This window comes from Lithobates pipiens, unplaced genomic scaffold, assembly GCF_037356315.1.
Source record: "Lithobates pipiens isolate NorthernLeopardFrog02 unplaced genomic scaffold, aLitPip1_a1.2 Scaffold_3, whole genome shotgun sequence".
NCBI lineage: Eukaryota > Metazoa > Chordata > Amphibia > Anura > Ranidae > Lithobates > Lithobates pipiens.
In genome coordinates this window covers 267,366,278-267,438,366 of record NW_027507790.1, presented here as the reverse complement: position 1 = coordinate 267,438,366, position 72,089 = coordinate 267,366,278, and the positions used below count along the sequence as shown (strand labels likewise).

Here is a 72,089-nt window from a genome sequence, read left to right as displayed (position 1 = left end):
CCATGCAATTACAATTCTTGATATAATCGTTCACAGCAGGGCGCTCTAGCACCCACCAAGAGTCATTTTGAGGGCTTACAGTGTTGTGGCAACACCAACACCTTGTTCCACCTTTTCTGCCGAGCATATAGGGCAGGCCCCTACTTTCAAACATCCAACTTACAAACCTCTGCTACTTGCAAAGGGAAGGAGATAACAGGAAGTGAGATGAAAAATGACAGACGGCAAAACAAATTATACAGGGGTGATAACCCTTCCCTATGTTTTCCAAAAAAGCTTAAAAATAGATTTTTTGACTGGAGCTACAAATGTACCAGTTCAAAATTACAAACAGGTTCTACTTAACAAAACAAACCTACACAGTCCCTGTCTTGTTTGCACTGCCCGTATACTCCTGTTCTGAGTATGTAGGGCCCCACGTCTTTCCTTTTTTTTTAATATGGGTACGGGGTTCCCCTTAATATCCGTACAAGACCCAAAAGGGGCTGGTAATGGGCAGGGGGGCTACCTATGCCATTTTTCTCAATGATTTTCATCCATATTGCCGGAACCAGATATTACATTAAAACCGCAAGCAGTTTTAAATTACTTTTTTTCTGTTAAATGTCATTTTGTGCAGGGACTGTTCTAAACACGGGAAACACGTGGCACTTAACAGGCATACTATAGACACCCCCCAGGCACAATATTGAAAGGAATATTTGCCTTTTTATTTCCCACTTTAATCATCATTAAAATCAGTGCTCCTGAAAAAAAAATTCAATTTTTAAAAACATTTTAGGCATCGACCCATGTCCCCTGGGGCAGGAGCCAGGTCCCCAAACCCTTTTTAGGACAATATCTTGCATATTGGCCATTAAAATTAGCACTTTTTACTTCAAAATGTTCGAGTCCCATAGACATCAACGGGGTTCTAAAGTTCGCACAAATTTTCAGTCCGTTCCAAAGTTCTGGTGCGAACCGAACCGGGGGGTGTTCGGCTCATCCCTACTGCTGACACTACCAATTGAGGAAGGGAGCTTGACGTCCTTAAAAGAGAAGTATGGTTTTCCACCTGGGTGGATGCAGCATCGGCACAATGCTGCATCTGTCCCCCGATGCCTCTACCCTGAGAGCCGAGCAATCAAAGACTACCGAGCACTTGGTTCTGACAACTCCCTGAGCAGAGAGCTGGTGACTGTCACAGCTCTCTGCTCTGTCTCTTCCTCACACACTGGAGTGCTGAGCTGTGGAGGGGGGACAGGGGCAGCCGGCTCAGGCTCTCAGCAGCTTGCTGAGAGGTTGAGCCAGGTGTCGGTCACGTGGTCGTAAGGACACAGAGCCTGGATCGACTTCTGTGACATCCGCAGAGAGCGGACTTCAGCCCGCTCTTAGCTGAAAACAGGTCACAGGAGAGAAAAAAACGAATTCCACTCCTGTGACCCCTAGGAGAAGTACAGCCAAACAAGCTTTGGCTGTACTTTTCCTTTAACGCTCAAACTGTAAAGAAACCCCTACATCGCTTAAGATTAAACTGCTTCTCACCCAACTTCATTGAGTGGCCACATATCTTCTTAACCTCCCTGGCGGTTTTCCCAAGTGTGGGTCATGGTGAAATTTCAGTACCATTAGCGGTAACCCCAAGCCACATTCGGGATTGCATTGTAGGATACTTAGACCTCTTTCACATGACCGATCCGTTCAGGTGCACCTGTCAGTTTTTTTTTTTTTTTTTAGATGGACCTGAAGGGATGCTCCATAGACCTCTATGGAGCATCGGATGTCAGCGGTGACATGTCCACTGGCATCCGACCTGCTCCGATCCGAAAAAGTGTGACGGAGGAAAAAAACGACTTTTCCACCAGTTGCAGATCGGATCGTGTGATGACGGACTCTGCAGTCCGTCATCATCCTATCTCCCATAGGGGAGAGTGGCGCTCTGACAGGTCCATCCCTGCAGTGTGCAGAGACGGACCTGTCATCTTCCCGCTCAGCGGGGATCGACGGAGCGTTCCCCGCTGAGCAAGTGGATATCCACAAGGAGGATCCTCACGGAACCGCCCCGTGTGAAAGAGCCCTTACCTTGTCTTCTGGATCCTGCGATACCCCCCCCCCCCCCGCTATGGCTGCGGGCTGTGATCTCTGCCGGATGCCTGTGTGACAGGCTCTGTTCCCTTCGAGTGTTGAGACGCATGGAGGCGGAGCCTGGCGGCAAATTCAAAATATAGAAAATTCATAACATATACAGTACACTGTAATCTTACAGATTACATAACTGTATGAAATCATTTCACATCTTTTGTCCCTAGTGCTTTGTACAGTGCCCTGATGCAGTTTTATATTATATATACTGTTCTGTCTGCCTGACTTGAGATTGTCCATAGCAACTAAAAAGTATACCTTTACGTCAAAAATGGATTTAGACCAGCTAGAAAACAGCAATAATAAATTAGAACACTTGCAGAATTGAGCGATAGTGAACTGTGGGGAAATTCATTTTGTTATTTTTTATAATTATTTTTAAATTATATATTTATATATCATTTTTATTATTAGAATTTATAGTTTGTTAATTTTGTGTCTCAAACTTTCATACCCGGGATATCTACTAGACTCTTGTTTGGACAGATTTAAGTGCGTTATTGCCAAGGATTACAGGCCTACAATATAAAACGCCAAATTTGTATGCAAAACAATTGTACTGCTTTGAGATGCAAAAATCTGACATAATCATACCACCAGGGTGGCTAAGTGCCAAGAGACCAGGGTGGATATAAATAAAGGATTTAAAAATTGGATTATCAGAATCTTTTTTTGACAACACACGGTTCCTTTCCTGCGTTCATCACCCAATCAGCCAGCAATTTTCATGAACAATGGCCCGTCACACAGGAAAAGCAATTCCTTGAAGCTAAAAACATTGAATTAATGAAATGGCCAGCCCAGAGTCCTAATCTAAACCCAATAGAAACGCTGGAAAATCCTTGGCGACAAAGTTATGGCCAAGAAACCCACTACTGTCAGCAAACTGTGGAAGAGACGGGAAGAAGTGGGGAACAAAATCACACCAGAGCGGTGTGAGAGACTAGTGATGTCCTGTGGCCGCAGATGTGCTGAAGTCATTCAAAGCAAGGCCCCCCACTTCCTACTAATTGTTGATTGTAACCTGCAGACCCAGTTCACAAAGGGGCAACCTGACAAGTCACGCTCCATTCTGTACGACTCAAGTTGCTCAGACTTAGAAAAAAGTTCCTGTACTACTTTGGGGCGACTTTAGAGCAGCTTGACATTGTCTTCTATACAGAAGTCGTTTTGCAAGTCGCGCTTTATGGGGCGGCTTGAGAGTTGGGTGACTTTGAAGCCGACCCCTTTGTGAATCAGCACTTTGTTATCTTTCTCCGTGCTACAGTCATTGCTGTTCGCTAAATTTTGATCATGGCTTTTATACCAAATAAAGTTGTTTTTTTTTGTTGAGAAGTTCCTTGGTCATTTTGAAAAACACTGTTCTATCAGGATGGTATTGCCCCAACCAAAATTCCATTAAATGTTCAGCAAAAAGATATTTCAGGGAAAAAAAAAAACCAAACAAAAAAAAAAACCCTCAAGTGTTCATGAATTATTCGCCAATTTTGATCTCCAGTGTATTTCTGTATTGCTGCAATCGTATCTCCTCCTAAAATAAAAGTGGGGGGGGGGGGGATATATACATACATACCTACCTATGTGGAGAAGGCATCGATCCAATGCTGCAGCTGTCCCATGCTGCCTCTACACTGAAACGATAAAAAAAAAAAAAAAAAAAAGGTCACAGTGTGCTCAGCTCCACTGAGCGGTGACCAACCAATCACAGCTCTGTGCAGTGCCCCTCCAGTGTTCACCGGCAGTGTGGAGGGGGCAGCCAGGATATCAGCACCACGCTTTGCTGCAGAGCCAGCTGCCAGTCAGGCTTTATTGTCAGGAACCCCGAGAAGCCTGGACCGTCAGCAGACTTTATCCTGTCGTCAGCTGAATCTGATTAACAAGAGTACAGAACTAATTGCACCTCTGTGACCGACAGAAGCATGGCCAAAAGAGCCTTGACCATATTTCTCCTTTAAGCATCTCTTCATTAGAGAGACTACCCTAAAGAATGCATAGCAAGCAGTCTTTGAAATAAAATTGATAAGGCTGAGACTTGGCCCTTAATAGTACTTAGGGCCAATATATAGCTCTAGAAGCCGGCTTCCTAGCATTAATCAAAGTAGAGATTAGAGGTCGACCGATATATCGGCCGATATTTGCCGTTTTTTAAATAATCGGCATCGGCCGATTCTGCTGATAAAAAGCCGATTCTACAGCGGGACTTTGAAATGACTTCTGTAAGAAGTCAGTGTGAGTTGCCTGAGTCATCATAGCAACACTTTCCTCCTCTCTGGGCAGACTGCCAAGAAAATAACTAAATGATACAATGTTTACACTTGAATGAATGAAGTCATCTCTGTGTGTAGAAGTTCTCCATTTAACCATTTAAAGACTAAATCTTTTCTGACACTTGTTGCTTACAAGTAAAAATCCTGTATTTTCTGCCAGAAAATCACTTAGACCCCCCAAAAATTATATATATTTTTTTAGCAGAGATCCTAGGGAATAAAATGGCGGTTGTTGCAATATTTTATGTCACACGGCATTTGCACAGAGGTCTTTCAAATGCATTTTTTAGGGAAAAAAATACACCATTTAAAAAATAAAAATTAAATAAAAACAGTAAAGTTAGCCCATTTTTTTTTTTTTTGTCCAAAAGTTTTGACTACCCGTTTTTATTTAATATATCGTTTTTTTTTTTTTTTTTTTAATCTAGATCATACATACAAGTAAACTGATTGGAGGTTTGTTTTGTTATAATAAATGTTTAAGTGTAAGAAATTTTCTGTATCACTTATGAAGGCTGCTTTCACACTGGAGCAGGCAGGCGTTGATGGTAAAACGCAAGTTTTAGCGGCTCTTTACCATCATTTTAGCGGTGCTATTTGGCTGCTAGTGGGGCACATATAACCCAGCTAGCGGCCAAGGAAGAGGTTAAATGCCCCCATGAAGCACCGCTGCCAAATCGCATGGCATGCGCTTCGGCAGTGGTGCCCATTCATATCAATGGGCAGGAGTGGTGGAGGAGCGGTATACACCACTCCAAACGTGCTGCTTGCAGGACTTTTTTTTAAGATCCTGCCAGCGCATCGCCTCAGTGTGAAAGCACTCTGTCTTTCACACAGACTGCAGGGGAGCCATTTTGCAGGCACTTTACAGGCGCTATTTTTAGCCCAAAAGCTCCTTAAAAAACGCCCCAGTGGGAAAGGTGTGTTAGATCAAGGGGGATTAAAAATAAATAAATAAAATCGGCCTAACATATCGGCCCAAAAAAATCGGCATCATATATCGGCTATCGGCCGCCATGATTTCTAAATATCGGCATCGGCATCGGCCAGAGAAAAACCCATATCGGTCGACCTCTAGTAGAGATAATTGACCTGGAAAGCCCACGTTTTTTTCAGAATGGGGGTCTCAATAGCCAAGCCGTTACTTAGCCGTTAATAGCCAAAACGTAGCGTTTGCAAAATAGGATGGAATATCGGCCCCTGAGATAGCAGGTCTGGCCTTAGTGGGAAGAGCCCTGGATCCTCCACTGCCATCCTTACGATCTCTGCATACCATGACCTTCTTGGCCATGCTGGTGCTACCAGTATTACCGATTTGCTTTCCAGCTTGATCCTGCAAAGAACTTGAGGTAGCAACTGAATCAGGAAAAGTGCATAGATCAGTAAAAACTGATTCCACTGGGTCACCAACGCATCTGTTCCATATGTGAGTGGGTCCCCTGTCCTGGATGCAAAGTTGACTAGCTTAGTGTTGAATCTGGTTGCTAGAAGGTCTATGTCCGGAGTCCCCCATCTTTGGCAAACAGCCTGAAACACCTTGGGGTGAAGAGACCATTCTCCTGGGAATAACTGTCAGCGACTTAGATAGTCCACCTGCCAATTCTCTACTCCCGGAATGAAAACTGCCGATAGGCATGGGACATTCTCTTCTGTCCAAGTTAGAATCTGGTTCACCTCTCTGAGCTGAGACTCTTGGTGACCCCTTGTGATTGATATATGCCACAGCCGTGGCATTGTCGGACTGGATTCTGGCAGGTCAATTCTTTAACCTGAAGGTCCAGGTTTCTAAAGCCAGATACACTGCCGGAATCTCTAGGACAGTGATGGCGAACCTTGGCACCCCAGATGTTTTGGAACTACATTTCCCCATGATGCTCTGGCACTCTGCAGTGTACTGGAGCATTATGGGAAATGTAGTTCCAAAACATCTGGGGTGCCAAGGTTCGCCATCACTGCTCTAGGATGTCGATGGGCAAGGCTCCTACTCCCCAGCCTGAAAGGCTGGCATCTGTCGTTACTACCTTCCAGATAATTGATCTGAAGGACTTTCCCTTCAGCAGGTTCCAAGATAGTAACCACCAACTGAGGCTTTGGGACACTCATGGGGACAGCCACATTGGCAAGTCCAAAGCTTGAATCGTTTTGTTCCAAGCAGACAGAATACTGCTTTCAGTTTCGAATGGAATTGAGCATAGGGAACTGCTTCGAATGAAGCTACCATCTTCCCTAACAACCTCATGCAAAGGCGAATTGAAGGATTTCTCTTCGACCTGATCATCCTCACCAGCTCCTGTGTGGAGCCGATCCTTGCGGGAGGCAACAACACCCCTTTTCTGGGCTGTGTCTATGATCAGGCCCAGATACACCAGCCTCCTTAGTGGCTTTAAGGAGGATTTCTTTAGGTTGAGAATCCAACCCAAACCTACCAGGTAACTGCTTGTGATGGCTACACCCTGCTTCAAGCAAGCCACTGACTTGACAATAAATCATCTAAGTAAGCCAAGACAGTTATGCCCTGTGCTCTTAACCTGACTAGAGGTGGGGCTAATACCTTAGTGAATACCCAAGGTGCTGTAGCAAGCCCGAAGGTCAAGGCTATGAACTAAAAATGCTTCTGTTCTACTTTGAACCGCAGAAACCTCTGGTGAGCAGGAAATATATGGACAAGCAGCTATGCATCTCTGATGTCGATGGACGCCAGAAGTTTTTCTCCTTGCAGGATGGAAACGACTGACTTGATTGACCCCATGCAAATGGAGTGGATTTTCAGGAACCAATTTAGATTACGTAGATCTAGACTTGGTCCGATATCCCCATTTAGCTTTGGCACCATAATTAGGTTTGAGTAAAACCTCAAACCTTGCTCTTGTTTGGGAATCTGTCTGATCACCCCTTGAGCCAATAATCAGTCTAATGCTTGCAACAGGGATTGCCTTTTCCCTGGATCCTTGGGAACGTTTGATCTCAGAAAACGAGATGGTGGAAACTCTCAAAGCTCTAGCTTGTTTCCTAGAGACACTGTGGAGAGAGTCCATTTGTCCTGAATCTCCCTTTGCCAGACTTCTGAGTACATCAGAAGTCTTCCCCCCCACCTCGGTGAGGGGAGATGCCTCTTCATAAGGAGGTATTGTATTCTGCTTTGCAGACTTGTAGCCCCAGGTCTTCCTTTATGCCTGGTCTAATGGCAGGGGCCGAACAGTTTAAATGAAAGACTCTTATATTTTCTTTTGACTGGCAAAAGAGTACTATTTCCGCTGGAAATTGTTTGAATGTATTTATCCTAACTATCGTCAAATAATGGTTCTCCCTTAAAGGGGAAACTAGTTAGAAGGTTCTTACAAGGCGTCTCAGCTGACCAACCCTTTAACCAAAGGGTCCTTCGCTTATGTACAAGTACAAACGCAAGGCGTGATGCCTGGTGAATAGAATCCTTCATAGTGTCTACAGCAAAGCATAATGCTTTAGGTAGCTCAGTCAGTTCCTGTGCTTGTTGTGCAGGGAGCTCATGTGAGAGCATTTGTGAACTGGTCCTTTAAGGACTGACAGATGCCTATAGCTGCAATTGCAGGCTGAGCAACAATACCTGCTAACAGACCTTCCAACTTCTTATCTGTTGGATCTTTAAGCATGAGTGCATTGTCCACTGGGTAAAAAAAAAAAAAAAAAACAGAAATCGCAGCGTCAACTGCTGGAACCTTCCATCTTTTAATGAATCTTTCTTCCATAGGATAGAGCTTTGCGAGTCTCTTTGGAAGGGAAAAAAATGCTTATCCGAATGATCCCATTCGGTATAAAGCTTTTTTTTAGTAATGCGTGGACGGGAAACGCATGCAAAGGCTATAAAGGCTTCAAAGAACCCAAGGAAGAGACCGGCCCTTCAGCTAACTCTGTTAGGGGTAGCATGCAAGTAGAGTGAACCATCTTTGCAAGCCTCTGTACTTCAGATTGTGAAGTAGGGATCCTTGGGAACTTCAAGTATTGTTTCCTCCGCAGAGAAATAATCGCATGCCTTTTCCTCCCGATCATCTGAGGGCAATACCCCATAATTCTCTTGGACCCTCCACTGACTGTAAAGAGTCTAAGGTGGGGAGGGGGATCTAGGATGCTTCCTATACACTGGATGGAGGATGCGATTAAAGCTGCTAATCTTCCTTCTAAGCCTTGCAGAGGAAAATGCATCTTAAAGCGGGGTTCCACACTAAAGTGGAACTTCCAGTGATCGGAACCCTCCCCCCCTCCGGTGTCACAATTGGCACCTTTCAGGGGGGAGGGGGGGGGTGCAGATACCTGTCAAAGACAGGTATTTACACCCACTTCCAGGCATAGACGGGAGTCTATGCCTTTTCCTGTCCCTGCGTGCTGTCTGCTGGGACACACACGGGTCCCAGAGACAGCTCGGACAATTCCTATTCCGCTGCGCGACTTGCGCATGCGCAGTAGGGAACCGGGAAGTGAAGCCGCAGCGCTTCACTTCCCGATTCCCTCACCTAGAATGGTTGCGGCAGCAGCCAAGAGATCGATCGGCCTCGCTGGACCCCGGGACAGGTGAGTGTCCATTTATTAAAATGCAGCAGCTGCAGTATTTGTAGCTGCTGGCTTTTAATATATTTTTTTTCCACAGTGCAATCCCGCTTTCAGTCCCCTCTACAGGGGCTGAAGTGTGTGAAGCAGTTGCACCACTGCTAGCTTCCAATGACTCACCCTGGCTTGCCATGTCTGATCTCCCCAAAGAGGAAGACAATATGGAGGCATAACTGGCATTCCCAGCGCCGGGGGGGGGGGGGGGGGGGGGGTGACACCTTAGGTACCTTTACGGTAGGTCTGGAAGACAGTACAAAGCACAAGCAGAGGTACACACAAAATAGTTCTTTTGCTACTAATGCCTGTTTACACCCTTACGTGCCCAGCGCTCTGATGTCTCTTAGCGTGACAGACTGCCTCTCTTAAGTTAAAAAGTCTTTCTGAAATGAGAGCGTCTGATATAAAGCCTCAGTAGACATTTATAAGGCATATAAGGTATATTGAAGGAAAAAGCAAAGCTTCTTCCCTTGCCTTGTCCTCGCTGCAGGATACTGCTGATTTAACAGACAGATCCAACTTTCACCCATCACGGCGGGCTGCGTTTAAACGCGCTGAAAAAGACTGGGGTTCCGCTCCTTTGGGCCTTGTATAGCACCCCTCAGGACAACTTTAGGAAATGTAGCAAGACCAAAGAGTCCTGGTTCCTAGGATCCAGCTCTCAAAGGGAAGCATTACCGGCAAAACCTTGTTCTTGCATCGAGGTCCAGGTACCATCCTATAGCCTCAGTGGCGAGGATGGATCGGATTGTGGAGGTTTCTTTAAATCCAGCATGGATCCCTCCTGGAGCTCCGCAGAGCACATCTTCACTCGTGACCAACACCTTAGACGCTGGCGAAAAAACTGAGTGCTCCTGGCAGGAGGAGGGGTTATATAGGGGAGTCAACTTCCTGTATTGGTTATACCAGTGTAAACACCTGAAGGTAGGCCTATAACCCACCAAGTAATTACTTGAGACTCTGTGTCCTATGATGTACAATAAAGAAAGAGTGTTTAACAGATCGTATTTTCCATTCCAGTCACAAAATTAAACTGATCTTTTAATATTTGTAAGAAAACAATACAGTATATGCTGCATCATTACTAGCTCCTTCCATAAGATTATGAAGTTGTTTATGATCACTCACATGTAGGTCACAAATGGCTGTGTGTATGGCTATGATTAAATTATAGAAACATACTAGGGGTGATTAATACAGACTGTAATAGGGCTCTATAACACTAAGTGGAACAATGCATTAAATCGGGGATCTCCAATCCGTTCAGCTGTTGCAGGACTACATGTCCCATGAGGCATTGTAAAACTTACATTCACAGATGACTAGGCATGATGGGAATTGCAGTTCCAGAACAACTGGAGGGCCATAGTTTGGAGACCCCGCTTTAAAGCTTTTCCAAACTCTGGCCCTCCAGTTGTTTAGGAACTACAATTCCCATCATGCCTAGTCATGAGTTTTACAATGCTGGAGGGCTGTAGTTTGGAGATCCCCGCTTTAAAGGATAGGTGCTCAACCTGTAGCAGAACTACATGTCCCCCTCATGTCTCTGCCTTCATGCTTGTACCCGTCAGCCTTGCAATGGCTCATGGGGTTTGTAGTCCCGCAACAGTTGGAGGGCCACAGGTTGAGCGCCCATGCTTTAAAAGCAGGGATATGCAATTAGAGGATCTCCAGCTGTTGCAGAACTACAAGTCCCATGAGGCATAGCAAGACTGACAGCCACAAACATGACACCCAGAGGCATGATGGGACTTGTAGTTTTGCAACAGCTGGAGGTCCACTAATTGCATATCTATGCTTTAAAGGTTCATTCAGAGGACCACATCCACCCACAAAAGTGCAGCAAGTCAGAGCTGTGGCTATACTGAGGCTGCAATGCATTGCTTTTTGGTTTGCGAAAGGTTAAAATGGCAAGGCACATGCAGTACTGCCGCTCAATGTAACCCACTCACGTGAAAGGGGCCGCACCACAACTGCCCTCCAACCACATGCAATACACGTAGTCACGGTTCGTTAGGTTGAGGGTTAACGCAAGCAGCAAGCAAGGCAGCAATCTCCGCCTGTCAAATTGCCTCTGAAAAAGCAGATTTTTGTACTCACCATAAAATCTATTTCTCAGAGTTCCTCAACGGACACTTTTCTCCCTTAATCCTGACTATAGGATTATAGCAGGATTATATAGTAGGACTAGGCAGAACAAAGCTTGGCTACACCCATGGGCCACCCTCAGCTGGTATATAGCCCCCCCTCTCCCTGCGGTAGGCATTCAGTTTAGTAGCAAGTAGTATTAGAAGTATAGAAGTACCACAGTATTAGAAGTAACTTCTTCGGACGCAACACCCACCCCCTAAGAAGTTGGATACTTCTAATATGGCTTGCTACTAAATTGAATGCCTGCAGGGGTGGGGGGGGGGGGGTGTTATATAGCAGCTGAGGTTGGCCAATAGGTGTAGCCAAGCTTTCCGTTCTGCCTAATCCTACTCCTGTAGAGGGTGATATAACCCTATAGTCAGGATTAATGGAGCACTGTGTACGTCAAACTCAGAAAAAAAAAAAGGATTTTATGGCGAGTACAGATCAGTGAAAGAAGACTACTAAGGCAGACACCTGGCCCTTGATGGTACTAAAGGCCAACTTCTGCTTAAAGTCCCGTTAAAGAAAGGCCAAGGTTTGAGCCACAGAAAAGGAGTGAGGATGAGCGCCAATTGATTCACACCAAGAAATGTACGTTTTTCTACATAAGATGGTATATCTTGCTAGAAGTCGGCTTCCTCATCGTCAACAGAGTAAGGATCACTGATCCAGACAAACCTCTATTCCTCCAGTACTTGGTTTTCAAACAGCCAAACCATCAAAACCTGCAACTGTAAAAGCAGGATAGAAGCTCAGCCCTTGGGACAACTGGCCCTCTCAGAGGTAGATCCCAAGGGACATTGACGGCCACCAGGATGACCAGAAGACCTTCACAGGAAGCATGGAAGAAGCTTGCAAAGAGGAAGGTATTGGCCACACAGTGGCACTAGGTCAACCGTGGCATCCATCAGAGGAGCCAGTGATGTCACCAGGAACCTCTGTATTTTCCTGTTGAAATTAACCTGCTGAAGGATCCCCGTACAGGCCTGTGCAAACAACTGCCTTGAAGATAGATACCACCAGGGGCAGAAGCAAGGCGGGAGAGAAGTCTGCGTGAAAGCAACCAGCGAATTAGAGCCTGTTACTCCTGAACTTTTACCAGAAGACAGTGTGAAGGAGTTAATTAACATTGCCACTTCAATTTCTGTATGTGGATGATGACACTGTAATTTATTTTAATCAAACACAAAACATCCAAGTAACTTTTTCCTAATCGATATTCAGCTCTCTCCGAGCCTGGCTGCAGTGAAACATAAGCAGGAGGAGCGTCTAGTCTTCTGCTGCTGGTCACGTTAAAAATTAAAAAATAAAACACAGCTTTTGGAGTACAGAATATATATATATAAACATCAATAAAAAAAGTTTTAAATTGCCATACAAAATATATTCGAAATCAAATCTTTATTTTTTGGCAACAACATGGTGTGGGCAGATTTCACGTCCCTCCAGCCTGTGTCTTGGAAAAAGAGGGAGGCGAAACCACTATTAATCTACATGTAATATCCCGCCCCCATTGTGTTTAGGCGGTTGGTCGGCCTGAAGGAGGGAGGGAGTGGTCATTCACCACTGTATACACCCATATGTCTGTCTATAGCAGTGGTGGCAAATCTTTTCACCTCAGATGTTTTGGAACTACATTTCCCACGATGCTCAGCTACACTACAGAGTGCATGATCATGGGAAATTTAGTTCCAAAACATCTGGGGTGCCGATGCTCACCATAACTGTTCTATAGTCACATGAGTATTTCCTCATCACATCTGAGCAGCCCATGTGACTATAGAGCAGTGATAGTGAATATTGGCACCCCAGATGTTTTGGAACTACATTTCCCATGATGCTCATGCACTGTGTAGTGGAGCATTGTGGGGAAATGTAGTTTCAAATTATCTGGGGTGCCAATGTTCACCATCACTGCTCTATAGTCACATGGGCTGCTCAGATGTGATGAGAAAATACTCAGCATAGAAACTCACTGAAAACTGAGAATGTGCAGAGTTAACACCCGCACCTGTAAAAACCCTAGCTGCATTGGGGACATGGACAGAAGGTGGAGATAGAGAACACCAGGCTCAACCAGGTTTTTTGCAGAACACAGATAACAAATCTCATAATGGCAGAGTACGAACAGCATGTAATACACTTTTTATGGATAGTGTTTGTTTTTTTATGATGTGGGTCTGATGATACTTTAATATTTTGATCCTGCCACAAAAACAGTTTTCCCTGTGACCACCTTACACTTCTGCAATTTGTAACATATTTGCTGAAGCGCAACAACGCACTGCAGACATTAAGATTTTCTAGGGTGGCCTAGTCACAACTCTGCATTTTCCCACAGTACATTTTTGGAAAAGGTGGAGGAAGGTGTGATTTTGGCCCCAGAGACTTCAATGGGAGCACATGAAGAATGTACATATATGTGTTTTGGGTGCATTTTTGGTAGGCTTTTGTCTCAAAACCCATGCATGAAGCTGCATCAAATATATGCCGCAAAAATGCGCCTAAAAACCACATGAAGCAGCACAGGCAGGAACAGTGTCTTACACTGGGCGGCGTGCACTCACCAGCCACTTTATTAAGTACACTTGCACAATTGCTTGGTAACACAAATTGCTAATCAGCCAATCAACTTAATGCATTTAGGGATCTAAATGTGGTGAAGACAACTTGCTGAGAGTCAAACTGAGCATCAGAATGGTGAAGAAAGGGAATTTAAGTGACTCTTAACGTGGCATGGTTGTTGGTGCCAGACGGGCTGATCTGAGCATTTCAAAAACTGCTGATCTACTGGGATTTTCACACACCACCATCTCTCTGGTGCAGAGAATGGGGGTGGGGGGGGGGGGAATATCCAGTGGGCAGCAGTTGTGTGGAGGAAAATACCTCCACACAATACAGAGGTCAATGGGCAGACTGGTTTAAGATAAAAAGGGCAACAGTAACACTCTTTACAACCAAGGTATGCACAATACCATCTCTGAACACACAACACATCAAACCTTGAAGTAGATGGACTACAGCAGCAGAAAACCACACTGGATGCCTCTCCTGTCAGCCAAGAACAGGAAACTGAGGATACAATTCACAGGTTCACCAAAACTGGACAATAGAAGATTGAAAAAAAACAGTGACATTGCCTGGTCTGATGAGTCTCGATTGCAACATTCAGGATGGTAGGGTCCGAATTTGGTGTAAACATGAAAGCATGGATCCATCCTGCCTTGTATCACCGGTTCAGGCTGGTGGTGGTGTAATGGTGTGGGGGGGGGGGGGATATTTTCTTGGCACACTTTGGGCCCCTTAGTACCAATTGAGCATCAATTAAACACCACGGCCTACTTGAGTGTTGTTGCTGACCATGTCCATCCCTTAATGACTACAGTGTACCCATCTTCTGATGGCTCCTTCCAGCAGGATAATGCCCCATGTCACAAAGTTCACATCATCTCACCACTGGTTTCTAAGTACATGACAATGAGGTCACTGTACTTCAATGGCCCCCACAGGCACCAGATCTCATCCAATAGATTTTCACCTTTGGGATGTGGTGGAACAAGACATTTGCACCATGGATGTGCAGCTGACAAATCTGCAGCAACTGCGTGATGCTATGTCAAAATGGACCAAAATCTGAGGAATGTTTCCAACATTTTACAAGAGGGTCACAAAATATATGGCGTTCCTCACATCATGATCATGGTCGCATTTACTGACAAACTCATGTCATGGTAGAACCCCTTTTGGCACTTTTAATGAAACACTGGACAACGATTAGGGCTTGCTGGTAAAGGGGCAGGATTTAAAATTGAACTGAAATAAAATATGTGATGTTACAGGGAAACATTGAGATTTTGTACCTTTGGTCTGTTATGCCTCCTTAAAAATAGCAGTGCACTTCCTGCTGTCTGTGTCTCTAGGCACTCCTGTATCTACAGAATCATAGCTGTATATCTGTAGAGTGAGATCTAAGGTACTGTTGCCTCTGCTAGTCTTAGATTTGGAGAGAGACTAACTAATCACTTGTGCTGCTTACTGTTCTCATTGCTGGAGAGAAAGCTGTACCAAAAGCACCTGCAGTGCAAAAATCTCCCTGCTTCATTCTAAATCTGTGCTTCCTCCACCTCTCCTGGTGCTTCCCACCAGTTAGCACTCTGCCTTGCAGCACTGGATGGTTATCCTAATGGTTAGCACTTGGCCTTGCAGCACTGAAGTCTTCAACTCAAGTCCTGGTAAGGACAGTATCTACAGGTTTGCATGTTCTCACTGTGCTTGGATGAAATTTTTCCATGTACTTAAGTTTCCCTCCCCCACTCCAAAGATATGCTGGTAGGTTAACCAACTCCCGTCTAAAATTGTCCTAGCATGACAGTCTGAGTGCACCAAAAATGGCTGCCTCACCATCTACCCCAATAGCAGGAGAAGCACTTTGAGCCCACAGGGGGGAAGTCACTATAGAAATTTAAAATCTAATAAATTGGTCAGGAGGCACACAAGAAAAAAAAAATTCTTGCTGCTCTACCAAGATGGCCTCCTATATAGACAGTGTACTATTGAACAAGGCATGGTAAGTCCATAATGAAAAAGATCAGCTCACAGGCAATGACTAGTTAGCGTTGTCTCCCCGCCTTTGTTTTGAGCGCAACTTCCGGAATTTAGTTTCTCTGTTAAAGTGGTTGTAAACCCTTACAAACCACTTTGACCTACAGGTAAGCTTAGATTAAGGCTTACCTGTAGGTCCAAGAAATATCTCCTAAACCTACACATTTTAGGAGATATTAGCTGAAAGACAGGCACTGCCGTCTACGGCGCATCCGCCCTAGACAGCTGCGCAGGCGCACTGAGTGCGCCGCAGTTAATAGCGTTATGCTGCGAGTGGCGGCTCCCGTGCGCATGCATGGGAGTGACATCATCGCAGCTCCAACGAATGACAGCGCCGGAGCAGCGAGATTGACAAAGAAGATGGAGGCTCTGTACACAAGGGGATAGCGGTGACTGCGCTGGCTCCTGTGTCAGGTAAGTGACACATAATGGACTACTATGCGATGCATAGTAGTCCATTATGCTTTACCTTTGCAGGGAATCAAAGAGGAAGTAAACCCATCAGGGTTTACTTCCTCTTTAAGGCTGGGTTCACACTGGCACGGCTAGGAGAACCGGATGTGATTCGCACCGCACTGCAGTGCAAATCACATCCGATCTCTGTGCGATGCGAGTTCAGGCATACAGATAGTATGGCTGAATTCGCATCGCACCCGCCACAAACGCGCACAGGACCCTTTTTTTGGTCCGCAGCAGAATCGGATCGCATGGGTGTTCACACCATGCGATCCGATTCCTGTCCGAGTTTGCAGATCGCACTGTGATATGCGAACTGATCTGGGGGTGTAATTAAGGTTTCACCGACACTCCCAGCAGTCCGCATAGGGCAGTGTGAACTGCCGGCGGGAGGCATGCGATGCGGGAACCCGCCGCGGATTTGCGGCGTTCCCGCATCGCTTCAGTGTGAACCCAGCCTAAGCCTGGTACACAGATTATCGGACGAATGACCGTCCAGTGTTTTTTTTTTTTGCATGCTAGTCTCCGTAATTGAAAATGAGGGGGGTTACGAAATTTCCAAAAATTCTCATATGACAGGATAAAAATTCAGAAGGGGTGTATTGTATTTAGTAATGCACCGAAATTTCAGCTGCCAAAAATAGGGTTTTCAGCGTTGTGCACGATTTTCTGATCAGGTGTACTAGGCTTAAGTGAAGTTAATGAAAGTCAGCATCGACCAAGGCACATGTGTCAAACACAAGGCCCGCAGGCCGAAAGCAGCCCACCAGGCTATTTCATGTGACCCTTCACACCCTTGCTGCAGCACCCCCCACCTAGTCTCCGCCCCCTCCTTGTCTCAGCAGCAGAGAGGATGGCAGAACTCCTCTGCTAGATCTTGCACTCTTCCATGCAGCTCCTTCACCAGCTCCTCCTCCAGACCCTACACTTTCTGCTCCCCAGCAGCAGCACAAGGTAAACATGTTGCACTAATGTAAGAAATGGTCTCTTGACTTCTGATGGTGGGGGTGCTCTGGACAACTAGTCTTAAACAGATACATCTGGCCCTTAGAGGGCAACCATAATGCTGATGCGGCCTGTGATGAAATGGAGTTCAACAACCCTGAATCAAGGTCTTAAGCAGATGTGGCTCCACCATGGCCAGAATCTGACTACAGTGGGGCAAAAAAGTATTTAGTCAGCCACCAATTGTGCAAGTTCTCCCACTTAAAAAGATAAGAGGCCTGAAATTGTCATCATAGGTATACCTCAACTATGAGAGACAAAATGTAGAAACAAATCCAGACAATCACATTGTCTGATTTTTGAAAGAATTTGCAAATTATGGTGGAAAATAAGTATTTGGTCACCTACAAACAAGCAAGATTTCTGGCTCTCAGACCTGTATCTTCTTTAACCACTTGCCGACCGCCGCACGACGATGTACGTCGACAGCATGGCACGGGCAGGCATATGGGCGTACCTGTACGTCCCTGCCTTCCCGCGGGTGGGGGGCCCGATCGGGACCCCCCGGTGCCTGCGGCGGTCGTTATACGTTTGGGAGCGATCAGGGATGAGAGGGCGGCCATTCATTCATGGCTACCCCCTCGCGATCGCTCCCGACGAATGGAAATGCTCCGTGACATCACTTCCTCTCCTGTAGTGTAAACACAGGCAGAGGAAGTGATGTAATCTCTCCTCCGTGTCGGTATTTTTCGTTCCGGCACCGAGGAGAGAGGATCGGTGAGTTGCACCAACACGACACTACACAGTAGAACATGCCAGGCACACTCACACCCCCAATTACCCCTGCCCCCCCAGTCACAGTGACACCAATTGCATTTATTTATTTTTTTGCATTGGTGTCATTTGTGACTGTAATAACTGTTAGGGCAGTTAGGGTTAGCCCCTTTAGTTCTAATGTACCCCCCTAACCCCCCCAATAAAGGTTTAACCCCGTGATCACCCCCCGTCGCCAGTGTCACTAAGGCTGGGTTCACATTGCAGCGGTTTATGAGAACGGATGTGATTCGCACCGCACTGCAGTGCAAATCACATCCGATCTCTGTGCGATTAGAGTTCAGCCATACAGATAGTATGGCTGAATTTGCGTCGCACCCGCCGCAAACTCGCATGGGACCCTTTTTTGGTCCGCAGCAGAATCGGATCGCATGGGTGTTCACACCATGCGATCCGAGTTTGCAGATCGCACTGCGATATGCGAACTGATCTGGGGGTGTCATTAACATTTCACTGACACTCCCAGCAGTTCGCATAGGGCAGTGTGAACTGCCGCCGGGAGGCATGCGATGCGGGAACCCGCCGCGGATTCGTGGCGTTCCCGCATCGCTCCAGTGTGAACCCAGCCTAATAAGCGATCGTTTTTCTGATCGCTGTATTAGTGTCACAGGTGACGCTAGTTAGGCAGGTAGGTATTTAGGTTCGCCGCAGCTTTTTATAGCGCCAGGGACCCCCATATACTACCGCATAAAGCCCCCTGATTGCCCCCTAGTTAACCCTTTCATCAATGATCACCATATAACTGTTACAGGTGACGCTGGTTGGTTAGTTATTTTTTTTATAGTTTCAGGGCACCCACCATTTATTACCTAGTCTCACTAGTGTACCCCTAAATTTAGGGGTGTCTACTTTCCAAAATGGGGTCATTTGGGGGGGGGTTTGTGCCATCTTGGCATTTATGGCCTTCAAAACTGTAACGCCCTTAGAAAGCCTGAAGGCGGTGCTTGGTTTTCGGGGGCCCCGTACGCGGCTAGGCTCCCAAAAAGTCCCACATATGTGGTATCCCCGTACTCAGGAGAAGCAGCAGAATTTATTTTGGGGTGTCATTTCACATATGCCCATAGCATGTGTGAGCAATATATCATTTAGTGACAACTTTGTGTAAAAAAAAAAAAAAAAATTTTTTTTTTGTCATTCAATCGCTTGAGGCAAAAAAATAAAATATTCAATGGGCTCAACATGCCACTTATCAATTTCCTTAGGGGGTCTACTTTCCAAAATGGGGTCATTTGGGGGGGTTTTGTACTGCCCTGCCATTTTAGCACCTCAAGAAATTAGATAGGCAGTCGTAAACTAAAAGCTGCGTAAATTCCAGAAAACGTACCTTAGTTTGTAGATGACAACTTTTGCGCAAACCAATAAATATACAGTTATTGACTTTTTTTTTTACCAAAGACATGTGGTTGAATACATTTTGGCCTAAATGTATGACTAAAATTGAGTTTATTGGATTTTTCTAATAACAAAAAGTAGAAAATATTTTTTTTTAAATTTGCGGTCTTTTTACGTTTATATCGCAAAAAAAAAAAAAAAAAAAAAAAAATCGCAGAGTCAGTCAAATACCTTTAAAAGAAAGCTCTATTTGTGGGAAAAAAAGGACGCAAATTTTGTTTGGGTACAACATTGCATGACCGCGCAATTACCAGTTAAAGCAGCACAGTGCCAAATTGTAAAAAGACCTCTGGTCATTGACCAGCAAAATGGTCCGGTCTGAAAGTGGGTAAGAGGCTCCTCTGTCCTCCACTCATAACAAGTTCAAACAGGTGCCGTTAATACAGGTAATCAGTATAAAAGACACCTGTCCACAACCTCAAACAGCCAAACTCTACTATGCTGAATACCAAAGAGCTGTCGAAGGACACCAGAAACAAAATTGTAGACCTGCACCAGGCTGGGAAGACTGAATCTGCAATAGGCAGGCAGCTTTGTGTGAAGAAATCAACTGTGGGAGCAATAATTAGAAAATGGAAGACATACAAGACCACTGATGATCTCCCTCGATCTGGGGCTCCACACAAGATCTCACACCGTGGGGTCAAAATGATCACAAGAACAATGAGCAAAAATCCCAGAACCACACGGGGGGACCTAGTGAAAGACCTGCAGAGAGCTGGGACCAACGTAACAAAGGCTACCATCAGGGACTCCGATCCTGCAGTGCCAGACGTGTCCCCCTGCTTAAGCCAGTACATGTCCGGGCCCATCTGAGGTTTGCTAGAGAGCATTTGGATGATCCAGAAGAGGACTGGGAGAATGTCATATGGTCAGATGAAACGAAAGTCTAAAGAATGCGGAGTTGCAACCAAACGCCATACCTACTGTGACGCATGGGGGTGGCAATATCATGCTTTAGGGCTGTTTCTGTGCAAAGGGAACAGGACAAGTGATCCGTGTACATGAAAGAATGAATGGGGCCATGTATTGTGAGATTGAGTGCAAACCTCCTCCTATGAGCAAGGGCATTTAAGATGAAACGGGGCTGGGTCTTTCAGCATGACAATGATCCCAAACACACCACTCTGGCAATGGAGTGGCTTTGTAAGAAGCATTTCAAGGTCCTGGAGTGGCCTAACCAGTCTCCAGATCTCAACCCCATAGAAAACCTTTGGAGGCAGTCGAAAGTCTGTGTTGCCCAGCAAGAGCCCCAAAACATCACTGCTGTAGAGATCTGCATGGAGGCCAACATACCAGCAACTGTGTGTGACAACCTTGTGAAGACTTAAAGAAAAAGTTTGACCTCTGTTGTTGCCAAAGGATATATAAAGTATTGAGATGAACTTTTGATATTGACAAAATATTTATTTTCCACCATAGTTTGCAAATAAATCAAAATGTGATTGAGAGCAAAAAAAAATGTGGAAACAAAGCCAGACAGTTGAGGTATACCTATGATGACAATTACAGGCCTCTCATCTTTTTAAGTGGGAGAACTTGCACAATTGGTGGCTGACTAAATTCTTTTTTGCTCCACTGTATTCCATCTAATGAGCTGTAACGTACAATCACTATGTTGCACTACTTGGCGGGAAGAGCCTGCTTATGTAATGAACCTGACTGCACCCATTGACGGACATCCAAATACCTTTAAAAAAAAATTATACAAGTCAGTACAATATTAATTCAGCCAGTCACATTTTCTTAAAAAAAATAAAAATAAAATAAATGCAGATTCAACCAAATGCTCACGAAGTGCGTACGTATTGTGTTCCATTTGACCCTTTCACCAGTTTTAAATAACCGCTTAGATAAGGATGACCAGTGGATTTTCACATCTCGCTTTATTTGTCCTCTTCTGCTTAACAGTGACAGACACCCACAAACATACATACCACAAGAGCCCTGCAACTTTTAAGATGACAAGGGTGCTGCACAGACATAAAAAAAAAAAAAAGCCTAAAGAAAAAAAAAAAAAAGTCAAAAAACAAAAAAGTCAAACAAAAATTACAAAAGCTAAGAGAAGGAAGGAGAAAAAAAAAAAAGAAAACCTTTGCAAAGCCGTGACCTCTTGCACACAGACAACTTTCGGTAGTCTAAAGAATATAGCAACAAATTTCTGTTTTTAAAAACTGTGCCGCATACCAAAATGCACCCTCCCGTTGTATACTCTGCTTCTTATAGCTCTATATAGAATTTTTTTTTTTCCAAACCCTTGACATCACAAAAAAAAAAAAAAAAAAAAAAGCCATCAGCACAAACAGCAGCAGTAGTACTAGAAGTAGTAGTGAGCATACTCCAACCCTTTAGCAGCTGGTCGCGACGGACAGGAGACTTGGTGTTGTGAATGCAGCCTCTTCACAGGTTGATACCTTGTTTGTGGAGAGGGGGAGCATGGGACTGGGAATAGGGGGTAGGTGGGGTGTGATTGAGGTAAACATAACATGAAACACGTCATTGGAAAGGGGGGGGGGGGAGAAGTCACACTAACCCTGGGCTTGAACCTGTCGTTTTCCACTATTTACGAGTTTTTTAGTAGCACTCAGTATTCACAAAAAGCCAGCTGCCCTTGAGATACAAGATTTGCATGAAAAAAAAAAAAAAAAAAAAGTGGGGGGAAAGTAGGCAAGGTCTCACTCAAGACCACCGCTGCAATTTAAATGAATGTAAAACCAAAAGCTGTGACTTTCAAAGTTTTTGCAATTTTTTTTTTTCACTTTTTGAAATATATCTTAAAGGTATATAAACAGGAGAGTCATTTCTATGAAATAAAAAGTAAAACAAAAAAAAAAAAAAAAAGGAAAAAAAGTTTTGCACCAACACTAGCAGGTTCGTGCGGCGTACACTCCGTGACGTGCCTTTTTCCTATCCCTTGTGTCTCCGTGATAGGTCCAGGGGAAAAAAAAAGAAAAAAAAAAAATGGAGCCAAGTCCACAAATATGCCAGAAGACTGGTCCTCTTTATATCCTAGAGCTCAGGACAGCAGGAGATCTGCAAGGCCAACACTACTCCATTAGTGGCCTGAATCAGCAGGGGAGGAGGGCAGCAGGAGAGGCCGAGGGACAGAGAGCAGGAAGGTCTAAAAGGGTTGTTTCAGGCCGTGAGAAGGGAGAAAAAAGGATGCATGAGGGCGTCACGACTCCTCGTTCCCAGAATCGTCGTCGTCATAACAGTCAGCGTCCTCTTCCTCCTCATCTTCGTCGTCTATATCGTCATCGTACAAGTCGTCGTAGAGCAAGTCTGAGCTGTTATCACTAGAAGGCACTTTGGTTTTAATGCAGTATTCTGCCAGGGTGGTTGGGACTTTCACGCCATCCTTTTCCGCTTCGGCTTTAGTCGCCGACACTTGTTTCCTGTTAAGAAAAGAACGGGGATGTTAAAGCACAAATGTAAGAAGATTTGATGAATGATCATTCTTTTATGACCATTAAAAGCCAGCTTCCACCACTGCAGAAGAGCGGGACCAGGCATCCAAAACTCCTGGACATGTTGGATGCTGAAGGTTTTGGTAAAGCATAGCCCTTCAAGACAGCAAAGATGATCAGCACGAGCAATGGGACAACAAAGTTAAGGTTCATGTAGAGTGGGGGAAATTATTTGATCCCTGCAGATTTTGTAAGTTTGCCCACTTACAAAGAAATTAAGGGTCTATACATTTTTTTTTTTTTTTTATCATGTTCGTTTTAAGAGGCAAAATATCAACCAAAATCCAGAACAAAACACGGGATACAAATGTTATAAATGGAGTTGCAGTTCAGTGAGTAAAAGTATTTCATACCCAACTAACAAAAATTCCTGCTCCCACAGACTGGCTATACTATGTGCTCATATGGTACACGGATTAGTCCTGTCAACATAAGGTGCTCTTAACTCATATGTAAAAAAAACCTGTCCACAAACTAGTTCAAACCTCACCATCATGGGCAAGACCAAAGAGCTGTTAAGGGACGTCAGGGAAAAGATTGTTCATCTACACAAGGCTGGAAAGGGCTACAAGACCATCGGCAAGAAACTTGGTGAGGAAGAGAACTGTTGGAGCGATTCGCAAATGGAAGAAATACAAAATAACCATCGCCCTCGGTTTGGCACTCCATATAAAATTGCACCTCATGGGGTAAGGTTGCTCATGTAAAAAAAGTGAGATATCAGCTCAGAACTACACAGGAGGAGCTTGTGAATGATCTCAAGGCAGTTGGGACCACAGTCACCAAACCAACCATTGGTAACACAATACACCGCCATGGACTGAAATCCTGCAGCACCCGCTAGGTCCCCCTTTAAGAAGGCACATCTGAAGTTTAGTCATGAACATCTAAAATGATTAACCACTTGCCGACCAGCCACCGTCACACTGCAGAAGGTCGGCACGACCCCACAAACCACTGCAGCTGTACCGCCGGCTTTTTAAAGTGTGATAGCAGGCGCGTGCACGAGAGGCAGAACAGGGATAGAAAAAAAAAATCTCTCTCAAACCCCTGTTCTGAGAGGAGAGGCAGATAGCGAGTCCCTAATCATTAGGAACCACAATCTGTCATCTCCTATAGTCAATCCTCGCCCCCTACAGTTAGAACACCAACACAGGGAACACAGTTAACTCTTTGATCGCCCCGTAGTGTTAACCCCTTCCCTGACAGTGTCACACAGTAATCCGTGCATATTATAGCACTCATCGCTGTCCCAAAAATGTGTCAAAAGTTTCACCATAATGGTCGCAGTCAAAAACAAAAATATATAAATAAAAAAGCCGCCATTACTAGTAAAAAAATAATGCCATAAATCTATCCCCTATTTTGTAGATGCTATAACTTTTGCACAAACCAGTCAATATACGCTTACTTCAGACAACCATCACCCTACTGATGATCCCTCCAGTGGTATCTAAAGATCTATATAGGGGCATCAGGACCTCCCTCCCGCTGGTGACCCCTCCAGTAACATCTAAAGAGCTATATAGGGGCATTCAGGGACTTACTTCCTCCTTCTGGTGACCCCTCCAGTGATAACCAAAGCTCTATATAGGGGAAGCAGAACCTCCCTGCCTGGATGATCCTCTAGTGATATACCCCCAAATTCCATTTTCTTTCCACACTGCCAAGCTCATTTTACAATCTAAAAACTGGATTTTTGTTACTCACCATAAAATCGCTTTCTCCGAGTTCTGACTTACGGCTCTGATTATTGAAGATATAAACCCTAGCTCTACCTACAGGAGTAGGACAATGGGCAGAAAAAGAAAGGCACCACCTATGGGCAGTCCTAGCTGGTCTATACCCCCTCTCTGCTATAGGCAAGACAGTTAAGTCACAAAGCAGCATCAGAAGTATAAATTTCAAAATAGAGGGGCAGGTGCTTTGCCAGTTAATGAACTCCAAGAATGGGATTTTATGGTGAACAAAAATACAGTTTTCCCTTCCGTTCACTGACAGCTCTTCGGATTCTTGACCGTATGCATGTCCCAAAGCAGTGTCTAAGGAGTGGGCAAACTAAACAAGCAATCTTAAACAGCGGCCTGCAAAACCTTGTGGCTCAAACAAGCATTTGAAGATGCCAAATCAAAATTTATTTTAATCAGTGTGCACAGATAGGCTTGCAAGTTAGCTTTCTGGTTAAGACAGACACCCAAGGTCTAAATACCCAGGAGGCACCAATTTCCCTGGTGGAGCCCAACTGTTAATGGCTTACATTCGTAAAAATCGACTGCTGAAGCCAACAGAATAAAGCAGCAGCGTAGGTCACCAGACCTTTCTTGGACCGTCCGTGAACACAAAGAAACCGATCTCTGGAAGGAGGCTGTAGCAGACAGGCACACACAAACCCACCCGGACCACATCTAAGGAATGCAACACTCCTTAGGGTGTCCGTGGACACAAGAAAGGCAGGACAATGTCCTCATTCAGGTGAAAATCCAACACCAGCTTTGGAGGAACGCAAGGTTAAGGACAGAACCAGAATGTGCCGTTCCACAACCGCAAAATATGCGATGCCTCCAGCCCCGCTGCCGCACTGCACGTTCCACCTTGGTGGTTGACATAGGCCACTGCAGTGGCACTGTGACTGAAGGCCCCCAAAAAAGATTCATTTATTGGTTCAGAGACACAGAACGTTGGGAGAAAGGAAAAAAAGACTTCTGGGTCTGTAGGGGAGGAAACTGGAGCCACCAGTGGAGAGAGGTCCTTGTCTAATAGCTTAGTCAAATCTGGTTGTCCATGGAAACAGAAGAATTGTTCCATGTCAACAGGATTTCCCACTGCAGAACTCACTTATGGAACAACTGGTGGACACCAAAAGGCACGATAGCTGTAGGCAAATAATGGAGGGGAAAAAGTTTCTCAGGTGTATAAAAATTTCTATCCTGTTCCTGGTCATAACCAGTTCACAGACCCATATGCCTGGAATGATGGGAGAACTAAGGGCCCAAAGATGACCCTCCCCTCACCCTGGAAATGGGTGGGGGCAAATCATACAACCCCCCCCGACTTGTCCACAGGCTTGGTGGACTTATTCGTCCAGCTGCAGGGGCCTTGAAGGGCATGGAGCCCTTGTTAGAGGAGTCAAGGGGAATGAAAGCCTTATGTGAGCAGTATAGGAAGGCCCAGACTTCTGACAGTTCAATCCTTGGCCTGTGGGTGAAAAGGTACTCTTTATTAGGTCTTCCAAGGTAGCACCAAAAGAGTCTCCCTCGATGGGCAGATCCGCAGACCAGCATTTTGGCCAAAGCACCCACAGAAGCACCACCACAGATTTAGAGCTTGGAAAGGAGCAGAGCAGCATCCAAGTCTACATTAAACATGGAGGAACAAAATGCACGCCCAAGGCTGACTACAGAAGAGGGACTCACCCCCACCCGACCACCAGGGGAGCACTGTGGGTACCATCATGGGCCTTAGAAAGTGCACTCTCCTGTACCAGGGACTATTTCTGTATTTAGCCTAGTCACTGCTGTGCAGCTTCAAGAAAATGGCTGCCATGCACTTCCCCAGCCAGCTTTCATGTAAGTCAATAGCAAGGTCCACCACAAAATGGCCATCAGATCAATGGCAAAATGGCTACCAAGACACAGTAAAAGCAGTTGCAATATTGCCTCCTGGACCCCTGGAGACGATCATGCAGAACTCACAGGGACAACCAAGAAGGCTCCCACCAGAGGATGGCAGGAAAAGTTAGCCCAAGCGCCAGGGACTGGGAGGTAGAGGCAGGGTGGGGGGAGGGGGGGGGGCGCCAGGGACTGGGAGGTAGAGGCAGGGTGGGGGGAGGGGGGGGGGGGGGAGAGAAAATACCAGAGGTCGGGGAGGGAAGAGGAGCTGCGCAACACACCATGTCCGGGGCATCTACTTACTGATCCAGCAAAGCATGAGGGTAAGTCTCCCTTCACACATCCTCCTCTCCACCCGTCAGACCATGCCAATCAGAGCAACACAGACTCTGGTGCCCAGTCATGTGTCCCCATGAGATGCTTAACTTGCTGGTTGCTCAGGTCCAGGACAGGGCTTGTTGCTACCAACCCAGCGCTTAGCTAAATATCTGTGCGAGTTTCTTGGCTTGGCTGGGGCGCCCATTGGATCTAGATTATCCAGCCTGTTTCTGCAGAAAAAAAATAAGCTATGGAACCAGAGGTCCCAGCATGGCAGAAATAACTGGCTTCCCTATAGCAGAGAGGGGTTTTTTTGTCAGCAAAGACTGCCCATAGGTGGTGCTGTGTTCTTCTGCATAGTGTCTTACTCCTGCAGGTGGGGTTATAAACCTTAATCTTCAAGATTTAAAAGATGTCTCAGTCAGTCAATGAACACAAGAGAAATAGTAACCCCCTAATATTGTTCCTCTGTAGCTCTGGCCAACACTGTACCCCCATTATTGAACTTTATAAAACCGATTTCCCAAATACATTATTTTTCATTTTAGAAACGCTAAACTGCAGTTTGCACCTTTTTGAGTTATGTTCCATTTTACAAAACCACCTCCAGGAATCTAAACCCCTTTTCACACCTCATCAACAAAGAGACCTTAACCTCTGAACCTTCATTTACAGATTAATTAGACTAGGACTTGGTACAGAGTGCCTTTCAGTACAGTACACCGCTGGTGACTGGTTTCTGCTCCAACTGGTAAAGGCAACTGCTAAATTCTGTCAAGCAGCCTACGCGAGTGTATACATCGTATGGGGTATAAGTAATATCTAATATTTTGGAAAGTGAACCATCTCCATAAAAACTACTCACCTAATAATCTCTGCATACTCCTTGTCCTTTCCTTTACTATCCCTCCATTTCCTGAACATTACAGAAGCATCTACGTTGGCTGGGGAAAAGGTGTTTGGTTCGTTTAGCAGAGAGATCACACTCAGTAAAATAGTCCTGAAAAGAGAGAGAAAAAAAAAAACACATCAGTTGAGTCCGGGGGCTTATGGAGGTCACAAACAAACCATGCACAGATATCCACAATTATACAGGGAACCTTTTTATTTACAGGTCAATGAGCGTGAAAATAATCTGCTTCATGTAAAACTTTATCAATACATGGTAAAGGTTTCAAAAGCTTGATTTTTGTGCATAATGTATGTTTATGTAAACTATATAGCGAAAAGTATGGGGACACCTGACCATTACACCTACCCACAGCGTATGAGAAAAAGTATGAGGACACCCCCACTAATGGAGTTGAGATGTTTCCGGTGAAGGGTACTGGTAATACTACAACCTACAAAGGGCAGTTAACTTGCAGCAAGCCGATGTCCCCTTATTGTAGGAAACACACTTTTCTAAGACTCATCGGCTCCTAGATATCCGAGCGGCAAATACCCACATTATTATTTGTCCTTGGTCCGAAAAAATAAAATAAAGGGTGGCAGTTTGTTTCTCTAAACAGACCCTTTTCTCATCCATCACTACAGTAAAGGACAAAAATGGCCGATATATCATGATGGTGGGACGCCTTCATGACCAATTGGCTTCATTTCTCATTATGGCCCGAATTCTGAACAGGAAGAGTTCTTTAGCATGTTTTAGGTATAAGTACAGGGACAGGTAGCCCTGGGTGGCGATAGTAATATTCCGTTAGATTTAGATTGGATCATGGATAAATCAAATGCTACTCAAATGATTCTCAAGCGAGCACCAATCTCATTATGCGGCTGCCGATGAAGGAAAGGCCAATGATTTTATGCCCCTCCCTCTCCTTGTTGCTAGACATTTGGGACAGACTGGAGGGCCCAGAAATTTAAAAATCGCCCCATAACCCACTAGTACCCTTTTGCAAAATAGGAATTTCACCCTGGGCTGACCTCTTAGGCCAGATGTCTCCAAACTGTCTACACTAAAGCCCCATTCAGACCTGAGTGTAGCATTTTCAGGCAGAAAGTCGCACAGGTCGAAAAGGTCACCAATGTAAAAATCAGAAAAAAAAAAAAGAAAACGCCCAAATCTGCCAAAAAAAAAAAAAAAGTTCCAGAACTTGTTTGAGCTTCTAGCTTCAGGCATTTTGGAGTGGAGATGTGAACCATCTCCATAGAGAATTGATTCCCCCCCTTGTTTCGTAGCTTGAGGCTTCAAGCTACAAAATGCTCAGGCGTGAATGGGGCTTAAGGGCCAGTTTACTGTCATCTAGACTTAATGGGGGGGGGGATTAGAATTACTGTGGGATCCCTGTGGAAGCTGGGAATCACTGTAAGAGGCACTGCTGCTAGCTTTGGGTCTGGGTTCTTTGCACGGGCATCACTCAGGGAATACCTACCTAGTCCAATCAGAAAACACTGTTAAAATATAACTAAAGGCAAAACGCCTTTAGTATTGGATAGAGCATTAGAATCGAAGTTTTTACTGCCGTCTGTACCTCCATTAAGAAGATTCACCCTCTATATGTCCCGTTTACCATTATCACTGAAAAAATATATATGTCCCCAGAAAAGCAGTAGAGGAGAAATCTTCCATAGAATGCATCAAGGTGAAAAAACCAAGGGTTTACAACCCCATTAAAGCAAGTGATTCCTGTAGGAGAGAGATTATATATACACATACATACATATACATACACATATTATATATACATACAGAAGATACTGCATGCAGCCACTGACGTCAGCGTCACATGCGCTCTGAAGGTCCTTTGCATCGTGCACATGCAGGCACGGGAGTGACGTCATCACGGCTACGGCCAGTCACAGCTCTGGAGATTGTGAACTCAGAAGTAACGCCGGGGGAACGAGTCTGCCCCCTCAGTGGTGATTGGGCGGCACTGCAGGGGCTTAGTTTTAAGGTACTTCATAATGAGCTAGTATGTGTTGCATACTAGCTCATTATGTCTGTGTCTTACAAAAAAAAAAAAAAACATTTTGTACATACAACTGCTTTAAGAATATGTAATTTAGTGGTCCATAGTTCAACTTTTAAGGGCGTCTACAGTACAGTTACTTTGCCTGTACAACATTCTTTGACTTCAAGTGCAACTCAGCTCTACATTTTGGCAACCAACCTGTGCTAATACAACCTAAAACCAATAGAAGGGTTCTGCAAACGCCATTGTGTATGCAAGGGACCCTCAATTCCATTTGCTGTTCAAGGAATTCCCCTTTTTAAATGAGGACTGTGCCCTACCACATTTGCCTCCCTGGGTACCCAAAAAAGCGTTAGCTCAATCTGAACTGTACCTTGTTAACCCTGTGTTGTTTCTGGCCTCCAGAAAACAGAGGAAAACTCATGAGATCAAACCCTTCACCACCACCCAAGAAATAAATCCAGTGTAGAGTTCTAACTATTCCAGACCTCACCTGACATTCTGGGTGGGGTTCCACCTTTCGGAAGGCAGCTCACCGCTCTGTGGATCATCTACAGGAGGGTGGAGGATTGAGATACATACATCACCATTCTGGAAGGGAAAAAACAAAACAAAAAACAAACATTTTAGAGAAGAGTTTTTCAGCTGAAACTATATTTGATCATTAAACAATAATCACCTCCTGCTTCGGACCCCTCCTTATAGTTCCCCTTTAAGTTGTGTAGTGGGAGATTTAATTACACATTAAAAAAAAATAAAAATAAAAATAAGGTAGTGCTGCCTATCGGCATGACAGTTCTGCTGTCATACATGACATTCCAACAAGAACGTGACGTTCTAGACAAAGATGACAACCAGAATCACCTTTAACCACTTCAGTCACAGGTACATTTTAATATTGCACACAAGGCTGGCATTGTTGTGTGAGAAATCTAAAATTACTATACAAGGAAAGAACACCATATAGCAGGGCTCTACAAATCTAGAGCAACACAGTTTAAAGTGTCATCTAAAAAGGATAAAAAATTTTACAAAATATGCAGCTCATCTGTCATTCGATGTGGTGGCCTCATTCATTTTCCTTTTTCCCACCTTAGACTTTATACATGTCTCACCTGGTGATCCTGCCAGTAACACTTTCTGATCTAGAGTGACAACATTCACTGAACTGCATCTACAAAGGAGCAGCGTTGTCACTCAAGGACAGGAAGTGCGCCATTACTACACAACTTCCCATATCCTCCCTTGGAAAAAGGATCACCCCTTGTGTCAGCATTTTGGTGGACCATTTTTTTGCTTTAAAGGGGTTGTAAACCCTCTGGGTTTTTCACCTTAATGCATTCTATGCATTAAGGTTAAAAACCTTTTTGCTGTGTGTTTTGGGCCATTGTCACGTTTGAATGTAAACCTTCCTATTGACAACTTTCTGGGAAGGAGATTTTCCTCAAGAATTTGATGGCATTTTGCCCCATACATTTTTCCTTTTACCCCGACAAGTGCTCCAGTTCCTGCGGCAGAGAAACGCCCCGTAACAGGATTATACCATCCCCCCATAACAGGATATTACCACCCCCCCCATAACAGGATATTATCAACCTCCATGCTTTACTGTAGGAATGGTGCCATTTGGATGATGAGCTGTATTGGATTTCCAGACACATTGTTTGGTATCGAGGCCAAATCATTCAATGCTAGTCTCATCCGGCCAGAACACCCTTTTCCGTGTGGCCACAGAACCTTCCAAGGCGCATTTTGGCAAAGCTCAGGTGGTGACTGCATGCGGTCCTTCTTGAGGGGTGGCTTTTTCTTGCACCCCTCCCACACAAGCCCGATTTGTGGAGAGTTTGTGATATTGTTGTCACATGCACAAATTTATATGCTATAAATTTCAGCAGCTACTTCGGAGTTGCTGTAGGCCTCAACTTCTGCAGATCTGTGCGATTTGCACCTCTGATTTCATTGCGACTTCATTTAACAGAAGTCTATGCAAGTTGCAATGAGATAAGAAAAAACTAGTTAGTGTGGGACACGAGTTGTAGTAATTTGAACTGTTCCATTACCGACAATAGGGTGAGACTTGTCATGCGATTTGGAACTGTCAAATCGCATGACACAATTGCACCGTCAACCAGGGCTTAAGGAGATATTATATATATATATATATATATATATATATATATATATATATATATATATATATATATATATATATATATAGAGAGATATATAGATATATAGATATATAGAATTTAATATATATAATTTTTTTTTTTTTAAACCAGCTTGTGGGAACTAAAGTGACACTAAACTGAAGGAAAGTTTTCTTCATCCTGAATAATTTTTTTTGGGATGTCTGTTGGTGGATAGCTGAACTTCTCTTAAACAACCCCAAAACTAAAAACCCCCTGCAACAATTTTCTTACCTCATAAATATTCGGGTGCCACATCTTTGTCAGGAAGCGGAAAGTCGGAGGGGAGTATGGGTAATCTATTGGAAACTTTATGTGAGCCTGAAAGACAAAAAAAAAAAAATTGTCATCATTCCACAGATACAATAAAGGCTGATCCAAATTAAACTTGCAGTGCTGCTCTAAGCAGAGACAGATCTCCCTGCCAGTTGCAGCGACAGGACCTGGCGTCAGTGCACTAGAGGTGTAAGAATAAGAGCGCCACTCGCCAACCCAGTGCATTAATATGGCGATGAACTTGGCCTTAGCCAGCGTCAGTCCAGCCATGTCCCCCTGGTATGTTTTGACCTGATGAGCCGGGGGGCGAAACATGTTAGGGAGAGGTGGCTGGAACGACACTGGCTGAGGCCACTTTCATCTACATATGAACGCACTGGGTTAGCGAGTGGCTTTCTACTTTCATAAAAGAAAGGCTATTCTACTTGTGCTATCCCCAAGTGAGCGACCATGAAAGCAGAACAATGAGGTAAAAAAATTTACTGAATTGTTGGTATGCCCAAACTTGCAGACAAAAAAAATAATAATAAAAAAAGGTAGAAGTTGAAAAGTTAAAAGCCTTAGCTGATAAATATAAAAAATAAATCACGCAAAAATAACCTTGCTGACATGGCTACAAATCAGTTACTGTATTTCAATCAGTCCCAAATAGACATCCAGTTTCAACACACTTGTAAACAAATGAACACATCTAAAAAAAATATTACACAATGTCCTGCCCTTTAATAGGAAATGTATTTTTGTCCCGTAGTATTTCACCACCCCATCTTCTCTGGCTGCGTTTCAGCTCTACGCAGCATGGGAAAAGTTCCCATTTCCTTGGGTAAAAATGACAATCCTCGGGTGATAAAGCCCCAGAAACGGCGTGGGAGCGGCTGAAAAAAAATACGCAAAGCAGTGGTTTAAACACTTGCTGACCAGGCCTTTTCTATAACTTTGTTTACAAGTTTAAAATCAGTATTTGTTGGAAAAAAAAAAAAGAAAGATTAAAACCCCCCAAACATATATCATTTTTTATAGAGAATGACAATTGTTGCAATATTTTATGTCACAGTATTTGTGCAGCGGTCTTCCAAAATTTTTTGGGGGGGGAAAAGTTTAAAATGTAAAAACACAAAAGTTACCTCAATTTTTTCTGTAGCATGAAAGGAGGAGATTGCGCCAGGTAAATGGATACCCAACATTTCATGCTTAAAAATTGCGCATGCTCGTGGAACGGCGACAAACTACAGTACTCAAAAATCTTCACAAAAATGTGTTTTTACAGGATGCCAGTTTAGAGTTAGAGGAGGTCTAGTGCTAGAAACATTGCTCACACCAAGGAACGCGACGATAGCTCACATGCGCGGTATAAACACTGTTTACATATGTGGGCGCGACTTGGGATCGCTTCTGCGTGTGAGCTCCGAGGGACAAAGTGCTTTAAAAAAATATTTTTTTCTATTTACCACTTTAATTCCTATTACAAGGACTGTAAACATCCCTTGTAACAGAAATACCGCGTTTTCCCGAAAAATAAAACCGGGTCTTATATTAATTTTGGCAACGAGAGACACAGTAGGGCTTATTTTCAGGGTAGGTCTTACCGTGTAATGTGCTGTCTTCTCTCCTCCTCACTCTTCCTGCCTGACAGGAATCCTCAGTGTGAACAGAGTTAAAATGCTTGTAAAATCCTATAATCCACTCTATTACAGTAGTATATAATGTATAACGTGTGCGTTTCTGTAATAAAATTGTGCCAAATACCTTCTTTATAGCGCCGGTCTGCCACCCACCAGAGCTCTCTTCCCTGCATTTATATTAGAGAACACACATATTGTACACTACTGTAGTAGAGTGGATTATAGGATGTTAAACATTTTAAAACTAGGGCTTATTTTCTAGGTAGGCCTTACATTGCAGCCCTCCTGGAAAATAACGCTAGGTCTTATTTTCAGGGAAACACGGTAAGCATGACAGGTCCTCTGTGTATTGAGTGATCTGGGAAAAAAACTCAGATCTTAACTTTAAAAAAACTAAAATATAAATAAAAAATTAGTTTTGGCCCGAGAACCAGGAGAGATGTCAGATGTTGCTCCTGTCCTCCAAGGGCATAGAGGTGAGTGGGATCCATCTTGGCCTCACTCATCTCCCTCCCCAGATAACGGCCACATGACTGAACGTTGGCTAATGCAATGCGTCCGGACAGTGTTCAGTGTTGTCCTGTATTGTTATATGTTTATGGTAATTTATTCACTGACTTATTGGAATCAGTTTAAGATTATTGCACCGTTTCTAATTGAAACTTCTTTGATTTATTATTATTATTATTATTATTATATTATTTGTAAATTAAATGAATTTAACATTGACATTCTAGTTTACATAGTTACATAGTAAGGTTGAAGACACCAGTCCATCCAGTTCAACCTGAGTGTCCCATTTATCAGATGCAGGACGGGCCAGTGTAAAAAAATGACAGGGTTACAGCAAGTAGCTGCAGCCATAACACCAGTATTAAATATCAAATTTTTTTTTTTTTTTTTTTTTACTATGGGTCGGTCGGTAAATGGTTGAAAATATAAACTAAAATGCCCAGGAACAGCAAAAAAAATAAAAATAAAAAGCTGCTTTTGCTACAATACAAGGCTTCAAACGGGAGCCGTCACCAACAGCCCTACTTTGCCACCAACAGATGTCGACAGACTGCAGAGTTCAATGATGGCCGCTTTCATTCAACCCACTTCCTCTGAGCCCAGGTGGTTTTCAGTGCACATTTTAAATTCAAAGTACTTTTTTTTTGTTCAAAAAAAAAAAAGAAGTGAATAAAAACACACTTGTACAAGATGGTATGTGAATTAGGAAGACATGCACTAACTGCAGAAATCCCTAGGGTTTCATATACCAGATGTGAAACTGCCAATGCATAGCAAGAGTGGGGTTCTAGCATGAAGGTTAGACCCTAGTGTCCAAAGAAGAAAGAAGAAGAAAGAAATAAAAAAAAAAAAGAAAAATGAATAAAATAGGCCAGGCAGTGAATGCGTTAATGGAGACCTGAGCAGGCAGAACATGGAGTGGATGCAGCAACAGGCTGTAGACTCCCCAGTGCTGGGCAACCGGCCAGGCTATTTATTCCTGCAGCCTTGTCAGCACACGGCTAACCGAGAACGAGTGTACAAGGCCAGAGTCAATGGCACAAAGAAGAGCTGGAGCCACATATAAATTTAAAGGGTAAACCCCAAATGCAAGCAAAAGTCTTACAGATACAACCAAACAGAACACGCATTTGCCAAGGTTTAACAAGCAACAAGTGAAGCAAGTTACCTCCAATGACGATTATCCTAGGTCTGGATTGCTGCCGTTACTGTACAATTCCTGGCCTCTGATGCCGGATACTACAGACACGTCAGTGGAGAGCTCCGGCTCATATAGTGAAGGGATTGCTCTCCCCCTTGTTCATTCACAGGATATCTTGTATTCTATGAACAGAACAGCCGTTGTACGGGAAGAACAGCAATGTTGGCTTCTGGTGTTTTTCATAAGACCCGTGACTCAAAATGGGTGTGTTATTGATGCATTCTTGCTGCATTTTCAGTGCATTTCAACAGGGAGGTGCATTTTTTTTTAACCGGCCGAAAATGCAGCAAGCAAGATTTTTACCACCACAATGGAAGCGCAAGGGACTCGTGCACAGACTCGTGCACAGACTCGTGCACAGACTCGTGCACAGACTCGTGCACAGACTCGTGCACAGACTCGTGCACAGACTCGTGCACAGACTCGTGCACAGACTCGTGCACAGACTCGTGCACAGACTCGTGCACAGACTCTTCTCAAGTGCCCCCCCAGAGCCAGCAGCTTCCGGCCCCCCCCCCCCCCAACTAGAGCCAAGTCACAGCTCCGTGTGTCCATTCAGACACGGAGCCCGGGCTCCCTCTCTCCCCCCTCCCTTGATTGCCTGGCTGACAGACGCAGGAGCCAATGGTGCAGCTGCTTTGTCTCAGCCAATCAGGTGGAGTTTACCGGGTGGCTTAGAAAGCCATGGACATGGCTGGAGTGAGATGGGGCTCAGCCAAGTATTAAGAGGGTGCTGGGGAGGATGCTACACATTTTTTTTATCTTAATGCATAGAATGCATCAAGATAAAAAAACCTTCTGCCTTTATACTCCTTTATAAATTCAGGATTTTAAATTAAGAAAAATACAAAAATTGTGTAAGAAATATAGCAAAATAAATAAATTGTTTCAGCCAGTGCATCCTGAATTTTCGGTACCAAAATTTCCATTTGGTTATCTCAGTAGAGGGGTACCAGATAAGTGAAAAAAATAAGGTGTGGTGTGTCTGGATAGATAATTTAACTGCATCAGATTAATTGCCTCCTGGTGAATAGATGAACTATATGGCGGGTAGTGGGGCTTGTGCAAGCCTAGTTGGGAACCTATAACCTATTACTATTGCCATTTGGGGATATACTGTATATAATGATTGTACATGTTATATTGTCCCCCCCCTTAAATAGTGTTTAATATGGAAGGATTTCTGATGTCTGTTATTTGGTATGGGAGTTGCTTTTTACACTGGTGCTGGGAATTGTAGTGCCGTTTATTATGTTGAATGTTTGTATGCATCTTTTTCTATGTCTAAAAAACCTTAAAAAAAAAAAAAAATCCATTTGGGGCTCCTCTAGTTCTGCTTTAGCCAGGGTTGACACTGGTGCATTGCTGGACGCCGCATGTGATCTATACAGGAATCGCACCGCATTCCTGTGCACATCACATGCGATGTTTGTGTGGTGCGATTTGAGCCACGCATTTTGTATGGCTCAAAATGCATCGCATCCATGCCAAAATGGTGAAGGACCCTTTTCTCCACCCCAAATCACATCTCATGTGTGCTCACATCCATGCAATGCGATTCTAGCAATCGCACTGCTTTGCAAGCAGTTGGGGGGGGGGGGGGGTGATCTAATATTGACATCCGCAGCAGATTTCATGGACGCTGTGCGATTGCAATGCAGGAAAGAGGACTTGCTGCATTTCCCACATCAGTGTGAATCAGGGCTTAAATTGAATGCACATTTAAAATCTTCTACGGTATAGCAATTGAGGATAAAAACAATCGTGTGAGCACTCCCCCCCTTAAAATGAGATAACTGTGCTGTGGATCCAAGGACTTAAGAGGCACCATCTGCTGACAGGAATGCTTGCAAACAAAGGCCAGAGCTTGCAGGGCTGACAGCATTTATGAGGCCATTATTAGGCAGATAATCAAATAGCTGATAGAAGTATCTAGCAGAACAGAAGGCTCCACACACAGCTATGCCCTACAGCTCTGCGGACTCCAGTGATACACTTCTAGAGCTGCCTAAAATCGGTGGGAGTGAAACTGGTCACTGATACAGAAGGGCGGGGAGGCCGAATGTAGGTCTCCATTGTTTAACCACTTAAGGACAGAGCCTCTTTTTGAGATGTTTTTCCAAGAAAAACTTTTTTGCTACAAAATTACTTAAAACCCCAAACATACTTTTTTTTTCTAACACCGTAGAGAAAATGGCGGTCGTTGCAATACTTTGCCACAGCGTATTTGCGCAGCGGTGTTACATGTGCAATTTTTTTTGGAAATTTTTATTCAAAAAAAGTATTTCCCAAAAAATTGCACGTGTATTAAAAAAAAAAAAAAAGTGGAAGACAGCAGTAAAGTTAGCTTTTTTTATATTGTGAAAGATAATGTTACGCCGAGTAAATTGATACCCAACATGTCACGCTTCAAAATAGCGCCCGCTCGTGGAATTGCGACAAACTTATCCTTAAAAATCTCCATAGGCAACGTTTAAAAAAATAAAAAAAAATTCTACAGGTTGCACGTTTTGAGTTACAGAAGAGGTCTAGGGCTAGAATTATTGCTCTATCGATTGCGGCGATGCCTCACATGTGTGGTTTGAACACCAGTCGCTTCTGCATGCGAGCTCGACAGGACGCATTAAAAAAATGTGTCACTTTTATTCCTATTACAAGGAATGTAAACATCCCTTGTAATAGAAACTAAAAAAAAAGCATGACAGAACCTCTTAAAGCGGGGGTCCACAAAAAAAATAAATAAATAAATAAAGTTTAAAAGCCAGCAGCTACAAATACTGCAGCTCCTGACTTAATAAATGGACACTTGCCTGTCCCAGGGTCCAATGATGTCGGCAGCCAAAGCCAATCAAATCGGCTCTCCGCTGCTGCCATCCTCGGTGAGGGAATCAGGACGTGAAGCTTTGCGGCTTCACTTTCCGGTTCCCTACCTTGCATGCGCGAGTTGTGCTGTGTGTCCTAACTGGTCCCTGCTGTGTTCTGGGACCTGTGTGTTTCCCAGAACACAGCGGCGCAGGGGGCAGGTCGGTGACGTAAGGGGCGCTACTCCCTTGGGAGTCTATGCCCGGAAGTGGGTCCAGATAGTTGGTATACAGGTATCTGCACCCCCCGAAAAGGTGCCAAATGTGCCACCGGAGGGGGTTCTGAAAAGCAGAGGTTCCATTTTTGTGTGAACCTCTGCACTAAAATATGAGCAGGGGGTCAAAAAGACCTCAGATTTCATTTACACTAAAATGCAATAATGAATAAAATATAAAAAATTGTCAAAAAAAAAATTAAAATAAAAAATGGCCCTTTAAGAGCTATGGGGGGGGGAAGTGACGTTTTAACGTCGCTTCCGCCCAGCAATTGTATGGAGACAGGTGGGGACCATCTTCCCCTCACTCATCCTCATACCAAGGCAAGGGTGAAGATCCGATTGCCTCCGTTGCGTAGTTGAGGGCGCTGAAGCATGGCGGGATGGGGGTGGCACTCTCCTGGCGCTGATAAAAGTGATCTCACAGCAAATCTGCCACAGAGACCACTCATTGGAAAGCAGACCACTGGCCGAAGAGGCTACAGGGGGTTATGGCAGCTAGCTGCCTCCATTACGATATTACTCTTCAAACTTAAGGCGTATATTGGTGTGTGCTGGTCTGGAAGTGGTTAAACCTACAACAGTAAAATCAGTCTGTATATGCAGTAAAGAATGCTTGTTATACTCACTCGAACTTAAGAGGTTAATCACCTGCATTATGTAAAAAAGGCTATTTGGTCCAGTTTTCTGTGATCCTCCCTTTCTTCCAGAGTCCCCAATCTATTTTGTGACCGTGCAGAGCCTTGGGGACCCTCTGCACATGCCCAGCTTGTATTGTGTGTATTTTACCTTGTGAGGATGCATGTGATCCGCACAGGGCCAATCACTGTCCAGAGGGTCAAGGGTCCTACAGCCTCAAAGGACAATCAGGGGAGAATGAAAACTCCTACAAGCTTTGACCAGACACTAATAAAAGTCACAAGACTGCTATATACTGCTGATGAAAAAAGTTATTTAGCAGTTTATATTTACTAAAACTGAAGTTTCCATGGTCTGTACTGTGGGAGACCAGATATAGCTCCTTGGTTTAGGAACAACAACTTCGGCAAAAAAACAACACAGGTCTCCTGCCCCGACAGACAAGGCTGTGCTGTGGAGCAGAGTTGTGTAAATCTCAGAACTGAATGGACAAATACAAATCCCTTGGCAGACCAGCCTTTTCCCTTTTATGAATTTAATTTGTGCAACAGAGATGTGTATTCATGTGTTAAACACATCAGAGGAAAATGAACAGAGGAGAGGAAATCTAATTAAAAAGATAAGACGGAAACCCAGCTGACAACAGTTTTGCAAATGGAGGGGTAAGAGTATGATTTTAAGGTCCATAAAAATAAAATAAAAAGTATTGAAGTATGGAGGAAAGAATAAATCCATCTGCTGCAAGCCAGGATTATTCTGCCTCCACCCAAATCCTCCGCACATCGGAGGATGGCTCAATGCTGCAGCTGAGTAACTGACCATCGCAGTAATCATTAACAATGGGAGCCCGGCGACATTCATTTAATGCCAATTACGGGAAAATCACTTTTTAAGTTCTGTTCATTAGGAGAGGCTCAGCAGGGGGTTAATCAAGAATCCAGGCGTAGTCTGTGCCGCTAAACCACCACGGGGATACACCGGATTCTACAAGGACTTACACTGCACTGAGAATGGGAAATGGCACAAAAGGACAACCTGGAAGCTCCGGATCCAAGTGAACCTTTTCTTTATAGTGTCCAGTGACAGAGCCGTTTAATGATCTAATTATAATCAAATTCTCTTTAAGTTATGGAAGCCGGAAATTAAATAAACGAGCTGCTTCCCACCATGCAGTTGAACAATCCATGGCAGGCCGACCCTACAGAGTCCACGGAAGCCGTGCCATGTCTGTCTATACTAACAATGCAGCGTAAGCAGCTTGTGTCTAACCCACTTTTCCCAAGTTGACCACCCCCCCTGCCCCTAGACCCCCTCACAGACAGGACAACCATTGCAAGTGTGCTCCCAGAATTTCAGGTATGACAGCTCACGTTAGTTAGCCGTGCCCATAGCCACCCTACAGAGTGCACGGAAGCCGTGCCCATAGCCACCCTACAGAGTGCACGGAAGCCGTGCCCATAGCCACCCTACAGAGTGCACGGAAGCCGTGCCCATAGCCACCCTACAGAGTGCACGGAAGCCGTGCCATGTCCGTCTACCCTAACAATGCAGCGTAAGCAGCTTGTGTCTGTAACCCACTTTTCCCAAGTTGACCCCTGCCCCCAGACCCCCTTCACAGACAAAACCACTGTTGCAAGTGTGCTCCCAGAATTTCAGGTATGACTGCTCACGTTAGTTCAACTCCTGTGCATAAACAGTGACCCCCCCCCACAGCACAATACTGAGCTTGGCTATTGTTGCTTGGGTGATAGCGTGCACACAGCACAAACGAGATTCAAATTAGCCAGTGCCCTCATACCTTGCGGTTCTGGTAGGGCACTTTTCAGCCCATCCTCTCACCTAAACAGGACGAATGGAGGGATGTGGGGGTTAATGGGGGGAAAAAAAAAAAAAAAAAAAAGTCTAAAAATATTTGGTATGCCATTGAAAAAAAATAAAACGCTAATCAAACCCAAGCAGTATTTAATGTTCTGGGATGCTGTAGTGCATGGGCAATTTACTGTAAGGGGGAACTTGCCCTTTAAATCAATTCCAGAAAAAAAAAAGGGGGGGAAACGTGCACATTTTTCCCCCCCTTTCTGACCTATACTAACCCACCATCACCCCTTCCCATACCTCAATCCAGACGCAGCAGCCTCTGGCGTTTTATCCTCTGCTCTGAATGTCTGTACTGGTCACACTTGAGCAGCAACTCCCCATAAAATTGTATGGGGCAATCTTCCAAGGCTCTCCAGCCTTGGGGCACATGCCCACAGAAGACTCGAGAAGGAACTGTGGTAGCAAACAATGCCAGATCAAGGAAAATAAGCAACTGGGAGGTAGTAAGGGTAGGCGGGGTAGTCCCGGGAGGAGGAGAAGAGCGGGGTAGTCCCGGGAGGAGGAGAAGAGCGGGGTAGTCCCGGTGTCTTATCATACAAGGTCCTCCATCCGATAGTGTCCGCTGCGTACTGCGCATGCTCAGTACACAGCAACACAGATTCCAAAAATTGCCGAGGATGAACGGCGCCTGCGCCGTGAGTCCAGGTTCTATCCCCACTATCCAAGTGGACACAGAGTTAGAATATAAAAGAGCCGATTGCAGCGAGGCTGAGCCCGAAGCATGGCGAGCGAAGCTCGCCCGCGAGGGGCCCTCTAATATTCACAACCCTATGTCCGCTTGGATGGTGGGGCTACCACCTCCACTCACAGCGCAGGCGCTGTTCAGCTTCGGAGATTTTCCGAAGCTTTGTATGCTCAGTACGCACAGCATGCGCAGTACGGCACGGACACTATGATGGCCGGACACTATATGGCACAACACCGGGAGGCAGAAAGGGAAAGTGGGGTATTTTAGGTCAAGAAAGGTGAATATAAAAAGGATAAGTGTACTTTTTAAAGTGCCCTTCTCATTTTACGGTAGCACATACAATATTCTGGAGGCCGGTACCACACGTGGCAAGCCCCTGCCCTGTGCGTCATGTATAAACAGCACACCATATTTTCAGAGGAACAAAGACTGCAAACATGTCCTTATATAAGCAGTCAGCCGCCTCGTTTTTCATAAACCGTCACTCCTTGAAATTATCTCTCGGCAGAACAGGGATGGTCAGACCATGAACTCAGCAGAATCCGTTTCTACCTATAGGAAAATAAAACTGCTATGAGTGGTGACAGTGAGTGGGTATGGCAGTGGAGTCCTCACATGGCCTATACGATCAACAGAAAACCCAACACAAATGAACCCTTCTACAAAACATTCCTCGGGAGCTGAACAGTCACGTTTCTGTCATACACGGCAAATATACAGAACATATACAGAGAAGAAACACTAACTGTGCAAGTCCCTCATTTCTCCCGTTCAGATAAAACCTCCTTCATATGAAGCAAACCCTCGCCGCTTTCTAAGTAACCGAATGCCCGACTTTTCATTCTGTATACATTTAAGGTGTCCCCGTTTTAATAAAACTATGCATGGTAACATGCGTGCTGTTCCATATTTTCATTATAGTATATCCTTTGTCTATTTTCTGTCCAGTGGCCATCTGCTAACCATACTAATTGACCGAGAGGAGATATTTTATCTAAATGGGGGGGGGGGGGGGGGTCTGTTTTCCACCAGACTGAGGAGATTGAGCAGTGAAGACCAGACGCTGTGCAGCCTGCATAGGTAATGGCAGCCAAACGGGTTTTAATTTTATCTGATCAATGTGCAATCAAAATGATATCTGACCAATGTTGATTGGGAGCAATCATATCGAGTCAGAGACGGCAGAAAATTATCAATCCTTTTGCATCGATTAGCAGCACTGCAATACATTGCTTGTATTTCAATTAAATTAGAAAAAAGACTTACGCTGCGTACACACAAACGGACTTTGCTGGACTTGGTCCAGCGGACAATCCGACGGACTTTGCAGCTGAGGTCCGCCGGACTTTCAAACGAACGGACTTGGCCACACACGATCACTCCACAAATCCGACGGATTCTAACGCGATGACGTAGAATAAGGAAGTTCATAGCCAATAGCTGCCCTAGAGCCGGTTATAGTCCGTCGGACTAGCACACAGATGAACGGATTGTGTGCTAAAAGCCGAGTCCGGCGGACAAATTTGGAGCCAGTTTTATTTCTAGGTCTGCCGGACTTTTGGGAAGAAAGTCAGCTGGAGCCCACACACGATCAAATTGTCCAGACTCTGGTACGCCAGAAAGTCCGATCATGTGTACGCAGCATTCGTGATTTTTTTTTAAACAAGTCATATGTACCTGCTCTGTGGTGTGGTTTTGCACAGAGCAGCCCGATCCTCCTCCTCTTGGGTCCCTCCTCGCCAGCACTCCTTTCCCATGCCTCCTGCCAAGTGCCCACCCGGAGCAAGCAGCGTGCAATGGGGGGCACCCAAGTAGGCTCGCTCCCGAGCAGTGGCTCTGCAAGTCCACCTAGAGCCACGGCTTGGCCCCACCCCTTTTCTCCCCCGATTGGCTCAGTGGCTGTGACAGATCGTAGCGGCAGCCAATGAGAAAAGGCACTGTCCCCGGAGAGCCAATGCACTTGTGCACATTGCTGGATCGACATGGTAGTTCAGGCAAGTATTCAGAGAGCTGGGAGAAGGTTTTTGTATCTTCATGCATAGAATGCATGTAGGTATAAAAAATAAAAAAACCTTGAGCCTTTACAGCCATTTTAATGTTAGAAATGGATGCAAATGCAAGTTACAATGCTAAAGTGGAACTAAACTTGACTAAAACTGCGAGCAGGCCACTCTTTAAAGTGCAAAAGACCTGCTATATCTCTTCTGCAACAAGGAACACTTACATGGCTGCTTGCAGTCTTCTACTGAATACACACTGAGCACAAGTTGAACAAACTCAGTGAGATATGTAGCCTCTTGCTTACAGTGTTGTCCCCATGATGGGAGGGTCGTCCCCCCCACGATATGAGGGTCCCCACAGGAAAAGAGAAAGCATGCAGAGAACACAACTGCATGGACGGTTCGCATTCCGCATGTTGCAATGAGCTGCAAAGCGCACTGCATTGCGTAGATCAAACTGAATGGCTTACAAGAAGGTACAGGTTGTGGTACATCTGCTGCTTCTGCTATGCAAAAATAATTTCCATTTTTTTCAAACACACAATGATTCAATTGTGTGTTTTTAAAAAAACATGACCCCCCCTCCCACATGCTCTGATATTTTTAGGTTCTCTACCACCCAAGAGACACCCACCGCTGAAACACTTCACTCCTGACACCACTCTACAGGGAAGACTCTCGCAACTAAAAATTCTTATTTTTCAGCACTAAAAGCAAAAAGTGATAAAAAAATAAAGTGATTTAAAGTGTAAGTCTACTATTGTTGAGGAAAGCAATCCCCATTGAGTAATCAATGTACATTGCAGGGATTTGAATCACTTGCTGACAGCCGTAGGTACATACATAGCATGTCAGCAAGTGGGTATTATGAAATCATGGCTGTAGACATGATCTTGATAATAGGGTTTTTTTTCCTCCTTTGGTTACGCACAGTAATAGTCGGTCTTGTAAAAGCGATCTAAAAGCTGCCCGAGCGCTTTTACGATACTGAGAAGTGGGCAGCCTTAACCAGGCCCCACACCCACCCAACCCACACGGGTAGAATTTGTATGGAGATTCATACAAAAGTTTGTATGAAAGTTCTTAGTACACTGGACGGCTTGACTATTGTAGTTTGAAAAATTAAATTATGTTTCCTTTTAACATTCTGGATATGGACTTTACAGAACAAACCACATACACTATTAGAAATTTGTTGGAGGGTTAAAGTGGTTGTAAACTAAATTTTTTTACTTTTACCTACAGGAAAGCCTATAATAAGGCTTACCTGTAGGTAAAAAAAATATATCTCTTAAACCTGTACGGTTTAGGAGATATTCCCCTCGGTATGCGCCGCTGACTGCAGCGGCGCATGCGCACAAGGGGATTCTCGGCCTAAAAATCCGTCAGTGGCCGGCCGGAATGAAAACTCCCGCGCGCATGCGCAGGAGTGACGATATCGCGGCTCCGGTGTCTTGTCAAATAGCGTCCTCCATCAGATAGTGTCCGCTGCGTACTGCGCATGTGCAGTACACAGGAACACAGATTCCAAAAATTGCCGAGGATGAACGGCGCCTGCGCTGTGAGTCCAGGTTCCATCCCCACTATCCAAGTGGACATAGAGTTAGAATAAAAAAAAAAAGCAGAGCGAAGCGAGGCCGAGCCCGAAGCGTGGCGAGCGAAGCTCGCCCGCGAGGGGCCCTCTAAAATTCACAACCCTATGTCCGCTTGGATGGTGGGGCTACCACCTCCACTCACGGCGCAGGCGCCGTTCAGCTTCGGAGATTTTCCGAAGCTTCGTCTGCTCCGTACTGCGCATGCGCAGTACGGAGTGGACACTATGTGATGCCCGGACTCTATACGCCAGAACACCGGCCACTCACAGCGCCGGAGCCGCGATACCCGGAAGAAACGCCGAGGGAGCATGTCAGCTCCCTCGGCGTGGATCGGGCCAGATGTCGGGGCTTCGTTCAAAGGTAAGCATTTCATAATGAGCTAGTATGCAGTGCATACTAGCTCATTATGCCTTTTGCTTTGCAGGTTTAAAAAAATAAATAAAAAAAAAAATTTGCAGGTTTACTACCGCTTTAAGGACCGCCCCCCCACCCCAACACTGACAGCCCCTCCATTTATGACCAAGTACACACGCGAATGTCAGGAGACAATCAGCTGGTTCATTAAAAACTGTCCGACATTTGGCCCGTGCGATTGTCAGTTGGTCCAACAGAAGCCGACCAGCATGCTGGAAAAAACACCGGCTCCCAATCGGCGGTGTCAGCCAATGGCAGAGAGCGCTGACCGGAGTGTTCTGGTGGCTCAATAGCTCAGTGGGGACGATTGATGTACTAACATAGAATTTGTTAGTACAGCGGCTGACCGTAGCAGTCAGGTTTTTATTGTTCAACCCGTTGTGTTAAAAAAAAAAAAAAAAAAACACGCACACACAAAAACAAAAACTAAATAAAAGATTAGAATGCACCAAGCTTTAACCTCTTGTTCTTGTTGCTGTATTCTCTTCCGCATTATTTATTGTTCTCCAGCTAGGCCAACCCATCACTTCCCCATCTTTCTGAGGTCCAACTTTTCCCTTGGTTAGAAGTTTTATTTCCGGACAGGTCCAGTACCGGCTATTGCATTGAGCGGTTCTCTACGTAGCCCCACCTAGCCATAGCTGGGCCCGGTCAGCCTGTACCATGAGCGTGCGCACTCACCTCAGATGCGGCTTTGGATACGATTTCTACTCTGTTTTTGAAGCATACATTTCCTGTATATTTCATAGTTACAGGTCCTAATCCTTTTATCCTCCTCAGTGGAGTGTACGGCCATACGGCTGACACTTTAATTCTGCTAATATGAGAGGCTTCATGTTCACCTTTGGCCTATACGATTGTGATATGTGGATTGTCTGACTCAATGCCAATCCTCATTTGTGACTGTTTTCCTAACATATTGTAAAAAAAAAAAAAAAAAAAAAAAAAAAGGAAGAAGGTTCTTAAAGTTTTACAAAGGCAGGTGGTTTATCTTAAAGTGGTTGTATAGTAATTTTTATTACTTTTACCTACAGGTAAGCCTATAAGGCTTACCCGTAAAGTAAAAAAAAAAAAAAAAAATCTCCTTAACCGTATTCCCCTCGCAATGCGCCGCTGACTGTAGCGGAGCATGCGCACAGGGGATTCTCGGCTGAAAGTCCGGCAGATGCCAGACCCTGTCGGAAAGTAATCTCCCGCGCGTATGTGACGATATCGCGGCTCCGGCCACTCGCTGCGATACCCCGGAAAAAACGCAGAGGGAACAGGTCAGCTGCCTCAGCGTGGCTAGGGCCAGATGTCAGGGCCTCAGTATTTCATAATGAGCTAGTATGTGGTGCATACTAGCTCTTGTGCCTTTTCCTTTGCAGGGCCAGATGTCAGGGCCTCAGTATTTCATAATGAGCTAGTATGTGGTGCATACTAGCTCTTGTGCCTTTTCCTTTGCAGGTCAGGAAAAAAAAAATGTGGGTATGCAACTGCTTTAATGCATTCTATGCATTAAAGTGATTGTAAAGCTTCAAGTTTAAATGAAAAAAAAAAAAAAATAAATAAAAAACACTACACAAACATGCCATGCTTTCTTCCACTGCAGTTCGTTTTGCACAGAGTGCCCCGATTGTCCTCTTCTGGGGCTGCATTCGCCTGCTAGCGGGGCGGGTTTGCCCCCCTGCTAGTGGCTGAGAAAGGGTTAAAACCAAACAGGTATAGCCACGCTGCCCCATTCATTTCAATGGGCAGGAGCGGTACACACACACACACACACACACACACACACACACACCAAAGATGCTGCTAGCAGGACTTTACAGTCCTGCCAGCGCACCACTCCAGTGCGAGGAGCGGCTCTTTCAGGGTGCTTTGCAGGTGCCATCTTTAGCGCTGTAGCGCCTGCAAAGCGCCCTAGTGTGAAAGGGGTCTAACACTCTTCCTCCAGCAATGTCCACGAGCGTCTTGGCCTTCAGATACTCCCTCCTGATTGGCTGAGACAGCAGCAGCACCATTGGCTGCCCTTGCTGTCAGCTAGCCAATTAGGAGTGAGGGGGCAGGGCCGGGTTTCTGAATGGGCACAGGGAGCTGTGACTCGAGTACCCCCATAGCAAGCTGCTGACTGGGGACACTGAAGGGTGGGCCCCTGCCAGGATCACAAAAGAGGGACCCGAGGAAAAATGTGGCAAAGTAGGATTTTTTTTTTTTTTTTTTAAACACCGCAACGGAAGTGCAATGGACCAGTGTGAAGACGTGTAGAATTTAAAAAGGGATGCATTTTTCGTGAGCTTTTCTTAAAGCTGAACTCCACCCGCTGCCACATTTGGCACCCTTCGGAGATTGACAGGTACCTGTAGCCACTTTCCAGGTGATCTCAGTGTGGAAAAGTTCACCCCATTCCCTCGTTCCTCTGCCACGGGCCATTTACAAAGCGCAGCACGCTTCGTGCATGCGCAGTAGGGAACCAGCTGTGAAGCCGCAAGGTGAAATGGCGGTGGCAGCACCTGAGAGCCAATTGAAAAATTGTCTCTGGGTGCAGACACTGGAATCCCTGGGCAGGTAAGAGTCCCAATACGAAAAGTCAGCAGCTATAGTATTTTTTTTTTTTGCTAAGGGGGGCAGTGGGTTGGAGCTCCTCTAAAACAAAAATCACTTCAAGAACTGCTCAGTGTGAAAGCAGCTTATCGGCCCAAAATTCCATCATAAAAAGTCAAATAAAAAAAAAGTGTATAATAGAGAAATATAAAAATATATATAAATTTTATGTGAAAAAGGATTTGTTGAAAATTATAGACTTTATAGACAACGCAGCAAAATCTGTAAAAAAAATTAACAAAAATGAAAATACTAAAGTGCAATAGCACATACAGAGACTTTCATATTTTCACAATAATTGTATACAAGTATTACACACACACACACACACACACACACATATATATACCTCCATCTTATTTTTTGGCGAAGTGCATCCAGAATTTTCAGTGTTGGCCCAGAATTTTTGATTAGTGGTACACAGATAAAAAACAAAAAACACCCCCAGAGGTCAGCAAGGTTTCCTCATCTTGCTGCACGTGCAGAGATACTCCTTATGCGATGTGTTTTGCTTAGTGCTCTGTGTCCCATGTGGTGTGACCCCCGGTCAGGTGACCCAGACATGGCAGATGCCAGGGAATGTGGACAGTGTAAACAGTCACTCTGCAAACACGTAGAACCCGATAACCATTTATCAGGTCCCATGACACCAGGTCACACGGTGCTGTCACATTCATAAGGTCCTGATAAACCGCAGGGCTCATCACTGTTCACTCCAGCACATCATATACAACCTAGAGTCACAGACAGACAAAAACCAACAGACCAGAGACCTGTGGGCATCCCTGTGTACCAACACTACCTGCTCTACTGTTACGAGGTTATCAGACTGCTGCCATAAGGGTCCATTCACACCATATGCATTGGGCTACACCAATGCACAGACACTGCAATAGGTAAGGAAAGGAAACACCTTAGCAGTGCGGGCCGGCTTGTGAGACCCAAAAGGGAATGACACCTCTGCAGATGCCCCAGTCGTATCCTCAATTTTCAAAGTACCCCGCACCGGCGTGATAAGTGACCCCACCAGCGCCTTCTCATGTGCCATAACGGACGTGGAAGATTCCTCAATGTCCAAAAGGTCAGGGCCCCGCATCATCTGAACCGCCCAGACAGGGACCGCCCGCTACAGCAGGGCCAGAGTCTGGATCTGACTTCTCTCCACCCCCCTCCCTTACGACCACCACTTTCACCGAGGACCGACCGCGGCAGAGTGTCCAGGGGCACCGCAGACCCAGAGGTGCTAGCTGCCATCTGGGTGTCTGAGGAGAGGCATCTGCTTTGGATGCCATGCCTGCTCCACGCTCGCCTGTCACTAGCTGGGACCTAAGGTAAGCGAGAAGACCACCCTCCTAGCTGCCACAGACTGAGGGGGCCCCCCCAGAAGGAATCACCACCCTGACTGAGGAGCTGTGCTGTCCTGCGGCAGAAACGCCAACCCACAAGGAGATCAGTGTGTCTCGTGCTCTTCCCGGCTTCCATTGCCGAATCCAGTACTAGAGGCCCAACCTAAATACATATAACACGACTCCGGAAAAATCCAAACCAATATACACTTATTGGGATTTTTTTTTACCAGAGAAGAAGAAGAAAGAAAGAAAGAAAGAAAGAAAGAAGAAAGAAAGAAAGAAGAAAGAAAGAAAGAAGAAAGAAAGAAGAAGAAAGAAAGAAGAAGAAAGAAAGAAGAAGAAAGAAAGAAGAAGAAAGAAAGAAGAAGAAAGAAAGAAGAAGAAAGAAAGAAGAAGAAAGAAAGAAGAAGAAAGAAAGAAGAAGAAAGAAAGAAGAAGAAAGAAAGAAGAAGAAAGAAAGAAGAAGAAAGAAAGAAGAAGAAAGAAAGAAGAAGAAAGAAAGAAGAAGAAAGAAAGAAGAAGAAAGAAAGAAGAAGAAAGAAAGAAGAAGAAAGAAGAAGAAAGAAAGAAGAAGAAAGAAAGAAAGAAGAAGAAAGAAAGAAGTAAAACCCATCAGTGTTTACCTCCTCAAAGTAGCAATAGCACTGAACAGCAAAAAATGCCCTGGTCATAAAGGTGGTGAAGTCTTCCAGCGTACATGTATACCATATATAAAATAAAAATTGTTACACAAAATATATCTCAATGTATACACCCACGCCTAACTTGGTCAACAGGGCACCCCAAAAAAACACCCCCCCCCCCCAGACTCCCAAGATGTTATAAAAGCTTTACAAGCTTTTTACAAATGCCTCCAAAACATGAGCAAAAACGGATTACAATTCTGACACCTCTTCTTTTTTAGGTCTTGATGAACGGCACATGAAGGGCGATGCATGGCATGAAATCTAGTCGGCCACTAGAGCGTGAATCTATAAAATCTGTACACATAATACAGCACACACACGTAGTAACAAAACACCCAGAATAAAAAGGTTGCATCAGTAACCCTAAACAAGCACTCACAAAAGAGAACATTCTCCAGTTTCCATTAAAGGAGTGCTGACAATGAAGGTCTATACGGCACGGTATGAACGCTGCTCAATCCACCAACTCGCCCCGCTTTGGTCTCACCCACCTTTCCACGCACTATTTTTTTTGGTGGAACAGATCGGTCCTTTTCTTGGGAACTTGTAGAGCAAGTGCAGCACGTTTTACATTTTGGACTGACAACTGCATTTCTCTGTAGGCTTCTAAAGACCAGATTTTTTTTATACAAACAGGAGAGAAAAACCATGGGGTGGATGAATGGGGGGGGGGGGGGGGCAGGTTTACCGCAAAACTCAATGCCATCTTTAAAGAGTTTGTTACCCCATGATATATGCCTGCTGTACCATGTACTTGTATGAGAAAGTATCCTGTTTCTCCTTGTATTGCATCATTGTGTGAAATCTCTGGTGTTCCTTCCAGTCCCATCTTCTTTCCTATTTAAACACTGACCATACCAAGCAGGACAGCACACCATGGTTAGTTCTCTAGCTGTGCTGGGAACTTGGCCTGCTCTCCTCCAATGACCAGACTTGTCCCGACTGGCGTCACACATACTCAGTTTAAGCCCCATACACACCATCAGATTTTCTGCTGATTTTTGTCTTCAGATTAACCAAAACCATATAATGAGGTCAAACCTTAGGAGTTTCAATGTGTATGCAATCAGGCATGCCCTTGCACTACATGGGTTGGGTAAATCTGAAGACGAAAAAAATAAATAAAATCAGCAGAAAATCTTATAGTGTATGGGGATTTAGTGTGTATTGCTGGGGGTGTGCATGTGATCAGCACAGGGCCAATCAGCACCGTCCAGAGGGTCAGGGGTCATGCAGCCTCAGGACAGCCAAAGCAAACGGAAAAAATAAAAAATAAAAAAAAAACCTCCTTTACAACCCCTTCAAACAACAAACATGTTATACTTTCCTCCACTGTGCAGCTCGTTTTGCACGAACCCCGAACCTGGTCTTCTGGGGTCCCTCGGTGGCTGTCTCGGCTCTCCCCCCCCAGGACTTCTCACGTTCATGCAAGCTCTCACGTTGAGGAGCGCTTGCAGGCCCGCTCCCGTGATACAGCCGGCGGCCATAGCCGCTCACTGTATCACTTGGCCCCGCGTCATTGGATGTGATTGACGGCAGCGCGAGCAAATGGCTGCGCTGCTTTCAATCCATCCACTGTAACCAATCAACAGCCAGGCTGAGCGGCGAAGAGGATGTCGGGGGCGAGCGCGGAACTATCGAGGGGTCAGGTAAGTAAAAACGGGAGGGGGCTGGGGGGGGGGGCCCTGGCATTGTTGGATGTTTTTTCATCTTAATGCATTAAGATGAACATTTTTTTATCTTTACAACCCCTTTAACCAGACACTGCTACATACTGCTGATTAGAAAGGATATTTCGCCGCTCATATTTACTAAAATAATTGCAATTCCGTGTACTGTGGGAGACCAGATATAGTGAATGCAGGCTCCTGGGGTTAGAGCACACATTTAAAAATAATATTGCTGCACCACAATCGAATGCAATTAAACGGAATGGGACTGTGCTGAACCACGTGCAATTTAAAGAGAATGGCGCAGCTTTGCAAGTGCAATTTAGGACAATGGGGCTGCACTACACATCACACGCAATTCAAGATTACACCATATAAAAGTGGGTATATGGGTATACAAAGTCACATGACCAGAGTGCAGACACAACCGCAGACCCCCCCCCCCCCCCGGGCTTCCTCCGGCCCTGAGCAGGGAGTTGGATTTCAGAAAGATGGTGAATGAAGTCACCCCCCACCCCACCCCCACTTCAGACAAATGTGACATTTCAGCTGCTAAGATTAGATTTTAGTTCTCCTGCGGTGGTGTAAAGTTTCATGCCGATTGGGTATTGTGCTTGGAATGGAGGTCATGTGACCTTGGCTAAAGCCAACATACACCTTTCCTCCTGACACACGCTTCACTGCGATATAACAGCATGCAGGCCGCTCTGCACATGACCGGCTACATACAAATGCAGTCTATGAGATAGACCAGGCCCAAAGTCCAACTCCGGACACAGACTCTGCCAAGTTCTGATGGTTAAATGAAATCAATATTTTCCTTTTGTTGGATAGTGAAGCTCCCTCCGCACTAACAGCCCAATCTGGACAGTAGCACTGCAGTTCTTATAGACCACATCGTGGGTGTAATGCCTCACCCTCCCCCAACGGCCATTCAAAGAACAGCAATTAACATTCAGTAGTTGGGCTCAAACTGCTTTCATAAAATGATATTGCTTTGGGCGTTTTAATTAATCTACAAGCCTACATTTTTTTTTTCTTTTATTTTTTACTGGCCCTTAAAGTGATTTTAAAGTCTTTGTTCCATAACAATAACAAACATGTCTATACTTACCTGCTGTGTTGCAGCAGTTTTGCACAGAGCAACCTGGATCCTCCTCTTCAGCTCTCCTTGCCCCTCCCTCCTGTTGAGTGCCCCCCCCGCCACCCCACCAGCTAGCAGCTTGCTATGGGGGCATCTGAGCCACAGCGCCGTGTGTCCATTCAGACACGAAGCCCTGGTTCTTCCCCACCCCCTCTCTAATCTGATTGGCCAACTGACAGCAGTGGGAGCCAATGGCATCATTGCTGTGTCTTGCCTAATCAGGAGGCGAGTCCCAGGTGGCCAAGTCACTTGTGGATGTTGCTGGAGATGGGGCTCAGGTAAGTATTAGGGGGGGTGCTCGGGTGGCTACTACACATAGAATGCATTAGAGTGGTTGTACACCCCGACGGACCACTTTAACCTACAGGCAAGTCTAGATTAAGGCTTACCTGTAGGTGTTTGAAATATAAACCTACACGGTCTAGGGGGATATTTGCAAATCACCATAGGGCGATTTCTTCTGCGCATGCGCTGGAGTTAAAAAAAGGCATGCCGTTTCTAGCTCGGGTCATGCCGTGACTGGCAAGCGCGCATGCGTGGGAGTGACGTCACGCGACTCTGGGCAGTGCATGACCAAACAATTACCAGTTAAAGTAAGGGCTCTTTCACAAGGGACGGATCCGTGATGATCCACCCCATGGACATCTGCTTGCTCAGCGGGGCAATCGTTCCGTCGATCCCCGCTGAGCAGGAAGACAGCTCAGTCTTCACACTGCGCCTTTAGCGCTACTTGAAATATCGAAAGGTAAAAAAAAAAAACAAACACACACACACAGTAAATTCTTCCAGGGCTGAAGTGGTTAAAGCATAGAATGCATTAGGGTGAAACACCTTGAGGGTTTACAACCCTTCACCTTTGCCATAAAATAAGGCCTGCTAAAGCGGTACAACTCCAAGATCCGGTTCACACAGGGGCGACTTGTCTGGTGACTTAGCTGCCTGACAAGTCACGTCCCGTTCTGTACTATGGATCCGTTCTAATAGGAGCGACTCGAGTCACTCCGACTTCAAAAAAAGGTTTGCGTCCTACTTTGGGGGAGACTTGAGGCGACTCGCATTGACTTTTATATAGAAGTCGTTTTGCAAGTCGCCGCTGCTGTCCTGTGCAGGTTGCCTGAGGCAGTCGCACCGCAAGTCGTGCTGCCGCAGTATGACAGGTTCTCTTTAACGAGGCTCAGGTGTCTATTAACAGAGGCCAGGAAACCAGACAGTGTGTGTGTGTGTGTGTGTGTGTGGGGGGGGGGGTAGGAATAAACAATATATATATATATACACACACACACACACACACACACACACACACACACAATGTTATTGTTCCGTTTCCTCTGCCACACTGAAATCTCCAGCAAAGTCATTATACAGGATTTATATAGCACAAACAGTTTGCTCAGCGCTTAAAAGTTGACCCAGTTTACCCCTGAACTACAGAACACCTAGGCCCTTATGTTATGGAATGTATAGAAGGGGAGGTGTTCTATAGTCCGACTCAGGAGCAACAATGGGTGACAACGCTGCATTGGACACTTTACAATGACAGTGTTGTCCCCTCATTACAGGAAGTGAAAAAAAAAAAAAGAAGAAAAAGAATGCAGCCACAATATTTTAGGTCTGGTAAACTACAATAGGGTCCATGTTTGTCCTTGGCTTTGGATGCTTTCATTGCACTTTTCAGATATTTGAGATAAAAGCTTGGCTCCTCCCTCCCCCACCCCCCCCCCCCTCCTTCACCTCCAGGCACCAGTACACCAGCAAACCCTTTCCTCCATGATGTGTTCCAGTAAGAGGGGCCTCAGGACAGAAGAGATCTGCATTATTGAAGAGTCTGGAAAGCCTGCCTGTACATGTGCAGCTCATTCACAGCACCCTGCACACAGCCAGCATGGAGAACGCAGGGCGGCCCGACACAGCAAACCATACCATCCACATACAGGCGAGGACACACTGCACACAGGACGGGAGACATTTACAGGAAGATTCCAGGATTCTCAAGGCAAAAAATATATATACATTAGATATCCCTTTACACCAGAGGAACTCCCTTCTGCATCATCACCACTTCATCTGACATCACACAGGCCCAGGGCAATTTGAGAGAAGCAGCCATCACACAGAGTGGGGGGAAGGGGAGAAAAACAAAATCTTTACCTGGAATCCATGACTCTTGTGAAATTCCCTTAAGAACGAACTCAATACATTGAGCCCGAGTTGACACTGGGCGCTGCATGTGAATCACACAGGCGTCACACTGCATTCCTGTGCAAGTCACATGCGATTCATTTTTGATGACTCAAATCGCACCGCATAGAAAAGGGGCAAGCACTTTCTTTAGCCACTCTGGAATCGGATCTCATGGGCGTTTATACACACGAGATCCGGTTCAGACAAACGCACTACATTTTGCAAGCTGCTTTTGGAGCACCAAAAAAATAAATAAATAAATAAAAAGCCGACGGGTTATAACCCTTCCTCACTTAAACCCCTTTCACACTGGGGCGTTTTTTCAGGCGCTTTAGCGTTAAAAAAAGCGCCTGTAAAGCGCTTGAAAGAAGCCACATCTGCAACACCAATGTGAAAGCCCAAGTGCTTTAAGAGCCCTTTCACAATGTCAGCGCCCGAAAAATACTGGTAAAGCGCTGCTAGTTTAAGAGTTATTGGGGCACTTTTAACCCCTGCTAGTGGCCAAATAAAGGGTTAAAAGCACCTACAAAGCGCTGCTGCCAATATCGATTTTCAGGCGTTTTACAGGCGCTTCCCATTGATTTCAATGGGAAGGGGGGCTTTAGGAGCGGTGTATTCAACGCTCCAAAAGCGCTGCAAAGAAGCTGCTTGCAGGACTTTTTGAGAGAGAGAGAGACGAAATGTTGGGAACGTATCAAATCTGCTGCATCCATAAGGATTTTACTTTATGTACTTGTGGAACTTTTAGACAATTTTTTAAATAACTGTTTAAATAAAAATGTATATTTTATTTAATATACCTCCTCGGATCAATTTATTAGTACATGCACCTTAAAAATCCCACAAGTATTCCTATATCTATCCACTTTAGGGACGTGGTGCCAATTTTTGTGGTTTGTCCGTGGTTAAGAATAATTTCCTGAACTGCAGTCTAGCCCCAGGTGCATGATGCAGTCTGAAGCCAGAAAGCCAATAAGCCATCATATCCTCCCTTCTAGATTGTAAACTCTAAAACAAGCAGGGCCCTCTGATCCCTCCTGTATTGATTTGTATTGCAAGTGTAATGTCTGCCCTCATGTTGTAAAGCACTGCGCAAACTGTTGGCATTATATAAATCCTATACAATATCCATAAAGGAGGTCAGCGATAGGCACCCACAGGTTTCCCCAAATACAGGTGTAATCTAAACACTTTAAAACTGCCCCATAGCAGTTTTACTGCAATCTGGCAGCTTTCACATAAATATACACGATTCTGCACTTCCACCAGCAGGGGCTGTGCATGCACCGCCGGCAGTCCACATTTGCTGTGATACTTCACAGCAAAAGGCAGTCTGCGGGTGCCAGACACTGAATGTTCCCTGGCACCTGCCAATCGCCGGTAATGCACACAAAACTGAGCTCTGCCTATGTAAACAAGGCAGATGTCTGTTCTAACGGGGAACGGGGGGGGGGGGAAATCGAGTGTGTTCCTGCAGGGAATAAAATCAATCATGTCCCCTAGTAAAAGGGCCACAGAGTACATAAAAACTGGCTAGGCACAGTTAACCCTTTGAGCGCCCCAAGATGTTTAAGCTCCTTCCCAGCCTGTGTCAGTACATATTTTTAGCACCGATAACTATTAGTGTCACTGGTTCCCACAAAGTGTCAGATTATTTGCCACAATTATAAGGTCGGTGCGCATAGCTATTACTAGTACTGAAAAGAAATAATCTTTTTGCTAGAGAATTACTTAGAACCCACAAACATACAAAAATTTAACACACACACACACACACACACACATTTCTTTAGCAGAGACTCTAGAGAATAAAATGGCGATTGTTGCATTATTTTATGTCACAGTATTTGTGCAGCGGTGTTTTAAACGCAACTTTTTTGGGAAAAGGGACACTTTCATGAATTAAAAAAAAAAAAAAAAAAAAAAAACTTAGTTAGGCCAATTTTTTTGTATAATGTGAAAGGCAATGTTACGCCAAGTATATAGCTACCAAACAAGTCACGCTTTATAATTGCACGCACTCGTGGAATGGCGACAAACTATGGTACCTAAAAATCTCCATAGGCGATGCTTTCAATTTTTTTTTACTGTTACCAGGTTAGAATTACAGAGGTGGTCTAGTGCTAGAATTATTGCTCTCGCTCTGACGTTCGCGGCAATACCTCACATGTGTGATTTGAAAAACGTTTACATACGCAGGCGCGACTTCCGTATGCATTTTCTTTGCTGTGCGAGGGCTTTAAAAATGTTTTTATATTATTAAACTGTTTAAAAAAAAATAAAAATAAAATAGACCACTTTAATTGCTGTCACAAGGAACGTAAACATCCATTGTGACAGTAATAGGTGGCGACAGGTACTCTTTATGGAGGGATCGGGGTCTAAAAGACCTCCAATCCCTCCCTTTGAAGTGCAAAGTACTCAGATTGCCGAAAACTGCGATTCTGAATGCTGTATGGTTTTTGTAAATCCAGCGACATTGGCAGCCGAGTAAACAGGAAGTTGCGTACCGACGTCGCTTCCATGTTTACATTCAGGCGACTGGAACAAAGCCGTTTTGGGCTTCATGCCAGTCTGTCTCTAGGCGCCGTAAGTGGCGGATCCAGGATCAGGTCTCCAGGTGAGATGGGGGGGGGCCCGGTCAGTACAAAAGATGAGGTTGTGCTGAGTAAATAAGACCACCCATTATATCGAGCCTAAAAAAATGCAAACTCTTGTGAAAAATGGCAACTTGGGTACCCAAAATGGCCCAAAGGGCAACCCTTCGAAGTGGAAAAGGGACATTTTAGAGCAGCCTTTTTCAACCAGGTACCTTGAGGTTTCCTCACGGGTGCCTTGGCAAAATGCCTACAAATTACCCGAAAATTTTATCAAGCCAGTGTGTGGCTGAAACTTGCCTTTTAGTTACACAAAGCCACATGTTTTCATTGACCACCATTACAACCTTCAGGCGGCCAACTACTAATGACATTATAAATTGATAAGGAGGATGTCAGTTTCCTGCATAGCATCCTTGTTTGACCCTCCCCTTCTCCATCAGCTTTGGGGGGTCACCTCAAAACTGTCCATAGTTTTAAAAGGGTGCCTTGACTGAGAAAAAAGGTTTAAAAACACCGTTGGAGGTCAGTGGAGTGAACATTTTTGGACAGAGGGCAACTGGTTTGCAAGAGGCGTGTAACGAGGCCATCTACAACAAATGGGAACTCCAACTTTATCACCAGTCTTCCACATACAACATGGTTTTAACATCTCTACCCGACAACTCATCTGGGGACCTGACAACTCGCACCCATCACCCCGGTGGCTAGAAGAATTAACACCTACGCAGAGCCCCCAACACCAAGGATGGAATTACGTAAATGGAACAGGGTGGCTCCAACAACTTTCATATCACCCATAGTGTTCCTGGACAAACGTCCACCTTGACACAATCCATGGTGACTGGACTTTCGGTGCCACCATCTGTATCTGGACATCAATGTTTGGGTACCTTTGACATTCAAGACGTTGCTTTAAGAAGCTATGAAAGGTCTTCAGCATTCCAGAACAAGTCCAGTTGAATGTGACCAACTTACTACTAGCTGTACTATGATCTAATTAACAGATCATAGTATAGCTAGTAACAAATTTGCGGTAGGCAGTCCATGAATTTATATGGCTGTGCCTACAGATATACAATTACAAGTGGTACAAGCTTACTTTCCAATAAGAGTAATAAGCCATCGGCAGGAACAAAATGACCCCGCTGCGGTAGAAGGCTGAAGGTCCCCTGTACGTCTGCCAGGACAGAGTTCAGTAACTAGGTTTGATTAAAAAGAAAACCAAAAAAAAAAAAATTCCAACATCTCACTTGAATAACTGACCCATTTTATTCCCATCAACCCAGATATACTCACAATGACAGCATTTCCCTACCTCCACTCCTTCCTTTACAACTGCTGCAAAACACATTACTGAGCATGCGATGATCCCCAATGAGGCAATGCGTCTAGTAACCAATCACTGGGCCTGAACATTGTCACATGACAGATGGGGGGGGGGGGGGGGTTGGCATCATCACTCCCTGTAAGCTCCCATTATGGAGGAAGGAGCAGCACAAGAGTTTTCAAGGAGAGCATAACCCAGCTTTAAAGAGGAACTGCAGTCCGCTCACATAATTTGTATTAAAAACCATCTTTGCCATTCTGAAGCTTTAAGCACGTAGTTTAGGTCTAGCTAGGTCCGATAACAGCTACACATCTAGTAATTACACTACTATTACTGGTTTGTTTAATTCCCTCTCTAGGGCCAACACCCTTAGAATGGGGCTGTTGCCTCCCATCCCTTGATTAGATATACAGTCTCCCTTGCTCTATATGGCATGTCACGTGATCTGGTTTAGGAACCCTCTGGCTCCCATCCCTCCAAGGAGCTGCAATTCATGCTGCGGACTCTCTTCCTCCGCTTCTACTTCGGGTGGGTGGACGTTCATGTGCCATGCATCAACGTCACCACCTGTGTGTCGCAGGTGCAGCATCACTACCCCTCGTTTTCACAGTAGTACCATCTGGTGGCTATATGGAGGAGTGTAATGGCACCGATGCTGCCCAGCCAAGGACACCTCCCTCCGGAAGTGCACACCCATGTGACGTTGGTGGACACGTGATGGCCCTGCCCTTATAGGGTTCACCCAGGGACGTCAGATTCATGCTGGTGCGTCTTTGCTCACTTCGGTTCCCTACATCAGTGGTCATCAACCCTGTCCTCAGGGCCCTCTAACAGCCCAGGTTTTATGTATTACCTTGGTGAGATGCAGACTAGAATACTGCAATCGCTGAGCAGCAAATTATATCACCTGTGATGTATTTCAGTTATCTTGCAAACCTGGCCTGTTACTGGGCCCTGAGGACAGGGCTGATGACCACTGCCCTACATGAATCACCTTGGATCCCTGGACCTTATGAACTGATCACTGCCTAACTGGCAATTAGAATTCACCTCCTAGTTTCCACTGCACTGTTAGATTACTTTATTCAACCTTTCTTGGTGATGCGTTTTGCATCCTCATCACTTTTCACACCTTGGATACCACCAATACTTTCTAGTACTTCAATCCCCTTTCTTTACCAAGCACAGGACACCTTGCACATGTCATACTATATCTATATATGTATATCTTATTTTTTTTCAGAAGTCCTTCATTGATGGTCTCAGCACTCATGGTCACCATTTCAATTTCTTGAAATCTGTCTCCCCCGGAGGATATTCTTGCTGGACAGCAGGCCATGGAGCTATTGTGTTCTCCCTGTGGGGAGGGCGCGGGGAGCCGTCCCTGCCGGGAGAGCACAGAGATTGTTGTTAGCGGCTATAGATGCTTGCATTAATCGAACGCCAGAAACCCGACACACTGGTTGTACCTGAGTACACGCAGCCTGCCTGTAGATGGTTTGAATCTAGGCTGGTCCCTGCGGAACTGGCCGAGATTTGAACCAACTATGGCCAGCTTTAGGAGGCAGTACAAGGAGAATACCAACAAGGAGAGTAATCGTGATTGTAATGCAGAGTTTCTCCTCTGTGCAAGTCTATGTTCCAGTCTGCTTATACCATGTGGTCTATCCAGTCATTGCAGCAGCCACTCACCAGAGATGCAAACAACTTGTTTGACATACAAGAAACTGCTAGGGAGAGTCTCTACAAATACAGAGAAGAGAGAAGTGTAAAAATATAATAAAAGCAATGTTAAAAAAATAAATAAAAAAAACATTTACGTCAAAGTTATTTTGGCTTTAAACTTTTAAACCTCAAAATGGTGCTAGAATTTATTTTATTTTTTTAAACATGCCATCTTAGGGAAGCCTTAACAACATTCCCAACAAAAATGGGTTGGGTGCACGCCTTACTCAGTAGTCACTGCTGTCCTACGCATTGGGATTACTAAACAGGAAGTCAGCGATGTGCACAGAAATGTGTCTCCCCAGCCCGTAATCCTGTAACACCAGTTCTGCCATCTGTCTGACATTTTTTGAAAACCAAATGTTTAAAAAAAAGGGCAGGTCACTGAACAACAAAGCAATTAATAAATGCAAAATAAATAATGCTAAACGATATCTAGAAAAAAAAAAAAAAAAAAAGTAAAAAAAGTAAGAATCTGACAGGGGTTCCAATCTTTCACAAAAAAAATTAAAATAAAAAACACACTACTAGTTACAATACTCCCCCCTCCATCTGCCCCACACTACGGGTTTTGCATTAGGCCTTCAAAAAAATACACATACACATATACACATTGACTTTTCTCCACTATAAATAGGGTTGCCTGGCAGAATGGGCCACTGAAATTAGATTAAGAAGTGATACGTGAGGAACCAGCTATTTACACATACAGAGAAAAGGATGTACATTCCTATATGTCACTGAACAAGAAACCACAACAAGCAGATAAAAGACTACGTTGATAAAAAAACACCATTGAGAGGATATTTTTTACTTCCTCTGCTTACTTGAGCACATCAGGACATACAGATTAATAGTCCGGCTTGCCTTTATTTTAGCTGTACAAACTACTACTACACAACAAGCCAACACAATAGCAGACAAAAGCAGAGCAGCTGCTAGAAGTTCCCTACCCAACAAGCACCTAATTATCCAAGGATAAAAAGGGCTGTCGGCCTCATTTATTTCATAAAGGCTTAAATATAAAACTCATGAAACTAGTTCTATCAGTGGTGTCACCATCGTATCCACCTAGGAAAACAGTTACTGGATCAAGTCTGTAAAGCACAGGTTATAATTAAAGTCTTTGCTTACCAACCCATGGATGAGCTGGTAGCATTTCCTGGTTGGGCCTCAGAACAGCTATGGGTTCCATTGTGCTGGAGCCACATGTTCTACCATCAGACTGAGAAGCATGCAATTTTTGGTTGGCAATACAACCAAAAAAAAAAAAATCTCTAAAAACACACAAACCAGGTCTGAAGGAACTGAAAGATGGTCCACAGATGCTACACAACCATGGTGTTCACCAACGGGATTTGTTCCCCATTATAAGAGCGGCAACATGCTTTTCCCCTAGAGCAGTTTCTCCACCAGGGTTCAGTTCAGCTCTAGGGGACCCCCAAAGGTTGAGCAATGAGATGATTCTGACTCTCAGAAAGACGAAACAGATTACACCAGTTAACTTTTTAGTTATCTGTAACGGGGCACTTTCTGATCAAAGTAATGAGGCTCTTCTCCATTCACTTTGCCAATGACCACCAGAGTACTAAGGCCCTTCTTCCATTGACTCTCCTAATGACCACCAGTAAGGTTAGGTCCTTCTCCGATGATCTCTCCTAATGACCATAGGTGTAAAAAGGACCTTCTTCCATTAACTACCACTAACCACCAGTCTAACCAGGCTCTTCTCCCACCAACTTTTTTCCTTCTAGGGAAGAAAATACTACATAGTACTTGCCTTCAGCTGCAGTCCTGCAACATCCATAAGTCTGGATCTCCCCAGCACTGGAATATTTGCAGGAACTCTGTTGGTGGATAATGTGAGGGATAGTGGCAAGCACGATCGGAGATAATCAAGAACTTTTAGAAGCATTTAGAGGACGGATTACCCTTATTGGTTAGTTGTTGGGTGATTCTAATGATTTTGATTTCCCTTGCTCTGGCAGGCATTCCTCTGCTCAGTCTTATGGAAGGCCCTTGCCAACCTTGTGATACACAGGGCTATTGGTCCTACATTGTATGCGATGATGTCATCGTGTGACCACAGCATCTTGTAGAAGAGCCTAGTCTCAGATGAAGGGAGCCTGCCAGAGCAAGAAATACAGTAATCATATTTCACGTGCCCTAGACAAGAATTTTACCCTGGCAATGTGGGGGGCACCACTGCAAGGGAAGTTTTTTCATAATTATTTCCTAAAGGCGAGCTTTAAATATATTGAAGCCCTCAAAAATATCGGTGTATACAGACATGTCCATTATTCTAACTTACTCCAACGCCTGTACATACTTATGTTCAGGTACGACTCAAGACTACAAGTCCCATTATCCTTAGGAAGATGAGTGCCTACTGCAACTGAGAACGAATAATCCAGTGTGGCTGCCCATCATTTTGTAGCCCGCTACAGGAGCGCACAGATACAAGCGATCACTCCAGGCAGCGTTGCCACCCTAGCGATACGGGTGACCACTCCAGGCAGCGTTGCCACCCTAGCGATACGGGTGACCACTCCAGGCAGCGTTGCCACCCTAGCGATACGGGTGACCACTCCAGGCAGCGTTGCCACCCTAGCGATACGGGTGACCACTCCAGGCAGTGTTGCCACCCTAGCGATACGGGTGACCACTCCACTACATGCTGCATTGCCACCCTACCGGTACAGGTGATCACTCCACTACATGCAGCATTGCCACCCTACCAGTACATGTGATCACTCCGCCAAATGCAGCATTGCCACCCTACCGCTACAGGTGATCACTCCACTACATACAGTGTTGCCACCCTGTTACAGGAAGTTATGCGAGTGTAATTTTCAAAGTCTTTTAATGCAAAGAATGCCTCTGAAAGCAGAGGAACACAATACTAGGCTAATTACAAGTCACGATAAGGTGGAGTTGTTTCATTCTAGGTTTAGATATAAAGGAAGCAAGGGACAAACACCTAGGGAGGGTACACCCATACAGCCCTACATATACAGGAAACCTCACAGCTATAGAGATCATAAGGGAGATCTTAGACGTCCACAGACATTCCATGTTGCACTGCCATTAAACATTAGAGCCCATTCACACTGGAATGTTCAGTTTTAGCATGCGGTCTAGTGTCCATTTTGCTCGATGGTGAATTACATCGTTTGAACTCGACACACGGTTTCTATTTGTTTAACTTTGAGAGTGTACAAAGTTAGGATGCATTCAAGTGTATGCACTGCCAGTGTGCAACCGTTCCAGGTATAGAAAAAGGGCATTAAACTAGGGGCAGCACCACATCTCACATGTGCAGACCAGGCTCTGGCGCCATGTGTACAGATCTATGAATGGTGGAAAGTAATGCCTTCTGGGATAGGCAACATTGTTATCCAAGCAATTACTTTTTATCCTCCATTCACAAAAATATAAACCAACACAGTGTCAGTTCCATCTATGCATGTGTGAGAGCTGGTTCCACTAAACAGAGTGGGAGGGAACAGAAAGACAGCCGACCACCCAAGACATAAAAAGATGGCAGCATGGGATGGGACCTGAAGTAGGACAGGAAACCACCAGATGCCCTAAGCTTGCAAGTACATTAACGCAGCATAACAAAGAACTGAAGTTTTCATTGGGAGAGTGAAGTTCCTCTTTAAGGGAGGCCTCCCAGCGTGTCACCAGAGGCACGTAAAGACAGTTGGATCCCAGTGACAGAACAAAAGATTCCACCATGGGACCTAGAGTAGAAGAGTAGTGCAAAAGAGGACAACACTGGACATGCCTGGTAGTATATGAAAGCCACAAAGCACAAAAAAAAAAAATGAAAAAACCCTGAAATTTACATTGGTAGAGTGAAGGTTCTCTTTAAGGTATACCAGTCCCACAACCTTTAAAGCACCCCCTTGTCCTGCCGCCTTTACGGGAGCCCTGACCCTGTCACACCATCCTTAGAGGGACCCTGTCCCTCGGGAAGGAAGCAGAAAGATATAGGCCAGCTCCCATGACAGGAAAATAAAAAAATAGTGGCGTGGCACAGGACCTGGAATAGGAAAGCCGAACCAAAGATGACAACACTGGACATGCTGGGTAGTATATGACTGCAGCATAAAGCACCAAAAGGGGGTAAGACTGAAACGTGATGGCAGTTCCTTAGAGGACCTTACCAATGCTTTAAAGAGCCACCCTGGTCCACCCATTGTTTGAGAAAGCCCCCCCAACATCAATGAGAAATCCCCCGATCTACGGAAACCCACAGTCCATCTTCTAAAGAACCCCATCCTGCTGCCTTCAAATACCACCAGTCCCTCCCCCATCTTCTAAGGAACTCCCCAGCCCATCATCTTCTAGGGACCCCCCCCATTCCCTCATCTTCTAAGGAACCCCCCCCCCACCTTCAAAAGAACACTCTCTGGCCTTCATATTCTAGGGAACCTCAGTCCTGCTTCCTTCAAAAGCACACCCCCACAGTCCACCTCTCTTTTAAAGAACCCATCCCCGGCCCCTCACCTTCTAGGGGAACCCCCCCCCATCCTTGGCCCTGCGACTTCTAGGGAACACCCCCCATCTAGGCAACCTCCCTCCCAGGCACCTCACCTTCTAGGCAACCTCCCCCTCCCAGGCCCCTCACCATCTAGGCAACCTCCCCCTCACCATCTAGGCAACCTCCCAGGCCCCTCACCATCTAGGCAACCTCCCCCTCCCAGGCCCCTCACCATCTAGGCAACCTCCCCCTCCCAGGCCCCTCACCATCTAGGCAACCTCCCCCTCCCAGGCCCCTCACCATCTAGGCAACCTCCCCCTCCCAGGCCCCTCACCATCTAGGCAACCTCCCCCTCCCAGGCCCCTCACCTTCTAGGCAACCTCCCCCTCCCAGGCCCCTCACCTTCTAGGCAACCTCCCCCTCCCAGGCCCCTCACCTTCTAGGCAACCTCCCCCTCCCAGGCCCCTCACCTTCTAGGCAACCTCCCCCTCCCAGGCCCCTCACCTTCTAGGCAACCTCCCCCTCCCAGGCCCCTCACCTTCTAGGCAACCTCCCCCTCCCAGGCCCCTCACCTTCTAGGCAACCTCCCCCTCCCAGGCCCCTCACCTTCTAGGCAACCTCCCCCTCCCAGGCCCCTCACCTTCTAGGCAACCTCCCCCTCCCAGGCCCCTCACCTTCTAGGCAACCTCCCCGTCCCAGGCCCCTCACCTTCTAGGCAACCTCCCCGTCCCAGGCCCCTCACCTTCTAGGCAACCTCCCCGTCCCAGGCCCCTCACCTTCTAGGCAACCTCCCCGTCCCAGGCCCCTCACCTTCTAGGCAACCTCCCCCTCCCAGGCCCCTCACCTTCTAGGCAACCTCCCCCTCCCAGGCCCCTCACCTTCTAGGCAACCTCCCCCTCCCAGGCACCTCACCTTCTAGGCAACCTCCCCCTCCCAGGCACCTCACCTTCTAGGCAACCTCCCCCTCCCAGGCACCTCACCTTCTAGGCAACCTCCCCCTCCCAGGCACCTCACCTTCTAGGCAACCTCCCCCTCCCAGGCACCTCACCTTCTAGGCAACCTCCCCCTCAAAGGCACCTCACCTTCTAGGCAACCCCCCAGCACCTCACCTAGGCAACCCCCCGGCACCTCACCTAGGCAACCCCCCCCCCCACTGCCCACCTTCTAGGCAACCCCCCCCCCTCACCTTCTAGGCAACTGCCCACCCTGCCCCTCACCTTCTAGACCTTCAAAGGAACCCCCTCCTGCTTCCTTCAACATATACACCCCCGGTCACCTATCTTTTAATGAACCCATCCCAACAGATCGCACATTACATTACAATACATTCAGGGTGTGCAAACACTCTGCCCTTTCTGCCCCATACTGTACCTGACCTCCATCCCAATACTCACTTTGAAGTACCCTCCTTCGTAGAGGGTGTTGGGGGGCCCAAAGATGGCCACCTCCCAGTTGTACAGGTCACTTTCGTCCACCAGCGTGATGCGGAAACCCTCCACCGGCTCTTCCTGTAGGGACTTGAGCTCCAGCATAAGCGCCTTCTGTGAGCTGGTCATCTGTTGCTGGGCCATGGTGGCCTACCACGGGTAGACTGGTGGGGGGGGGTTGGGGGGGGAAGGGGGAGTTTAGGGCCCAGTCAAAAAGTCTGATCCTTTGTGTGTCTATAGTGTGTCAGCTCTTGGGACAAGATTGCTGTAGGGTCTCCAAGTCCTTTGTCTCCTCTACAAACCAGATCCGACTCCCAGGCTAGATAAAGTGAAGTTCTTGTGCCTCCGCCACAGGAGAGTGCCAGCTCTTAGGACCAGCAACCTGTGGGACTTGCATTAGTGGTGCTCAGAGAGCCTATCAGTGGTGAGCAACGGGGGAATCTCCTTTGTCACTCCCCTCCCCCAGCTGCTGAGTGCTAGCTCTTGGGACCAGCAACCTGTGTGAGGCCCCGTACCGTAAAGGGACACTAACCACAGTCTGTAGACACCGAGATCTTTGTCTTGGTCACAACAGAGTGCTAGCTCTTGTGACCAGCTGCCTTTGTGGGCCCCCGTTGGGCTTTGTACAGGTTTACACAGGGCCCAATAAGCGAGCCACAGTCCGCAGAGGTGAGTCTTGGCCGTAGCAGAGTGTTAGCTCTTGGGACCACAACAGCCAACCAAGTTCCAGCTCCTTTGTAGAGTGAGTGTCAGCTCTTGGGACCAGTTGGTGGCTCTATGAGTCAAAGGACGCAGAGGCTGCGGCCCAGGGTGGTCCCCCCTACCCAGGCTCTCTCCCCTCGCTGGGGACGCAGTGGGGCCCTGTGGGTGGAGTGACCTCCTCAGTGGCCCGGATGGTGGGTGGCGAGGGCCCCGTATTCCGCCTCCTCTCTGGCAAGCTGCTATGGGTCCGGAACCAAGCCTCGCCGACCTCAGACGTCTCCCTCGGTCCGGTCGCGGTGCGGGTGCCTCTGTAACCGGGACGGGTAACGCTCACTCTCTCCGGGCTCCCAGCTGGACCCGAAACGCCGCTCTGCCAGTTCCTTTTGTGACGTCACCGACGCGCTGACATCACGACGCCGCCCAGAGAGGCGGGAGAGGGGACGGCACGGCAGAGGGAAGGGGCGTGTCTGTGAGGAGAAGGGCGGAACCAACAACATCAAGTCACGTGTCTATATGTATCTGTCTATATGGCTGTGGGTGCTGCTGGGTAATATACACCATATATACTCAATATATACAATATACTCTATATATACTATATTCACTATACACAATATACACTATATACTCTATATACAATATATACCATATACTCTATATACAATATATACCATGTACTCTATATACAATATACACTATATACTCTATATGTACCATATTCACTATACACCATATACTCTATATACAATATACACCATATACTCTATATACAATATACACTCTATACACACTTTATACAATATACTCTATACAATATACACTATATACTCTATGTACACTATATATAATATACACTATATACAATATACACCATATACTCTATATACAATATATACACCATATACAATATACTCTATATACAATATACACCATATACTCTATATACAATATATACCATATACTCTATATATACTATATTAACTATACACCATATACTCTATACACTATATACTCTATACACACTTTATACAATATACTCTTTACTATATACACTATATACTCTAAGTACACAATATACAATATACTCTATACACACTATATACTCTACAATATACACCATATACTCTATATATACTATATTCACTATACACCATATACTCTATATATACAATATACTCTATATACACCATATACTCTATATACAATATACTCTATATACACCATATACACTATATACTCTATATATACACTATATACTTGTAGCACTGACCCCGAAGGAGCGGCTGGTTTTCTTGGGCTCACCGTTTACCTTCCCCACCTCGTAGCTCGTCGTTCTTGTCTAGGGGGTTCCCAAGGTTGATGGCCCAATAACTGCAGAGACCGACACTTCAATTCCTTGTTGGAATTTTTATTTGCATGAAATGTTGAACAGAAACTCAGTCTCTCAGTTGGGAATAGATGGTATGAATAGAAAAGCTCAGGTACTTTGGAACTGCTGACGTTTAATAAATGTCTCTCTCTAGATGATCCAGGGAATAGCCACTCGCAACTGGATACTTTTACTGTTGGATAAATCCTTGTTTGTGGATCTAGCAGCCAACAAGTGATTTTAGCTTAGCAAAGTCTCTGCCACAGACTTGGTGATAAAACTTAAGATGAACACAAAAGTCTCTCACAGGAACTTAGTTACAACCGGAAGATAAAGTTAGAAATTTTCTTACAGTACCAGTATCTTGCAGCTGGTCCGGCAATACCGTAAGAAATGTGGATTCAATTAGTGTCCATACAGCTCAGCATCCAGGTTCTTACCGAGCAGCCAGCCTCGTGCGTGGCCCTCTTCCGAAGAGTCCTCCCCTGGTTGCATGTTGAGTTGCTGGGCCTCTCCAAAACCTGAGACAGCACCGGACCACTTTAGAATCCTCCTTCCAGTTACTGTGCCTCGGACTAGCCAGTTCCGAGCCTCTGAAACGGATGGATCTGCACTCCAGGCCATGAAGGCCTCTGGGGGCTGGTCAGGAGGACCAGGACCATGGAGTCAGAACATACTTCTGAACCAGAACCAGGTGACTTCAGCACCTTAACCACTTGCTTACCGGGCACTTAAACCCCCCTTCTGCCCAGACCAATTTTCAGCTTTCAGCGCTGATGCACTTTGAATGACAATTGCGCGGTCATACAACACTGTACCCAAATGAAATTTTTATCATTTTTTTTCCCACAAATAGAGCTTTCTTTTGGTGGTTTTTAATTACATCTGGGAGTTTTATTTTTTGCTAAACAAACAAAAAAAGATGCAAAATAAAAATAAAAAAATCATGTTTAATAGTTTGTTATAAAATTTTGCAAACAGGTCATTTTTCTCCTTCATTGAAATGCGCTGATGAGGCGGCACTGGTGGGCACTGATAGGCACAGTTAAGGCAGCACTAATAGGCACAGATAAGGTAGCACCGATAGGCACAGATAAGGCAGTACTGATGGGCACAGATAAGGCGGCACTGATGGGCAAAGATGGGCACAGATAAGATGGCACTGATGGGTGGCACTAATGGGCACTGATAGGTACCACTGATAGATGGGACTTATGGGCACTGATGGGCACTGGTAGATGACACTGATGGGCATGGATATGTGGCACTGAGGTGCAGCACTGTTGTTGAGGCAGATTGTGGGCACTGATAGGTGGCACTGTGGGCACTGATGGGTGGCACTTTTTTCATATTTAGGTGGCACTGGCAGGGGGCAGGTGGGCACTGATGAGCTGGCCGTGATCGGGACTGAAGTCCCTCTCGTGGCCACCGGTGATCGGCTTTTTTTTTTCTCCTCACGCTGTCAGCGCAAGGAGGAAAAATAGCCGATTACCGGCTCTGTTGTGTCACATGATCAGCTGTCATTGGCTGACAGCTGATCACGTGGTAAGGGGTCGACCCCTTGCTCCGATCTATGATTAGGCGAGTCCTATAGACCTCAGGGGGCGCGCAGGCCGCTCGTGCATGGGACGACGTCAATAGACTTCGTCCCGGCAAAGCAGGTCCGCGCTGTAGCCGTCATTCGGCTATAGCGTGGATCTCAAGAGGTTAAGTACCCTCTCCCGGAATACACAGCGAGACAACGCACTCACTGATAGGCTCAGAGAGAGCGATTGTTACCCAATGCGTCCAACCAAACTGCGTTCCAATGCCTGTCAAAGGTGCTACCTACGCCTATGACCAGGCAGAACATAGTACCGCCCAGTCAAACTGATGCCAAAACCACAATTTAGTGCAATTAACCCCAAGACTCAACTATAGTCTTGGGAAAAAACAAAATTTACAAACATAGCGTGCACTCTTCAGGAGTACTGGCGCTACATACTCTATATACAATATATTCTATGTACGCTATATATAATATACACCATATACAAGTAGCGCCGGTACTCCTAAAGAGTACCCGCTATGTATGTAAATTTAGTTTTTGCCAAAAACTGTAGTTGAGTTTTGGGGTTAATTGTGTGAAATTATGCTTTGGCATCAGTTTGGTTGGGCTGTATCAAGGTTCTGCCTGGTTGGATGCATTGGGTAGCAATCTCTCTCTCGGAGCCAATCAGTAAGCGCGTTGGTTCCGCTGGGTACTTAAGATGCTGAAGTCACATGGTTCCGGTCCAGAAGTTGTTTCTGACTCCATGGGCCTGGTCCTCCTGACCAGCCCCCAGAGGCCCTCATGGCCTGGGGTGCGGATCCATCCATTTCCGAGCCTCGGGACTGGCTAGTTCGAGGCACAGTAACTGTAAGGAGGATTCTAAGGTGTTCCGGTGCCGTCTCGGGTTTGGAGAGGCCCAGCAACTCAACAAGCAACCAAGGGAGGACTCTTCAGTAAGAGAGCCATGCACGAGGCTGGCTGCTCAGTAAGAGCCTGGAAGTTGAGCTGTTAAGGACACTAATTGAATCTGCATTTCCTACGGTATCGCAAGATTCTGGTACAGTAAGAAAGTTCTACGTCTATCCTTCCGTTTGCAACTAAGTTTTCAACCAAGTCTGTGGCAGAGACTTTGCTAAGTTAAAATTACTTGTTGGCTGCTAGTATCCATAAACAAGTATCTATTCGACAGTTAAGAATCCAGTTGCAAGTGGCTATTCCCTGGATTATGTACAGAGAGACTTTTATTGAAGTCAGCAGTTCCAAAGTACCTGAGCTATACTTCATCCTTATACCCTCTATTCCCAACTGAGAGAGTTCTGTTTAACCGTTTTATGCAAATAAAAACCCCAAAAAAGGAACCCAAGTGTGGTCTCTGCAGTAACTGGGCCATCAACCCTGGGAACCCCTAAACAAGTACGACGAGTTACGAGCTGGAGGAGGTAATCGGTAAGCCCAGAAAATTTAAGCCGCTCCTTTGGGGGTCAGTGCTACATACAATATATACTATATACTCTATATACAATATACACTATGTACTCTATATACACTATATACAATATACTCTATATATATGTAGCACTAA

At 45.4% G+C, this 72,089-nt stretch overlaps 1 protein-coding gene across 1 annotated transcript; it reads right to left on the bottom strand.

Moving 5' to 3' along the window:
- Window positions 1–21,195: 21,195 nt before the first annotated feature.
- On the bottom strand, window positions 21,196–68,011 carry UBE2R2 (ubiquitin conjugating enzyme E2 R2). The gene is made up of 5 exons (XM_077463121.1): window positions 66,873–68,011; window positions 32,060–32,146; window positions 30,130–30,227; window positions 27,587–27,721; window positions 21,196–22,723 (listed from the first exon to the last, which is right to left on the bottom strand). Exons 1-5 carry the CDS (start codon window positions 67,047–67,049, stop codon window positions 22,504–22,506), a joined length of 717 nt encoding a protein of 238 aa, XP_077319247.1. The 5' UTR covers window positions 67,050–68,011; the 3' UTR covers window positions 21,196–22,503.
- Between the last annotated feature and the right edge of the window lie 4,078 nt (window positions 68,012–72,089).

Excerpts from the sequence above, each read along its gene's own strand:
- UBE2R2 (XM_077463121.1), bottom strand. The coding sequence starts at position 67,049 with ATGGCCCAGCAACAGATGACCAGCTCACAGAAGGCGCTTATGCTGGAG. Across the intron at positions 32,147-66,872 it reads ACGAAGGAGGGTACTTCAAA|GCTCACATAAAGTTTCCAAT; the intron begins GTGAGTATTGGG and ends TTTGTCTTTCAG. Across the intron at positions 30,228-32,059 it reads GGCACCCGAATATTTATGAG|AATGGTGATGTATGTATCTC; the intron begins GTAAGAAAATTG and ends TTTCCCTTCCAG.